Genomic DNA, 72089 nt, shown 5'->3' on the forward strand with positions numbered 1-72089 from the left:
ATCGCTTATACAAAAGATCCCAAGTATCACTCAAAGACCAAACACATTGATACTAAGTATAACTTCGTTAGAGACATGGTGGCGAGAAAAAGCAAGTTTGCATGCAGTACATATTTATACACAAAATGGTGGCAGATCATTTTACAAAGGCAATACCCAGAGACGTGTTTATTGGTCATATTAAGTCTCTAGGGTTACGCAGATTGTAATTATATTTTTATTGAACAGTATATTATGTATATTTGTATTTGTGGGATAAATGCAATGAATGTTATTTTCTTATTCATTTATGTTATAATTGTTACAAATTATTTAATATCAATATATTTAGCATAACACATGAAATAAAAAATGAAAGGTATGTCAGACAGTTGATTGGCCTTCTCACACAGGCAATCGCTTCTATGTCTTAATAGAACATAGAAATGAGATTGATTTTATATGATACAAAATATGAGAACAAGTGCTTAAAAATATATATATATATATATATCGCCTTGATAGAGAATCAAGATGAGGTCATATGAATATATTGTTATGACCGAAGGTGAAATACCCACTATTCATTTTAACTGTCTTATGCCAAGTGGGAGTCCTGTTATTTGATTTATATGATAAGTAGAGTTGTGGACTCAAGTTAGATATTGTATATATCTGAACTATCACTTGTACGGTATTGAATTTTAGTTTAGACATATGCTCCATAAGAAATGGAGAATAATACCGTAACATATGTTTCATACCATATCTGCAATTGACCAATAGGGTAACACAAGATATGATCTATTCTTCTTTGTTGTGTGAGACTCGCGAGATTAAAAAGATCTTATAGTACTCTTCGATTTTTTACTAAATACTTGAAGTTTATTTTCAATTAGTTATTTTGGAATGTTACCAATGATCATGAATGATGCGATCCAATGGAACATATCTGGATAGCATTGATTTGGAATGAAAAGATTCTATATAAAATAAAAAGATCATTTGAGTGTTACATTAAGTTATATTCATCGATGCACCAATTATGTTTATGTAACACCAATTATGTTTATGTAACATAATTGTGAATATATAAATATGGTTGTATCAATACATAAAAGAGATCATATAATACTTAAAAAATGTGACTTGATCATCTGAGGTACTGCATACTTAGATGTTGTTATTCATACCTAACAGTTGGATAACAACATATGCTCTCAAATTAAGATATTTCCTTATACGAATTTTAACAGAGATTAGAGATTACGTTATCTTAGTTTATAGCGGGTATCCCATTTTGTGCGAGTGAGAGATGTTGGATTTATTAAATGCTACACCTGTTATGGGAAATCCAAATCCAAAATCCGACCCGTTATGAATAGATGCCAACCCATTATGAAAAGGTGCATTGGTTTTATATAAATCATCCATATCTGTCTCTCTCAAACCATTAGATAAAAAAATGAAATAGTGACTGAAAGAGAGAAAAGTTACAGAGCACCAAGATACTCTGTTAATACTTGAAGGTCTTAGGTCGTGGAAAACGCAGGACTTCCGGCTTCGGCTTGTGATTCTTTGCAGAACCAGTGATACTGCTACGCTCGCAAGATCCGCTTCCGCACGAAGATTAATGGAGTAATTTGTAAGTTCTATCCGTTAATTAACAGTTGTGTACACCAAATTCAAAGTGCAATGGAAACACGATTTTTCACGCATCGACTTCTTAGTGAGTACAACATACCCTAGCGGCCTAGCTTTCTCATAATAATTTATATAGTATTTTAATTAGTAATTTCTACTTTAAAAAATAATGAAATCAATAATTATAAGTTTTTACGTATTATAATATAGATCCATACTTTGCAAATTTTTTTAAAAAATTTAAATAATCAATATGAACTGCTATAAATAATTCTTACATAAAAATATACTTGGAGACCATATTAATTGATAACGAATTTGCGCACAGACAATCCAAAGCTCCTGGGGAATCCCTGTGATCAGAGTTTTTTCTTTGTAAAAATAAAAATAATTAAAAACAATATAAGAAAATAGATGGATGGTCCCGGTATTTCGATTCAATATTTTTATTTTGCAGAAACCGAATATAATAAAGAAAAATATGATGTAATAATGTAACTTGAACAAAATAGTAGGCAATCACATGCAAATGATCACATCACATATATAACACGTGACACTTAATTAAACATAACATTAATATTGATCACATTTAATTATTTTTTTACGTTTTTTAAGTTTGTTCACAGAAAATAATAACGAAAAATACTAAAAAATAAGAAACTTGTACAAAATAAATTATAATAAAATAATATTAGAAAAATTGATCATATAATGTGTCATGTGACGTGATCAAATCAGTTTACGTAATGTGACATAACATGTTATTTTCAATGAAAGAGTTACATGTCACACCAATAAAAACATCATGCGACAACGTTAGTCACATACGTAACTTGATTTTCCTGACAAACTGATAACAACGTGACTAATTTTCTGCACTACCTTTAATATACGAATGCATGTCCTTGTATGAGATCAACATTAATTTCTAAGCAATAATCTATCTCTTTTTTTGCTATATTATTTTTGGGGGAACTTCACGTATTCCTCTAATCAATAGGTAGGGTTTAATTGATTGACAACCACCATCATCCACTTCTCTGTTTTCTTTTTTATTATTATTATTTAAGTTCCCTTATTTATTTTTTGAGTGAACCGCGGGAATAATTAAGTTATCCGAATTATTTTATGGTGTCAAAATCTCGAATCTTAGTAAGAAATTAAAACAGAATTAGTCTGCGCACCACTGAGGAACAATTAAACTAGATATGGGCACCATTTTTTTGGTGTGCTAGCTGACTAGATCTAAACACTCTCTTCTGAATTCTGATAGATGGAAATGAAGACTGTGTTGTAAAGCTGATTTTTTTTAAAAAAAAAACAAATTCAAATTTTGATATAAGTGTACAAAGTATCAGTACCACATTCATATTTGTAACGAAGCTAGCATTAATTGGTCCACTGTTTTCATAATTTTAAACATGCATAACTTTTGATAGAAATCTCTCATTTTAGTATATGACTTTTTAATCCAGAACGACTAAGAAAAATATTGCTAATTAGTACCTAATTAAAATCTTAAGTTGAAGTTTTTAATCCTCGACAGTTATATATATTTTTATTTTATTTCTAATAAAAGTGGTCTATTTGAAGATTACATTACATTGAGGTTACTAATTAGACGTACAAATACAATGCTGCAAATTATTTTTGTTATTTAATAAATAAATTTTAGTACAGTCTTCGCGTTGCTACATAATAATAGAAGGAAAAGAGAGAGAAAATCATAAAATATTTACTAGGGAATCTTGTTTGGACAAAAAAAAAAAAAAAAAATGAAAATATAATGTTTGTAATTGTAAGTACAGTACCAAACAAAATAATTAAACAAGTTCTGAAATGAAATTTATGCCTAGCACGTACTGCCAATTTCGGAAAAACAAACAACTCCGAACCTCGATCACAAATTCACAATGTATATAATAATAATATATAATAGCTCTACCACCATTAATTATATTTGAGCTGATGATGAGAAATGAAAAGAATCTCTAACTATTTTATTTAGGGGTTGACAAGAAATTGCCAGAAAAAAGCCACAACATTACTACTATTGTTGTGTTATTGGTTTGAGTTATTTAGGTTCAGAATGTATATGCGAGAAATCTATTCCTTACCGCCTTTGTGGGTAGATACATCATACATATACCATACAAAGTGGATCCCCGGCCAGATAATAAGAAACAACCAGTACTTGTCAAGGCTCTTGCACTTATGAAAGAATAGGTTGATTGGTTGAAGACATTTTTTTTGGTATGAAATGCAAACATTTTAAGGACAGGACCTTTGTTTAATTATTGTACAACTTTTTGTTTGTTTATAAATATATTTGTTTTCTCGTGAGTAACAGGAGTACAAAATGGGTTGAAATTAAGGAGATGTCAGAATTGGGGATCGATCTCTCAGCGCTAGTTCCATGTGTCGTGATTGAGCAGGTGCAGCTCCATTTCAATTGAAGGGATTGGCAGTCTAGTGTAGTGTAGTGTAGTGCAGTGCTTCTTAATTAATTAATTTGTCAATTTGTCAATTTGGGACATGCCCAGAAGATGGAATGAATGAATGCATGAATGAATGAATATTTTAGGATACTTGTAGACTTGTAAGTTTTAATTGATAGTAACTATTTTATTTCTATTTGGGCTTATATTTGACTTGTAATTAAGTTGTGCTTGTGCGCCTAGCTAAAGGTAGACATGTTTCAATTAAGCCCATCATAATGGTGGGTCAAATATATATATATATATATATATATATATATATATATATATATATATATATATATATATATTTTTAGGTCCGGTTGTTAGAAATTTAGAATCAACCTTTATATGTTGTCTTGTAGTTCCTAAGTATTGTAATATATACAATAGAATTTTCCCAGTGGCAGTGGGGTCCCACTTTTGAAACTCTGATTATCCGTGGTCCTAAACTGTGTGACCATGTGCATGCGGTCCACGAGTGAAAATTGTCAAAATCCAAAATTTAATATTTTTGGGAAATTAAATCTCCTTCGCTTTGACAAGTAACATCACATCAGGGTCAGGGACACACACACATAGGATTGCAAACGGATCGGATAATATTCAACCATATTTCAAAATTAGATACGGATATCCGATATCTGAATATCCGTACGGATACAGATACGTATATGATTTTGAATTTAATTATCCGTATCCGAATAGTAGATATCTCTCCTCCTTATTAAGAAGCTTAATGTCTAGATCTTGCAAGGGTTCTGATTTACTTTTTTTTTTTTTTGGAGGATGCTCAGCCGTTAAATTTTCAGATCGCACATAGAAGAATTTTTCAAATTATGCGCTTCAACACTTAAGCATGCACTGGTCGTGCCGCATATGATCCCAGCGCCCGTAGACCACGCGCCGCACCCGTGGACCGCGCCTCTGAACAATGCACGGCACCTGTGGACCGAACCTGTGCACAACGCACCCTTTTTTCTGCTGAAGGCGGGATTCGAACCCAGTTGGGTTCTGTTGGTGCCAAAATTCTTACCACTACACTAGAGTTCACATGTGTTATATTGTAGATAAATATAGTATTTAACTATTTTTCTCTACAAATTTGATTTAAATTATAATTATATAAATATCATATATAAAATAATAAAAATATATATATATTAATAGCCGTATCGTATCCTTCATTTTTTAAAATTGCCGTATCGCCGTATCTGTATCGTATCGTATCGTATCAGTATTATTATTGCTTTGAGATTTGTGCAGCAAGTATTTGAACGGTTGATTTTCAAAAAGATCACACAAATAATGAAATAATGAAACGCTTGATCTTCTTCATTTTATAATATTTTATAATGAAATAATATGTTTCCGTTGGGTGCGTTGCTAGTATACTATATAGCTTAATATATATTATGAAAATATTTATATATAAATCTACGGATATCTGATCCGTATCTGTCTAATATCCGATCTGTATCTGTATATGAAAAATAAAAGTGGATGCATATATGGTTTTAGCTCTATCTCATCCGTATCCGTACATATCCGTCTAATATCCGATCCGTATCCCTATCTGAAAAATAAAAGCGGATATGGATATATATGGTTTTAGCACTATCCGATCCGTTTGCACCCCTACACACATGTAGTGGTTTGCAAACTGGCTGGACCGACCGGGCCGAATAAAACCCGGGCACGAACGACACGGGTCACGGGCAACACAAGTCACAGGCAACAAGGGTCACGGGTGAAACGGGTAGGGTAGCACGAGTTCTTTTTTTCAAAAATCCTACCTGGCCCGTTTCAACCCCCAGGTAACATAGGTAGGCAGGTACCATAGTCCGGGTTCACAGGTCTGGTCCGGTCTGGATCGGTTTTTTTTTTTTGCTCTTTATTTTATTTATTTATTTATTTTTTTGCTATTTTTTAAACCAAAAAAATATAAAATTATAAATCAAATTCATTTGACATGATTGCATATTTGAACTCAATAATTTTTGTTATAATAAAACATAAATCAAAATTACGAATTATTTTAAAACAATGTTGCTTAAATTAATTACTTATACATAACACCTAATAGATGTACAAAAACACATGAAAAAATTTCAGAAAAAATAGTTTTTTTTTTACATCTTATATAATCAAATAATACCTATACATATTATTTTTATAGACTTTCAATATTATATGCCTCTTCAAATTTATAAAATATTTTCGGACCGTTTATTTTTATGCGGAAAATCAATGGTCGATCTGCAATACAATCTTTCCAAATCTATTTTAAAATGATCAAGGAAGAACATTGAGCGTAACCAACATAAAAGTTCGGAAGTTTTATTATGTATGGACTTCGATCCAACACGAAGTGTTTATGACCATACGATACTTTAATTTTCAATCAACTAGATGGATAGGTAAATAAAAACAAAATTTGATCAAAATTGGATACAAGACAGTAAATGTAGTGCTTTTTAATTTAAACGGTTCCGATCGACCAACAGATGATATATTCTCGTGCTTCTTCATTAACTTACCAAATAAGAGTTTATGTTTCATATTCATGCATAGAACATGTGAGTAATGTAAGCAACATACAAGTAATTCTATTTAATTTAATGTGTCAAAATTATTTAATTAAGCAATAAATATGTTATAACATTAATTATTGCATAAATTTAATTTTATATATATATATATATATATATATATATAGGTTGGCTAAGATCAAAGTGGTAGTTCCTGAGCTTTGGTGCTACCAATTTTTTTTTTCAATTTTCAAAGTTTAAAACGTTGATCCGAACCGTTCAAGTTGTTCTTCATATTAAATTGTGCTTGGAGACCAAATTTTACATTTTTCTGAATTTTTTTACTATTTGTTAAGCCACTTTGAAAATCGTTGATCCAACGGTGGCTTAACAAAACAGTAAAATCAGAAGCCACCGTTGGATCAGCTGTTTTCAATGTGGCTTAATAAATAGTAAAAAAATTCAAAAAAATATAAAATTTGGTCTCCAAGCACAATTTAATATGGAGAACAACTTGAACGGTTCGGATCGATGTTTTGAACTTTAAAAATTAAAAAACGAATTGGTAGCACTAAAGCTCAGGAACTACCACTTTGATCTTAGCCAACCTCTATATAGGAGGGTTCCAATACCTCATTTTTTTTATACCTCATCATAACTCATATTTTGTATCTTCATTTTTTTCATATTCAAAGTCTAAATTGTTGATCCGAACCGTTTAACATGATATCCATACTAAAATATGGTTAGGGATGAAATTTTATAATTTTTGAAATTTTTTTACTATTTTTTAAGATAGGTAGAAAATCACTGTTTTTTGAACGGTTCAAAAACAGTTATTTTGTACCTATCTTAAAAAATAACAAAAAAATCCAAAAAATATCATCTCCATGCATATTTTAGTATAAATATTTTGTTGAACGGTACGGATCGACAATTTGGACTTTGAAAATTAAAATATAAAATATGAGGTATGATGAGGTATGAAAAAAATGAGGTATTGGAACCCTCCTCATATATATATATATATGGGAATTGGCTAGTATGCTATCGGTAACTAATGTTCATTTATGCTATGATATTTTCGAATGTTTGATCAGCATTAATTGTCGTGCAGAGATGATGAGGCGCTGATTCTAAGTTAACGGAGACGGAACATTTTCAAATCGTTCTCTCTGTCTTATGTCTTCAATCTTGCCCAAAATCTTCTCCGTCCGACCGAAAATTTCCCTAACCCTCGCTAGGGTTTTGTCCCGCCTCCTCCCCGCCCGTTTCCTCTACAATCACTGTGCCCTATTTTCCTCCTCTCGCGATCTGTCCTCTCTCCACTGGTGTTATTCTTTTCACATGGCTCATTTTTTTCGATCAAGTGATCTCCATATTCCTTTTCATATGGCTCATTTTTTTTTTTTTACTAAAAATGCACTGAGATATTTCATAGGAATCTTACAAATTTGAATTATGATAGTGTTATTATGTGTCAAATCTGCCTATTTAAGATAATATCATAAATTAAATCTGAATTTAAGAAAAAAACAGAAGAATTATGCCTATTTAATCTCATAAATTATTCTTCTCGAGGAAAACTTCTATTTTTCTCAATTTTTGATTTTCAGTTTTTTTTTTTATATAAGGTCAAAATATCCAAATAGTTGAATACCAAATTAATTCTTTTTTTTAACATCTTTATCTTATGAAAAACAAGCTAAAAAAATAATGAATCCAATTGGGGTGGGGAGGTGGGGGAGGAACCAATTGGAATTTTAAAAAAAAAATTGAATTTTTTTAAGCGGATACACGGGTAAGGGTACACGGATTCGCGTGGGACGGTCCGGATTTGAAACGGACCGGGTTATCACAGGTTTAATGGCAAAAAACCGGATCTGGCCCTTTTCAACCCGTACCCGAGTTACCCGTGGACCTGAGACAAATCCGTGCATGATCTGGACCGGGTTTGACCCGCCCGGGTATTAGCAAAAGACTACACACATGTAATAGCTAATAAGAGCCAGAGGTTCCAATCAAAGGTTGAAAAATGCAGCAACGGCAGCGTGCAAAAGAAGCTCTTCCCTTCCCGGGACAGCGGGACCTACTACAAAGATATATAATATATTATATATATTCTCCTTTTACGCGTGTGCCCTTGAATGTGGTTAATGCATATATCCCTTTCCCTTGCCTTTCTTCTTTCTCTCTCTCTTTCCCGGTTCCCCTACAAGAAAAAGAATTAGAAAGGTAACAAACAGGTAGGGAATATTCTATGATTCTATCCTTTCCTTTCTGCATTTGCATTCCTCTGTCTCTCTCTGTACACTTTTATTACAAATTATATTATATTATATTATATTATATTATATAACTCCATTTAATAATAATACACCATATGCATCCTCTATTCCTCTTGTCTTGTTTAAGCCCAAAAAGAAAATTAAGGTTCGTCTCTGTTTTTCAAATTTTTTTTTGAGACAGAAACGAGGGTCAAGCCCTCCTTTAATTGAATCAAACAAGATTACAAGAGTTTTGAACCCAATAAAAATAAAAACAAAGCCAGCTCAGATGCTTGAGCCTAAAGAGAGAAAACGATAAAAAGAAAAAACAAAGATAAGTGAAAGATCCCTAAACAGTAAGTAAAAGGAGATAAAATTTTAAAAGAAGTTCAATACTGAGTCAAGTGCCAGTATTCTATGAAGTTGATTTTATTGCGTCTGTTGCCTTAATGTTCTTGCTGTTCGCACCGCCGCGTTGTATTTCTCTGGATTTCCCTTGCCAGGTCATTTACATCTTTGCATGTTCCTCTGAATATACGGCTACATCTTTCTCGCCACACCACAAACCTTGATATTATCATTATCTCCTTTGTTTTCCTGTTGTGTGTTCGTTGGAACAGTGCCTGCGTATGTACCGGTATTCCCTGTACCAGTCCAGTTTGCACTGCTGTCTGCCGATATATTGCTAGGGTGGTTTGGCACGAATTGAATAAGTGTCTCACCGTCTCGCATTGTCTTTTACACATCTCGCACCTGTTTACTAATTCCCAGCCTCTCTTTTTTAGATTGTCTATTGTGAGTAGCCTATTGAGACACATCAGCCATGCAAATACAATAATTCTAGGGGGCACTCTGAGTTTCCAGATTCTCTGTATTTTTGTTTTGAACATTGGTCCGTTTTTGATATTCCAATAAGCTGATTTGACCGTGAATTTTCCATTGGTCTGTTTTTCAATTTTACTTACATCCTTCTACAATTTAAAAATTACATACTCTAGCTCTAAATATATATAGGTATATATATAATACTTATGGTGAAATTTAAAAGCAATTCTTTATCTATTGATCGAGTCCTTTGAAAATCCAACGTTCAAATTTATAATACTTGATCGAGGAAATCAATTAAGAAACCAAATTAAGATTTTTTTTTTTTTTTTTTCTAAAATGAAATGAGAAACAAAAGTGTTGCACTTTGAATGTAGGTGGGATGTTAGCATCGTTTTGGCGTGTACTAATTTGGCGTTGGCCTGGTTTCTCCATGTTGCCAGATCACATGTATACATCAAACTACTAGTTTAAGATGCGATGCGATTAAATAATAAATAACAATTAATTATTGTCGACTTCTTCTTCGAAAACGAAAATGGCCATGTCATAAGTCATATCTATTCAACCAAGCTATAGTAAATTATAATAAATAGTTTAATTTTATGGACATTATCACCATTTATTATTATTTTCCATAAAAAAATCGATATCAATGAGAATTTGACTCAAACACATGCATGTGTCTGTGTTTTAATTTGTCACACCTATCAACTTAATGTAATTAAATTATTAATTAATTAATTAATTAATTTATTTATTATCATTATTATGGAGATAATGTAACTAATTAATTAATGGCTATCACCTGGCCGGGCCGGGTAAATTATGAACATAAAACGGTGATATATTGATGATTAACTTAAACCAAGGTATATCAATTATGTCACACTTAGCTGTTTAATAATTGATTTACCATTTTATACATTTTGTAAGGTTCAAATTTCTTGCTCAACTAGTGAAGTGTAGATATCAATTTTATATATATATATATATATATATATTTCTGAATAGAACAAACTAGTTAATAAATTTAAAATTACTTTGGTAGATTCTCCAGCTAACTTTTGTTAATTGATTAGCTCCTACCTAATTGATTCATCGATCGTCATATTGATTAATGAGTAATGAGAACAATAAGTTAAATGCATTGAGCTGGATTATCCATTTATCCTATCCCCCCTAATTAATAAATTAAAAAGGACTGGACTCATACCTCAGGCCTGGGGGCTTCAGCATATATATATATATATATATATTAACAACTGTTAATCAAATTAATTTATTTCATATAGATAAACACACACACACACACACATTTGACAATAACTGTAATTAATTGGTGTTATTTTTTAGAATGAATTGTAAATTGTATATAGAAATAAATTAATTAAGCCATTCCACTGGTTTGTACATGTGTTGATGAGTTTAGTTTAGTTTAGTTTAGTTTAGGGTCCAAAATACAAATGCAGCTAGAGTTGCTAAAATGGTAGGTGATGGCGCATCAAATGCAAGCTGTGTGAAACAAACGGGAGATAGAAAGCATTATTGTGAAGAACAAGAACAACCTAACATTCCATGTCCATATATAATATATGCACAGCACTACAGCAGCACTGGTCGAAGCATCCGGCCACATGTGTGCACCTAATAGTCTTCAAGATCTCATATGGAACTAGCGTACTGTAATCCCTGTAGCGAATTCAATTTATGCATAATATTTAGTAACATTACATACTTTGCATAAGATCAGAGATTGTACTACAGTTGAGCTATCAACATCAACATCTCTTGGGGTCGGGGGGCCAATTCGTTGGATTCTACGCACTATACGCCACATGTAAAAGTATACCAACAAAACAAACATATAATCTATATAAATATATATATACATAGTACCATTTCTCGTATTCCATAATTCCATTGAGTTGTTTTCTTATTAATTACCAAATTAATTAATTAATGGCACCGGAAGGGTTCTTCTTATTTTTGCCCCAACATAATTTATGCCAACGAAATTTCAAATTGTCTATTATTTTTTTTTCTTTTTCTGTTACACTCCAATTTGAAGAGTAAAAAAAATATAAACTTAAGAAAAGTAAATAAGGTTATAAAATGAGCACTTAACCTTCATTAATCTTATCCTCCTTTTAAATATTCAACAAAATAAGAATAAATTATAAATTTTCTTTCCCTCGATCATTTCCTCCCTTCCAATTTATTACACGCGTTTCAACGAAAAAAACGATGATTTTATCATTCAACTTGTTCTCAATTAATTTATAGTTAAACCATCATCTCCGATACAACCGTATAATGATAGTGATATTTCATGGTGGAGATTTAAGAAGGTATAACTGAACTTTTTTTTTTCATGCAAATATAAATTTACAAAAAAAAAAAACTGTGGATCAAGGAGTAATAAATTTTAGCATGTAATATATTTGCTTTTACTTATTCTGACGTATTGTCCATTACTAAAATTTGTTGAGGAACTACAAATATTTTATGTTTTTTTAAGAGCTCTGTGAATCAGTCTTTAGTTTAGTGACAAATACAATGTTGTCCGTGTGGGAGGTTGCATGTTGGAAATCCGGAGTCATGGTGCAACCAATTAGTTTTTCAATTTTCAAAGTTCAAATGGTCGATCTAAACCGTTAGATGTGATCTCTATATTAAAATGTGCTTGGAGACCAAATTTTACATTTTTTGGAATTTTTTTACTATTTATTAAGCCAATTTTAAATCGCTGATTTTAACCACTCAATATATGTATATATATATGAGGAGGGATTGGATGACACCGTGCATTTTCAAAGTCCAAACAGTCGATCCAAACCGTTCAACTTGATGGATATGTTAAAGTGTGCTTGCAGATCAAATTTTACATTTTTCTGAATTTTTTACTATTTATTAAGGTGGGTACAAAAATTCAACGGTCTGAATATAGCAATTTTGTTAAATACTTAATAAATAGTAAAAAAATTCAGAAAAATGTAAAATTTAATATGCAAGCACATTTTTAACATATCCATCAAGTTGAACGGTTTGGATCGACTGTTTGGACTATGAAAACTTTGAAACTGCACGATATCATTCGATGTCACCAAAAAAGGGTGTCATCCTATCCCTCCTCTATATATATATATATATATAATTATTTTACATTAGAAGCACTTATATATTGTAAAAAATAAACTTATAAATTGCGTGAAAGATAAGATTTTTCTTCATACTCAATTAACATTTGATATTTTGAAAATCCTTCTGCATGTTTCTTCATTCTCAATCAATGTTTGTAATAATTATTATAATCCATGTTTGAGAAGGGAAGGGCAAATTAAAATTAGCAGTTTGAAATGTAGTATTATTGAGGGACAAATGTGCAAATTTGACAGTTCCTATCTGTTATCCTAGAGACCTAGACTAGATGGCAAGAGAGGAGACTTGGACCAGCACGCAAATACGCAAATACGCAATGCAAATTTGACACTTCCTATCGATATTCGATTCCTTTCTCAACCTCCCTTTCCAAGATAGACATATACCAACTAACCTTAATTACATATATATATACACATGGTAATATAAATATAAAATAATTATGCGTTATTGGACTTTACTATGGGCTTTATTGGTTGTCATCTTCAGTCACCCTCTCCTCTCTGACCCAGCAAACCATTATTATTCTTATTCTTTCTTTCTTTCTTTCTTTCTTTCTTTGTTTTGTTTTTGATAAAATAGAAACCTAGCTAGCTATCTAGACCAAGTATACTTAATTAATAATCTTAATTCCCTCTCAGTTCTCTACTTGGGTATATATATATATGTATGTATCAAGCTAAAGCACCCTTTTGAGTTTTGAGAGAGAAATTAAAGAGACAGGATAATTCGACCGGCATGAAGCGGCTGGACGGTTCTAGTAAGATCAATAAGATCAAAGGAAAAGGGATTGGTGCGGCGACGGTTTTGGTTTCTTTGATCGCCTTTCTAATAGTCATCAGCCTTCTTGAGTCCAATTCTCGCGCTTCGACCATATGTAAGTGAACACTATTATATTGATGTTGCACCCTTCTCTTCATATTTTTCTTTTTTAATTTGGGTCTAATTTCTTCCTCAACTTCTTTAGCATGCAACAATCGTTCGTTCTGTTAATTGCACCCAAAAACATTGGATAACATGCCTTATTCTTTTCGTTATTTTTTTCTTCTTTTTTGTGTTTACTGTTGCACTCCTCACTATATTTTACAGTACATATATAATTATATGATGAATTGCCAATCTTATCATTAACGGTTAATTTGAACGACAAAATATTTTTTGAGGATATATATAGCTAGGAACTTGTTGGTGTAGAGGCGGCATATATATATATATATATATATATATATATATACATACTTGTCTGATTTTCTCTTTTGTTCTCTTTTCTGCAGTAGATTTGCAGCCGTCTTTTAACAATTATGCGCCTCTGTCAAGCATAGAGGGAACAACTAATCACCTTCAGCAAGGTTTGATTTCAAATTCATCAAAATATATATATTCATGCATGCATCTCATGTACTTATATATATTCAACGTTTGTTCCTTGTTACTTTCTTCTTTTGAAAAAATTGGAATTAATGAATATATATGCAACTAATGATGGTGCATAGCTGTCCAATCAAATTATGCATGCGTCCACACGGCTAGCTAATCGCTATACAAATATATATAAATTAATTGCTGTTTTTTCATGAATAATGGGGGGGTTATTTCCTAGTAAAAGTTGTCAATTTTGAATCTGTAATTTATATAAATGTAAATGCATTAACGAGCAAAAAAAAAAAAAAAAAACTGAAAGCAGTAAAAGAAGACCACATTGACCAAATTAAATATTAATTAATATATATGAAGTAGGAACCGGGTTGACTATTTGTAGCAAATTAACCCGCTTAATTATTCGTGAACCATAACGTAACCTATTTGTAGCTAAAAATGGCACGTGTTGCCATCTCATCTCATCTCATCTCATCTCACCAATGGCGCTAGCTGTACGTACGTTATTTGGAGTAATTTGGAGGGTATTCCAAAAAAAGTGATATATATATATATATCTCAAATCCCAATAATATATATAATAGCCCAACTAACTGTCAACTGATAGGAAAAAGGAAAGGTCTGACACTTATCACTAATGCAATGCTTTCTCATATCACCTAATTAATTAGCTCGCAATTGCATATTTGCATTAGTCCGGCCTATAAAATTAATTAGCTCGGAATTATTCGTGAACCATAATGTGTTGAAATTAAGGGATGAAAAATGTATGATATAATTAATTGTGTAGTAACTAATTAATTATAACACGATAACTTATTACCTTGTTGTAGGTAAAGAATCAAATGTTGTGCCAATTTCTTCAGAAGAAAAGCACAAGCCAGAAAATATCAGCTCAGGTAATTAATGGTGACTCTCTACTTGTTTTAGTTTGTTTATATTATATTATTGAACTTTTTATGATTGTAACTATATATATATATATATATATATATATATATGCCTTTATATATCCACAGAAACTGATGGCGTCATTAATTTACCTATCAGAATGACAGAAGATTTGGGTTCAAATGAGAAAACAACAGGTGAGACTTGAGAGTTGAGACCAATACACAAATCAGTACAACACTACAGTGCTTGTCAATTGTTCAAAGATCACTGATTAAATCTCACCCAAAATAACTAGATAGAGAAAAAAATAAAATAAATGAATAATTAGATAAACCTTGGGACTAGTGATAAAGAGACAGCACTGATAAACAACAAAACAATACTAATGGTCCCAAACACCAATAATTAAAAAAAAAAAAATGAACAATTGAATTTCATACTTTATGCAGATAATGATGAGAAACCCACCTTACCTACTGTATCAAGTGAAGATACAAGTCCTAAGGAAGAATTAGTAGGTAATTAAGTACATGAATTTGCTTTGATTTATATTTCTCTTGATTTCATAAATTGGGTATTTTTTTTTTAAAAAACAATATGTTCTAGTTATTCTGTAGAAAAAGCAGAGCTTGTTTTGTCATTACCCAAAACAGAGCAGCTAGGAATTTCGAGAGGAACTTTTTTTTTTTTTTTTTTTTTTTTCTTATTTACGATTAGTTGGCCAATTGTCTTATAAAATACCACAAGTTTGACAGAAATGGAAGGCTAATCTCCAAGCAGATTTCCTCTTTATATATAATTTTCAAGCACAGTCACATTGACTAGTGAAAAAGAAATAAAGGTAGCAAAATTAAAATTTATTTATTCCTAATTAAATTATGTGCATTGTATGATTTTGTTTCAGTTAAGGAAACAAATGAGTTGGCCATTCCTGCAGAAGAAAAGGATGACTCTAACAATTCGAATCAGGGTATGTATTTCCTTTGAAAAACAAATTATATATGTTATCAAGATAAGTTCCTCATTTTGTTATCTGATCTGTATTTAATAGATGATGGTGGAGAAATGATGTTACCAACTAGATTAACTGAACAATGGAATCAAGACAAAACTACTGAAAGTTCAAAAATGGAACTCAATGCAGAGGAGAAGTCTGAAACCACTGAATGGAGTCAAGACGAAGCTACTGAAAGTTCAAATACAGAACTCAATGCAGAGGAGAAATCTGAAATAACTGAATCCCAATCAGTTAATTCTGAAAATCAAGAGGATATCAAGCCAGGTACACTAATTTCATACCTTGTTGAAAACCATTTACTTATTAATTACTTTGAAAAACAGTATTGGAATGGAACTAAAAATGGAATTAAAACAGACTATGTTTCCCTGACAATCTTACTTGCACAATTCAGAAGAAATCCCTTCAAACCAAAACCAAAAGAACAAGCTAGAGTGCGACTTCACACACCCAAGAGCTGATACATGCACAATGGAAGGAGATGTGAGAGTCTTAGGCACCTACTCTACTGTTTTTCTTGTTTCACCTACTGCACAAGATACCACCGAGTCAAAGATTCGGCCATACGCACGCAAATGGGAGAAGCCAACTATGCAAATGATCAAAGAAGTTAATGTCAAACAGGCTTTACCAGATCAGGCACCACCTTGTACTGTGCACCATGATGTACCAGTGGTTGTTTTCTCCACAGGTAATTCCTATAAGCTAATTAGCCCCATTTAGTCTGGCCAAAATCCTGATTATGTAATACCAAATAGCCATAGAAGTTAGCTAAAAATGTTAATATTAACTACTTGTATCCATTTCAGGGGGCTTCGTCGGGAATGTATTTCACGACTACACAGATATACTGATTCCACTTTTCCTTGCGGCAAATCAGTACGAAGGAAAAGTGCAGTTTGCAGTTACTGACATGAGTTGGTGGTGGATTTTCAAGTACCTCCCCATAATCAAGACCCTTTCTCCTTACCCTATTTTAAACCTAGACCAAGACAAAAATGTGCATTGCTTTCCCTCGGCCCAAATCGGGGTAAAATCGCACAAGCCCATGGGTGTCGACCCAACCCAATCACCAAACGGTTACACAATGCAAGATTTCAGAGCTTTTATTAGAAAATCCTTCTCACTTAAAAGATCATATACCAGAGTAATTGACCTGAAATCTGGAAAAAGACCTAGGTTGCTTATTCTGTTGAGGAGAGGTACAAGAGCTATAGTGAACGAGAAGCAATTGATTGCAATGGCTAAGAAAATAGGGTTTAGGGTTGTAGCTGCTGATCCAGACAAAACAAGAGAATTCCCCAAATTTGCTCATGTGGTGAACTCGTGTGATGTTATGTTAGGAGTGCATGGTGCTGGTCTAGCTAACATGTTGTATCTACCAACAAATGCCACTGTTCTACAAATTCTGCCATGGGGTGATTTGGGGTTTGTGGGGAGACATGATTATGGGCTTCCTTTACCTGACATGGGGCTGAGATATGTGGAGCATGAGATAAAAGAAGATGAAAGTACCCTTATTTACAAATACCCAAGGGATCATGCAGTGTTTACAAACCCTCAAGCAATACATGACCAAGGATGGGATACCATGTATAGGATTTTTTTGAATGAGCAAAATATAATGCTCAATGTCGATAGATTCAAAGGAGTTTTGATTGATGTATTCAAGTCTTATGTCCGATAGAGGTTGATCAAATTTGTATATTGTATAGTGATTCTATTAGGGAGGGAGGGGGTTCATTTAATTATTTTTTTGTGGAATTTTTTCTAGGAGAAAATTGCAGTGGCTTATGTTATTGCGACATTTTTTTTTTTTTTTTTTTTTTGTAACTAGAGTTGCATTGTTGATATTTATGTTTGGGAATCATAAAGGCCAAACAATTATCTCTTATATAAAGATTAAATAATTATATCTCATCTAGAGATCAAACACATACACTCCGAGGAAAAAGAAACAGTTCCCCACCTTAATCTAAGGACCGCCATATGTCAAAGATATCCAAAACATAAATTTGAAGTGCGGAACATAATACATGATTTCATGCCATTTGTCATGAAAAATCTAAAGCCTTGTAGAGTCTCCGTGAGCACGAGATAAGTTTTCAATGGGTCTTTTTCGCCTTTTGTCGTCATATCATGGAATAAGTCTTCCAAAGCAACAATGAGTGGCCCTTGAGAATTCATATCCAAATTTTATAATGAATTTTTATTCTCTATTATTTCATAGTGAAAGAAGGAGAGAACACACATGACTGTATTTTTCTTAAGAGAAAAATGTATATTTAGTTTCTGTATTTTTTTTTTGTTACCTTGTGCCTTGGGGATCAATTCTTATATATAATAACCTTTATGATTATTTGCCAATTTGAAAAAAGGTATAATGTGGTATTGCATCAAAAACCGCGCTGACACATCAAAAGCTGTGCGACTGCATTGATATACATGTGGACTGTACGACCCTCCATAAAAGTAGTTTTTTTGACATTTGAAAATATACTTTTCTGAATTGCAAATTTATAAATCAGTGTATCAATAATTTGATCTTTGACTAAATTGTTCTACACATGTATGTATCACATCCTAATGAATATATTAATTGTCTATTACCTTATTTGATCACTCTAATTGACAACCAGTAAATAATCCATAATTAGATTACATATATGCTCAATATAATGTTGGCATTAAATCCTACAGAGTTGACAATAAATCTAACAATTTAAACAAATAATTTATTAATAAAAAATTAATTAGGTGAATGCATGTTCTCAATAATATATTATAATACTTCGTTTATTCCATTTGTATAGCTTTTTTGTGAGCATCCCTCTTAATTGACTGAGTGGTCTTAAAATCTGAAATGAGTGGCAAGTGGCAACCTTGGGAAATATATATTCAGAAACAACTCTGTTTTAAAATATTTTCAGAAAGGACCCTCAAAACTCAAAACTCAAAACTCACTTGGATTTGATTAATCTATTGACTTGGGCAGCTTGATTTGTAACTTTGAATGCTTAGTGGATGTAACCAAAACAGCGGACTTTTTATAGTCATATAGTATTTATTATTTACTTTCGAATGTAATTACCTAACACTTTAGCAAAGCGCGTTGTAGGTCAATTAGAGAGTGTAATTTAAATTTATTCCACTGCCATGCATGTCAGTCAAATTATAATAAACAATTATATTGATGTTATACATATAGTTCAATATTAATGCAAGGATCAAATATATTTAGAATGTTTCTTTTGTAACAATTAATATTTTATAATCTGAAAAAATAAATTAAGGATAATGTAAGAAAATAAATGCTCATCATAACTTGCCCCCATTAAAATTTTTAAACTGGAAAGGTCCGGTGATCCGCGACCATGCATGTGAACGTTTCACATGAACCGCGCGCATGCTTCCCCCTTTTTTATTTTTTATTTTTTTTAAACATGTATATAGTTTTCAAAATCAGTGGCCACAAATATAGAAATTTTGTGCAAATAACATATCGCTTTCACTTTCTGCATTGAAGCCACCTAATGAGACTATATATATATATATATATTCCGTCCAATAGCACGCAGTCCCAAATTGAACATTGAATGAGTAAAAGAATGTCAATTCTATCCCTATCTACACGTACTATCATCCATTTCTGTATTCAAAGACATATGGAAGAAGTTATGCGCACATATATATATTCATAGAAGAGGAACTTGATTGAGCATGTATATATATGAAGAAGAAGAAGAAGAAGACACAAGAGATGATGTAATCATGGCAAGAATAATAAGGGCCGCAGTAATTGATTGTGCGCGTCTCTTGATACCCTCTCTCTTGGTATCAGTTTTGCTGCTCAACATAAACCTGGATTTTACATACTCAATTCGTAAGTTTGATATTTTTATTTCCTATTAATTTGACTATTATTTATTTATTTATTATTATTTTTTTTCAAAATATAAAGATCGATCATACATGAGAGAGAGAGAGAGAGAGAGAGAGGTTCTATCTATTTCACATGCATCTCTATCTAGCTATTTCAAACAAAAAAGGTGAAATTAACTTTGCATCATTTCGTCAAGTTGGAATTTGTTGCTTGTACTAGCTTACTAATTGCTTACTAATTGGTGTTGATGATAATGAGATATATATATATATATATATATATGATCTTATTATATCTTCTTGTCAATTAATTTGATGATATATGACATCTTGGTCGTCATTGTCATCATTATTGTGCTAATTAATTAGCTAGCACGTACAACTATATATATATGGACAAATGAATGAAACATGATTGATTGTTCTGTTCATTGTTCAAGTGTACATCCTCACAGTTACATTACGATCGAGGTAGTGTACGTGTTGTTTCTGCGGTACACTAACAAATTAATGACTTAACAACTAGATGTAATGCCATGCCAATGCCATGCATATAGAATTACTTTCAATAATAAATCAAAATTATTATAAAATTATGCTATAAGATTACAGTACAGACATGCAATGCAATGCAATGCAATGACTAATTTTGATATAGATATTTTTATGTTGTCGTTAAAAGTAAAAAGTCTTGATATATATTTGATAAGCCCTAAGCCCAATTACATTAAATAAGTGTAAATCTTGATATATATTTGATAAGCCCTAAGCCCAATTACATTAGATAAGTGTAAATCGTGATATATATTTGATAAGCCCTAAGCCCAATTACATTAAATAAGTGTAAATCGTGATATATATTTGATAAGCCCTAAGCCCAATTACATTAGATAAGTGTAAATCTTGATATATATTTGATAAGCCCTAAGCCCTAAGCCCAATCTAAGCCCAGTAAGCCAAGCTCGTGCTTTTCCTTTTCCTTTTCCTTTTCCTGCAGGGGGTAGGGGGTAGGGGGTGTCATTACTCATTAGTCGTAGAAGATCTTAGCGAGATCCCATCCCGATAAATATAAATTAAATATAAATTAAATAATATAGATATATAGATCCAAGTCCGTCCAAGTTTCTATTAACGTGTAATGTAAACAATGGAGTCAAAGAATCAAAAATTTCAAACTCCGATGGCAAATCATGTGCCGACAATCGCATTCGCATCACACACTTTTTAATTCTTTGCTATTTATGAATTATGAATCCCCATCGATTAGTGTTGTTTTGCATATGCGGTAATTAATACATATCCGAATTAAATGCATGCTTCAAATTTTGTGCAAAAAATCAATCATAAATATATATATATAGAGAGAGATGGGTTGTGGTTCATTGTAATGCATAGGCCCCTTATGCATTTGACCATATATCACCGATTTAAAGTCCAAATGACCGATCCAAGCCGTTCATCTTGTTCTCCATATTAATATGTGCGTGCAGACCAAATTTTACATTTTTTGGATTTTTTTTACTATTTTTTTAGATTTATTGAAAATCTGAAAATCTGGATGAACAGTAAAAACAGTAAAAATTTCTGGATCACCAGATCAGCGATTTTCAAAGTGGCTTAATAATTAGTAAAAAAATTCGAAAAAATGTAAAATTTGGTCTCCAAGCAAATATTAATATGGAGAACAAGATGAACGGTTTGGATCGGTCATTTGGACTTTGAACCGATCATTTATGGTCGAATGCACAAGAGTTCCTATGCATTGCAATGCACCATATCCCATCTATCTATATATACATATATATATAGGAATATGCTAGCATGCTATGCATAACATAGAGTCCCTTCGTGCAACGGCTCGGATTTCGAGTTTTTAAAATCCTAACGGTCGATCCGAACTGTTCATCTTGTTCTTCATATTAATATGTGTTTGGAGACCAAATTTTACATTTTTTGTAATTTTTTTACTATTTCTTTAGATTTATTGAAAATCGTTGTTTTTTATGGTCCAGATTTGCTGAAAACAGGGATTTTCAATAAATCTAAAGAAATAGTAAAAAAATTCCAAAAAATGTAAAGTTTGGTCCCCAAACACATATTAATATGGAAAACAAGATGAACGGTTCGTATTGACCGTTAAGATTTTGAAAAGTCAAAATCCGAGGCGTTGCACGGAGGGGCTCTATGCTATGCATAGCATGCTAGCATATTCATATATAATACGGCGTGAGGTAGAAACGCGTTTTACTTCGCAACTCACCGTAGCCTATCTCATATATATATATATATATATATATAGGATTTGGCTAATATGCTATGGGTTGCATAGAGGCCTCCCGTACTACGGCTCAATATTCGAGTTTTCAAAATTCTAACGGTCAATCCGAACCGTTCATCTTGTTCTCCATATTAATATGTGCTTGGAGACCAAATTTTATATTTTTTGAAAATTGTTTACTATTTTTTTAGATTTATTGAATATCGCTGTTTTTTATGGTCCAGATTTGTCTGAAAAACAACGATTTTCAATAAATCTAAAAAAAATAGTAAATTTTTTCCAAACAATGTAAAATTTGGTCTCCAAGCACATATTAATATGGAGAACAAGATGAACGGTTCGGATCGACCGTTACGATTTTGAAAACTCGAATATTGAGCCGTAGCACGGGAGGCCTCTATGCAACCCATAGCACCGTAGCCAAGTCCTATATATATATATATAGAGGAGGGATCAGATGACACCGTTTTTTGGTGACATTGGATGACACCGTACATTTTTAAAGTCCAAACAGTCAATCCAAACCGTTCAACTTGATGGATATTTTAAAATGTGCTTGCAGATCAAATTTTACATTTTTCTGAATTTTTTTACTATTTATTAAGATGGGTACAAAAATTCAACGGTCTGAATATAGCGATTTTGTTAAATACTTAATAAATAGTAAAAAAATTCCAAAAAATGTAAAATTTGATCTACAGGCACATTTTAACATATCCATTATGTTGAACGGTTTGGATCGACTGTTTGGACTTTGAAAACTTTAAAAATGCACGATGTCATCTAATGTCACCAAAAAAGGGTGTCATCCGATCCCTCCTCATATATATATATATATATATGGGGATCAAAATAAAAGTACAAAAACTTTTCAACATAAGTCTGCTAATTATCCCATAATACAACAAATGACAAAATTTGAACGTAGCCCCCATTTTACATTTCTTTCTTTGCGATTATACGAATTTAAATTTGTGTAAAAAAGTTGACATTTCATTTCGCTCAAACAAATTATAAAATGTTTGAAAAGAAACCATGTATGATGTACCCTCAGCAAACCCTAATTTGCTGTTTTCAATGAAATGCCGGGCCATGGGCCTTTTAAAGAGCTGAGTCAATAAATTTTAGAGCGTAACGAATACGATACGATGCGTTTTTTTTTTTAATATTTAAAACATGATACGACATAACCAAAACACACCTATACGGAACGGACCTATGTATATAGTATAGTATATTGAACATGCTAATAACCGCATTAATGGTTGCGTATTAGTTACATAATATAATCTTGAGCAGGGAGGTCAGAGGTGACCGCGCGCTGTGGACTGTGGTGCAGTTCAGAGCTTTCTTAATTAAATTATTTCTCTGATCCCAAAAATTAGGTTAAGATCCAAACTCCATCAAATTTAATTAATTGCACGTGTCAAAGGTTAAAGTTATAAAGTACCATCCCATTTCCATTCCCATTCCCGTTCCCATTCCGAACTCGAATACTCGATCCACGCTTCACGCTCAACTGTGGGACCCCAGGACTTTGATTAGAAGAAAGAATTAACCATGTATACATTTTTTGGGCAATTGCAAGTCCTTTCCCCAATTCTCCTTCTAAGCAACTCATTCACACCTCCAGACTCCAGTTCGTTCATTTGTCGTATATACAAAATTTTCAAAAATATTTAATATTCAACTTTTTAAGTGAAAAAAAAAATGACACCACTTTACTTATTTAGTGGCACATTAATATATTACAATATATTTAACTAGTAAACTATTTCTAACTCTTTTTAAAAAAAAATAATTATTAAGAAAATAAATTGTTTTTAGCTTGTTTTGATAAGGTTTTGCATCTAACCCTTAATTTTGAGCTTGATTTTTATAGTAATTACGCCATTGTGCATCATTTCATATGCCAAGACACACGAGAAATCACCTTACGATGTCCATCTCCATTTTCTAGCTTCGATAGCCAGTGGACCTCCACTGAGCATTCGAAAAATGCGCCAACAAATTTTTTGAAGGGTATAAATGAAACTCCCCCTAAAATTTTAGAGTAATTATAATATCCCCCACTTATCTATCTCCCATTCATTCTCCAACTAACTAACTTTCTATTTTAACTATAACTACCATTTCTAACAACCTTTATTTCTTTCATTTTTCTCTCTTCCTCTTCCACCTCCATCTTCCTTTTCCACCTTTATCTTCTTCTCCCACCTCCCTCTCCCACCTCCACCTTCGCCTCCCTCTCCCAACTATGCCTCCGCCTTTCTCTCCCACCTCCGCCTCTCCCACCTCCCTCTCCCAACTCCGCCTCTACCTCCCTCTTCTACCTTTGCCTCCGCCTCTACCTCCCTCTCCCACCTCCGCCTCCGCCTCCGTTTTTTCATCGATAAGCTCTCTCCCTCTCCCACCTTGAAATAGTAAATACGATAAGCTCCCTCCGTCTCATACCTCCACCTCCGCCTCAGCCTCCATTTTTCCCATCTATGCCTATAGCTCCCGCTCCAACGGACATTCTACCGGAGATCATCCGTCACTCCATCCCAATTAAGCACGCCTTTGCCGAGTTGAATACTTCAACGTGTATGAATGAATACTTCAACGTGTATGAATGAATACTTCAACGTGTATGAATGAATACTTGAGCACGCCTCTGCCGGGTCAGATTCACCACTGCCGACCGTATCGAAATATTTTTGTATCTGTGGATGCAATTAATCCCTTTCATGTCTATGTTCTCTTTCCTCATAAAGTAGAGAGTTATTTGCAAATAACAAAGTTTTATTAATGATGAATTAAGCCATTGTGTACTAAGAAATAATATAAATTTTTTTTGAAAAAAAATAGAGGTATACGAATTAATACTTCAATGTGTATGAATGAATACTTAATATCTTAGGCATGAATATTTGCGTGACAAGATATGAATGCTTGTGCAATGGATAACTCGAAAGTATGTCATCGTGTATCTCATTTGAAAGATAAAATTGTGTAGAAAACATTCGTGATTTTAGATTTGCAAAATTTCTCACAAATCATTAGAAATAAATTGAATAGAGAAGAAAAAACCATCTCTAAAAACGTGTAAAAAATGGATGAGTGATGTGTCCAGTTTTTGTATTTACACTTGCACGACGAGGATGAATACTTTCACGATGAGATATGAATATTTGCGTGATGAGGTATGAATACTTGTGCAATGGACAACTCGAAAGTATGTCATCATGAATCTCATTTGAAAGATAAAATTGTGTAAAAAACATTCATGATTTTAAATTTGCAAAATTCCTCACAGATCGTCAGAAATATTAGTTAGATTGAACGGAGGAAAAAAAATCTCCTCTGAAAACGTGTAAAATATGGATGAGTGATTTATTATGTTTTTATATTTGCACTTGCACAATGAGGATGAATACTTTTTTCGAGGAGGATGAATACTTATGAATACTTGTGCAACAGACAACTCGAAAGTATGTTATCATGGATCTTATTTGAAAGATAAAATTATGTATAAAACATTCGTGGTTTTAGATTTACAAAATTTCTCACCGATCGTTAGAAATATTGATTACATTGAACAGAGAAAAAAAATCACCTCTAAAAACATGTCCAATTTTTTTTTTTAAATACTTGATATCTTAGATATGAATACTTGATGTGCTATAGATGAATACTTAATGCATTATATATGAATACTTGCGCGCGCCAGTTGTAAAATCTTTTAAATATTATATGGTTCCTAAATAGTAAGTGGTCCCCCTAGATAGTTAGTAGTTATTCAAGTAGTTAATGACTGAAGAATAAATGAGAAATTGTTACGGGAGATAGCCAGGTGCTCCCAAAATTTTAATACTAGCGATAGAGAAAAATGCGCCAACAAATTTATAGAATCGGGCTCCCATGTCTGTAGAATTTAAAAGTATGATTAGCTATATATAAACCTTAAATTACGTGCTTGTTTGCAATAACTAACCTCGTCTAGAACGAAATTACAAGAGAGGATCGAGCTGTGATTTCCAACTTGATGTGTTGTTGTAATTATACAAACACAAAAATAAAGTTTTTATATTGTGTCCATTAATTTTCTTTGATTCCATTTTTCCCTTTGATTTTTTTTTTGTCATCTTTTGCGTGTTTATAAAATTTAGGGACCAAACCGCTATCTTTTACTAAAAACAATTTAATTACCTTGTCTATTTCAACTTTGTTAAACTCATTATGCATATGCTTGATTGCTTGTTTTCACTGCAATTCATTATAATTATATTGTTTGTTATATTGTAAGTAGATCTATAATATAATCTTGCTACATATATAATATAATTAATAGATTTTCCATACTTTATTGGAATATATTGTGTTAGCTATTGATGCCACTTAGTTCTTTATAACGGATAACAAGTTAGTTATTAATTTTGCACTAGTTGTATACCTTTAGCATGAGAAGAAGGGCAGGTTGGATATTGTGCCTATATATATATATATATATTAAACATGGACAACTTTGAAACTAGTTGTATACCACCATCCTTCTAGGTTGCCTATTAAAAATAACATGGACAGCTTTGAAACTAGAAATCAACTGTTCTCATACGTTGCGCACCTATCTTTCTTAAATATGGACAAAATGTAAAATTAATCCTATTAAGGTTTGGTAATATATATATATATATATATATATATATATATGTCTTTACTAAGCAGCGTACGGTTGATCTAGTCATATTTTATAACAGTTTTTTTTCTTTTAATCAGAATTATAATCTAAAAAAATAACGTTTGGTATTTTCCACACATAAATATGATCGAGGTCCCACAAGAAAAGATACTTTTTTTTTTCATTAAAACATGAAAACGTACTAATTAATTAATTAGGATGATATATATAGCAACTGATATAATGATTTTGACAATTAATCTATATAATTAAAGAAAAACTGAAAATTAATTTAATATATATCCTACACTTGAAATGCATGTGATGCATTGCAAATTAAAAATAACAAATAAACCTTGCTTCTTATAATAAAAACGACGTAATTAATATTTATGTAATATTTAGATGGTCGTATGATCTCTATCACTCCGAAAACGTTGCAACGGAAATAATAGAAAAGCAAGTTGCATGAATGCATTGTCGCGTACACTTGCATGAAGTTATTGGCTGGGAAAGGTATATGTGTACTGTTTTATTGGAACCCCCCAATTAAATATTCCAAACAAATTCTTCTATCAACCACGTACGTACATACCGGCACATTAAAGTAATTAATTAATTAATTAATTAATTGTTGCATGCAAATTAAGGGTCAGAATTAGAAGCAATTAATTAATTAAGCATATATGTATATATGTATGTGTAGCCAGGCCATGAGGCCATGATGACTTGAAAACCAAGTATTGGCTTAGACTGAGAGCATTATAATTAGGTGATCGAGGAGCCACTTGAAAATTAAGAAGAAAATGAAAGAAGCTTGTATGCTTGGGAAAGCAGTCGAGACACAAAAGCTCAGTTGTGCAGCTGCAGTAAAATGCCTCCTGCTCATGCTTGCTGTTCTTTCCGTGCTCAATCCGGCTATGCTACCTCCTTTTGGATTTGAGAATGGTACGTGGTACGTTGAAGCTAGATTAATTTACGTATGCGTGGGAAAGCAGTCAAGACGTCAGGGGGCCGGAGGGGTTCTAATCTATATATTATGGATGATCGATGCTACTATAGATCTCCTGTTCTTCATTGCCGTTAATTGTTGATTTCATTCAAAACAATATTAATTGTTTCTGCATATTTAGGGATCGATGTTTATAAACAAGATCTGATATGTAATATGTTTTATAATTTCAAACCTAAATCTCCTTTGCAGATAGAACAACAAGTACATGGGGCTCTCCAATTGAAGAGAGGCAAAACTTCAATGCCATGAATTCAGGTAATTTATTATCAATTGCTTTCATTTTAGTTATGAAAAACTGTAACACCAAGTAACATCTAAATTGGATACAGGTGGTGAAACTCGACACCTCATGAAACTAGCTGCACAAGTGCAAACTGACGAGTCTGTTCTAGGTGAGATATATATATTTATATTTATGAACTATGTCTATATAATGATCAATTAATTGTTGCTTTAAATCAATTCACAATTCAAAGTTTATTGATTTAAACTATGCAGGACGATCTAACACACAGTTTTATGTATAAATTCTTTAATTTAGGCAAAGAAGCATTGTTTTTTGATGAAATTAAGGAGAACGAAAGTGTCATTGAATCTGCAGGTAACTGGATTACATCAAATTAAGTCCTTTGAGAAATATAAAATTGTTCTTAGTTTCATTTGTTAAGAGGGGGGAAACAAAAATATTTTATTTCCAAGAGACTTCCATCAGATTCGTTTGATCTTTTCAACCTTTTCTCAAGTCAACTATACAATTAAGGAACTCTCTATTTATTAAGTACGACACCAATCTAGAGGTATCCAGCTAGCATTCAGTGTGCTATATTTTAATTAAATGTCAAGTACCAAGTAATATCACTTTAAAACTCCCAATTAAATATGTAAGTATTACTAGCCTAGAAAAATATTAATTTACTTAATTAATGCACGGTTTCAGGTACTGACACTTCAACAGAACTACTTGAAGTGAATGATAAGTTAGACACAAAAAGTTCCTTCAATACATTAGAGAAGCCTGCTGAGAACAAATCTTTTACAGGCAATTGAGCCATTCTTTTACTCCTATTTCAAATATGTAGATGAAATTTATCATAGATTGTTATCATAGATTGATAGTGCTGTATTTGTTTATTTTTCCAAATATTAACAATTAACATTTTTAAGTAATAAATTGTTGGGCAGAATCCATCAGTACAACGGAACTCTCTGTTTCTTCAAATCAGGAACAAGACCAAACAATCTCCAATTCAGGTAATTATTAGTAAGAAGTAAATATAATGGTTCCACTGATAGCTAGATTTTGAAGTTAGGTTCACCAAGAGGCTTGGTGAGCTTTAGAACACCCTAGTTCTACTCTTATTACATAAACTAGTAATTATCTTAATTGCTTGTGCCAAGTATCTAAAAAAACTAATTATCTTAATTTGATTAAATGATGATTAATAAAATGATAGTTACTGTCATTAATTGTTACTGTAACAAAACTATATATGTCATTAACAAGAAAAACTGAGTTGTTTATAATTTACAGACTCTTTGGCTCAAAACACCGGCATAATTTGTGAATTCGCTCACTACCGATACAACATGTGCTCCATAGAAGTGAACCTGAAGGTTATGGGGAGCTCAGCAACCGTGCTCCTTATCCCTCCATCTTATAATTATACCACTCCTGCAGACACCAATACTGTCTGGAAAATCCGGCCATTTACACGAAAATGGGAGGAAGTTACCATGGCACGTGTTAGAGAATTAACAATCCAGTGGGCCTCCAATCAAAACCAAGGACCTGCCTGTGATGTGACACATGATGTGCCGGTTTTGATATTTGCAACAGCAGGTTTTCCATTCAACCCGTTCCATGACTATACAGATCTGCTGATACCGCTTTTCGTTGCTGCAAACCAGTACAATGGAAAAATTCAGTTTGCGGCGACGAACTTCCATTGGCCTTGGATAAACAAGTTCATGCCACACCTACAAGCGCTCTCACACTACCCCATTATTAACCTCGATTCAGAAACCCTAGTTCATTGTTTCCCATCAGGACAAGTAGGCCTTAGAGGGACTGGCCCTATAACAGTGGATAATTCATCCGATCAAAATGGTTACACCATGGTAGACTTTAGACACTTTGTGAGAACAAGCCTATCTTTAGAGAGAGCTCAAGTTGACATTATTCAACAGAAGATCTCAAACAAGAAACCTAGGATAGCTATTTTGCTAAGGAAAGGAACCCGTACATTTACAAATGAAAACGAGGTTGTCGAAATGGCCGAAGGAGTTGGCTTCGAAGTTGTACGAGCTGATACCGAAACCACAAAAGATTTTCCAAGAATAGCACATCTAATAAACTCTTGTGATGTGTTGATGGGTTTGCATGGTGCTGGTTTAACAAACATGATGTATCTACCAAACAATGCTACAATTATACAAGTTGTCCCTTGGGGGGACTTGAGATATATTAGTTGGAAAGATTATGGTGAACCAACAAAAGATATGGGGCTAAACTATATAGAGTATGAGATAAAAGAAGAAGAAAGTACTCTTATAGAGAAGTACCCAAGAAATCATACTGTTTTTACAAACCCGCAAGAGCTACACAAGCAGGGTTGGAGGGCAATGTATTCTGTTTATCTGGTAGAACAAAGTGTGAAGCTTGATGTGAATAGATTTAGAGGAGTTTTGGTGGATCTTTTTAATTCCTTAGTCAATAAAAATATAAGAAAGTAGAGGAGCTTAATTAGAACAAAGTGTATCTTTCTTTTCTTTTTTTTTCTCTTACAACTTAGTGATATGACTGTTGTCTTAAGGGAGTTTTTTTGTTTCGTGAAGCAAGGGTCAAATATTTATGTAAACTATTCTTATTGTGTTGATCTTTGCGTTATGTTAATTCGGACCACTTGTGTTCACAAAAACTTGGAGTGCATAGCTTTTCTCATACGTTTTTTTTTTTTTTTTTTTTTTTTTCCGATGTATTCAAGCACGTACAGTAAGTGCAATATAATCGTTGCTTAATTATTAAAAACAACTACAAACATAAAGAAAATTATATCAGGCATCACTTATTTTTAATTGATATATATGATTCTCAAAGCTAGAATATATACCAATGTAAGTAGCATTAAATTCCATTAAATGTAGGACGCAATCTGCTCACTTTGTCCTATGACAATGCATTGGGGTTAATTAATTAATGCTCAGTTATTTAATTAAATAACCTAGGATGCAATTTTGAAGAATTCAATTGTTATATATATCTGGTCCATATCAGCTATATATATAGCACTTGCACCGACTACTAATTAATGAGATGGAAAAATAATTCAAAAGTTCTCCATCAACAAATTAAATCGGTAAAACATGAACAACAAACTAAAGTGCACCATGACCACCGCATATATATTTACTTATTCCCTTGTATGAATTCTATTTATGAAGTAGCTAGCCATTAATTGGAAGATGTAATTACTACTTTGTGTTCGTTTCACGTACGTTTTGATTGATGTAACAATTAACAATAATAATTAATTTAATTCTAATTCTAGTTCGGAATCGGAACTCTTAATTCTAAGTTTGACCCACTCTTGGCGGGGAGATCAGATCAAGCTCCAATTTCATGCTCTCTCACGTGTTTTTCACGAATCCATGTAATTTCAACATGCTATATAATATTAATTATATATATATTCAATTGTTTACAGAGAACCTCGTTCCCAAAAAACACCCTGAAAACCTAATAAGAAATAACAAAGTATTACAGCTGTAATTTATTTATATTACATAGGTAAACTATTTCTTGCAACCCAAATGAACATAATCAGGAAAAAGAGCAACTGTATGTTCTAATAAAATAATTACATCAGTCGACTTGATCGCAACTATATATATATTTTTCAATATTCCTTGACATTTACTTTAGAATTATATAATTCAAAAGTTCAGTGTTAATTTCTTACAGATAATTTTGTTGCAAATACAATAATTCAGTGCCATTTCATTCATAAATTTTCTTTGTGCCAATTGATTCTTAAAAAGTAAAACTCAAAATTGTCAGTTAAATTAGTACTACTCTAATCGACCTTGGCACTAATATAATTTAATTTTGGTCATAAACAATTTTGGTCAAACGGTTAATTTTGGTCAAACAGTAAATTTTTGGTTAAAATTTTGGTACTGAACAATTTAATTATGGTGGTACACATTTTTTGGTATTGTTCTAATTTAAATTTGGTGCTCAAGCAGTTAATTATGATCATATTCTAGTTAAATTTTGGTACTAATTATAATTAATTTTTTGTTCTAAACCCTAAACCATAAAAATTTAATATCTAATCCTAAACGCTAAATGTAAACCTAATTACTACCCTAAATTAAAAATTGAAACAAGAAAAGAAGAAGAAAATTTACTCGAACTGTGAGGAATTGAAAGTGACGCAAGAATGAAGAATTAACCCTCTCCAGTGACCCTACTTATATAGCCATGGGGTCACAGAAAGCCTGTGCGGACCCTCCCCAAGGGCCACAAAAAGGCTACGCGGACCCCATTAATTGGGTGTTTCTCGAATTCCCCCAAAACTGGAGTGATTTTTGTTGTTTTTTTTAATGCTATAAATAAAAGTTTTGGGTGAAATTCAATCAGTTTAAATTGGATTTGACAAGAGGCGATGAATTGAAACTTTTGCCTCTGAACAAAATAATGTGCTGAAAATACAATTAAATTTTTAAATAGAGAAAAACTATTAAATAAAATACAAGATCAAAAGATACAATTTTTTTATTTTTTTTTACAGAAAATCGTACAATATAATAATTTTGCATACATTGAATGGGCTAGCTAGGGGCTGGATATTAATAGACATTTATTAGTGAAAAGCTAATTTATGCTTTATAATTAAAAATTACAAGAAGTCATATCCAACATTTAAAATACTTATAATTAATGACGTGACTTAGCGATCGGGGAAGCCTTAATTTTGGACAAATTGATGGAGTATATATAGATTTTTGTTATGGGTGGAGAATGCATGTACATATAATATAAAATTGCTAATTAAGCCACCAATATAATATAATATAATATAATATAATATAAATTAAATCGATCTCTGTTTTTGTGCCGCCAATACTTATATATATATGCACTCGATCGATCGGCTAGCACGTGATATTAATTATCAACTAGCTAGCTAGCTAGCTAGATCGATCTTAATTATATATATACATTGAACTTGAAGCAATATATTCAGATAATATATATACGCGCGGTAGAAATAAAATAAATTAAATGGGTCAGAAGAGGAGAAACATGAAGGGGGGAGGAGTAGGCCATGGCTTACTAGCAAAATATCATCATCACCCCCAAAAGTTTGGTTGTGGTGTCAGTGTCATGCTTCAATGCTTTCTTTTTGCCGTCGTCGTCGTCCTTTTGCTTCTCAACCCTGCAGTATTACTATTACCAACCTCCATTTTTCAAAGTGAGTATTCATTTATTATTCGATTCATTCTCCCAATTTTAATTAGTATTAATTATATAATATAATTAAGCCATGCTCAGCATGCAACTTCATCTTTCTTAATTATATATATGCATGGAAATCTTAATTACCTCCTCTAGCTAGCTAGTTTTACAACCGAATTTCAGGTAAATCGACAATCAATCAACCTGTGAGTATAGAAGAGAAGCCAAATTTTGGTGTCACTAACTCGGATCATACAAAACTGGCACTCCGATTACTAGCAAAAACAAAATCTCAAAATGAAGAGGAGACTGCTACCACAGGTACGTGAGGGGCAATAGTACAAATTGAAACCAGCTTGACCAATATTATACAGCATATATATATATATATATATATATATAATGAACTCAAGGATTGCTCCATTTATATGTGCATACAACTGATTTTACTTAGGTCTCTAGCTACATCTGTATCACATTCAACAGAAAAGCAATGAAACCACCGACTTACAAGTATATCATTTTCTTAAATCTGGCTAATTTGTTTATCAGATTTTAAATCATAGTCTTAATGAGGCATTATTCTCACTACCTATCAATTCCAGGAATTGATGTATGGATGCAACCAAATCATACACAAGGGAAGATCAAGAAGCAGATAGAATCACTCACAAGTAAGATATTAATTAATATAAATTTGAGGAGAGTTCCAACTGCATATATAATATCAAATCCTGGACATTTGGTGTCATCAAATATCAGAAACTCATATTTTTATTGAAGTTCCAAAATTTGAAACCTAAATGCCAAATAAGCCCTTCATCTCATTCATTTATACATAATAGATGCATCCGTGGACAAATAATGGTTTTTTGAGTTCGCTTTTTACTAGATGTAAGGGTAAAAAAAAATTAATGTATCAAAATAAATCAATCATAATTAACTAGATTAATTTGTTTATTAATTACTTCCTCTAGTATAAAATAAACTAAAAAATTATACTTGTACATGCCTACTTCACTTGAGCAATTAGAAAATTCAGATTTTTTTTTAAAGGTCAGAACATTAAGAAATTTTTAACTTGGTGCAACTTTCAATGTGAACTTCAGGATCAGATGCCCCAGCCCAATCTTCCCTGATAAAACAGAGCCAGGAAACGACCCCATCCGTGTCGTTACAAGAACTTGAAAAACCAGGAGTGGACAACTCAATGATAGGTGTTTGCAACTTATTCAGCATTTTGCATAGAAAAAACATCTCATTAAATTAAAAAATAAACGTTTGGTACAAAGGTAACAAGTTAACAAATTGTGCAGAATTTGATGAAAAACAGTCCTCGCCTTCATATGAGAAAAATGAAAGAATCTAGTTCCACAACCAAGGGTCCATGCTCCTTTTCTTTTGCACAGATAGGGTGAATATTTTTGGTATAATATGTGATATAATTTGTTAAACCAGCTAAAATGCCAAGTCTCTTTGTTGTAATCCACTGAGACCTGAGACCTGAGACCCAACCAACAAAAATTTTGGCCCAACAATTTGGTATCTTGATCGTTGTTATCCTTCACTATACTTATTTCTCCCATAAAAATTTCCACTGACAGAAATCATATTGAACAAGAGTAAGTTGATATATAACTCTACAAATCCAAGATACAACATCTGCTCGATAGAAGGAGATATAAGAATTGTCTCCAATGCTTCCACAATTATTATCGTCTCTCCTACACCACTCGATCCAAACACCACGACATGGAAGATCAAGCCGTACCCACGGAAATGGGAGTCCTACTGTATGTCTTCGATAACTGAGATGACTATCCAACAGCTGACTGATGCTAATCAGACGAGAAGCTGTGACGTGACTTATGAATTGCCGGCGGTTGTTTTCTCAACTGCTAGGTTTACGGGAAACTTGTTCCATGATTACACTGACATGATCTACCCACTCTTTCTCGCCACATACAGGTATTTTAATGACTGATAAGTAATTGATTTATAAACCACGTTGTATTAAAAAAATTATCAATTGAACCCATTAAAGATACAACAGATAATCTGAGATGCCATAGAGGTGAAGGTATAAATAAAAGTTAACTAATTGATCTATATTGTGTTGACTTCAATTCAGATCTATAAAAGAACAAAAATTGATTAATCACAGGTACAATGGAGAAGTCAAGCTTGTTGTGGAGGATTACGTACCGACGTGCCTAGAAAAGTACCGACCGTACCTGACACGCCTTTCTCACTATCCTATCATAAATATAGACGCCGGGCCGCTCGTGCACTGCTTCTCCTCTGCTCAAGTTGGGCTTGAAAATCCCGGACCTCTAGGTTACCAGTTCCAAAACCCTCAAAACGACCAATCTATGCAACAATTTAGGCATTTTATTAGAGAAAGCCTTTATCTAGAGAGATCTGAAGCTGTAAAAGGGAAAAAACCAAGGCTCCTTCTACTCATACGAAAAAACACAAGGTTGATCATAAATGAGGATGATGTGATGAACCTGGCAAAAGATGTTGGTTTTGAGGTTGTTACAGCTGATGAAGAAACAACAAAAGATTTTCCCAGAATTGCACATATTGTCAACTCATGTGATGTGTTAATGGGAATTCATGGTGCGGGTTTGGCAAACATGTTATATTTACCAGCTAATGGGACAGTCTTACAAATCACTCCTTTTGGCAATCTTAAATGGGTCGGACGGTTTGACTATGGTGACCCGCCAAGGGGTTTTGGATTCAGGTATGTGGAGTATGAGATAACACTAGATGAGAGCACTCTGATTGACAAGTACCCAAGAGACCATCCGGTACTTACAGACCCTGAATCAATCCATAAAAAGGGTTGGCAAGAGATTTACAATACTTACCTATGGGATCAGAGTGTAAAACTTAATGTTCATAGGTTCCGAACGACTTTGGAGGAAACTTTCCAATTCTACCAATATATATAAGTGAGAACAATAGAATTAGCTAGCTAGGTTTCCATGGATAAATTTATCTTTACCGCCTGTTTTCCTTCTTCTCTTTGACTTATTGTTATATGAAGTATAAACTTATGAGAGATGATAAAATTATGTTCTCCTTTTAATTAATCTTTTACAGAAGTACCCAAGAAGTCATATTGTTTTTACAAACCCACAAGAGTTACGCAAGCTAGGTTGGATGGCTATTTATTATGTTTATCTGGTAGAACAAAGTGTGAACTTGATGTTAATAGATTAATTTAGAGGAGCTTTAGTGGATATTTTTTATTCTCTTGCTCAACAAACGAGAGGAAAAAAAAGAGAGAGTAGAGGATCTTAGAACAAATTAAGTGTATCTTTTTATTTTATTTCCCTAGCCTTTTTTGTTACTTACAACTTTAGTAATATGACTGTTGTTTTTTTTGTTTCGGAAATCAAGGGTCAAATAATTAATTATGTAAACTATTCTTATTTTGGTTGATCTGTGCGTCATGTTAATTTGGACAACTTGGAGTGTTTGGCTTTCCTGGAACATTATTTCTGATGTATTCAAGTGCAGTAACTGCACCATAATCGTTGCTGATTACAAAGCACTACAAAATAAAGAAAATTATATCAGGAATCACTTTTTTTTAATTGATATGATTTTCAAGGCTAGAACACCAATGTAAGTTAATTCCATTAAATTTAGGACGTAATCTGCAAAACTGAAATTGTTTCAATCAATATATAACTCACATTGTCCTATATATATATATATGACAATGCATTGCTGTTAATTAATGCTGAATTCTTTATTAACTTATTTATGACAAAGTCAATGTTTTTAGTAAAAAGCTAATTTAATGACACATCACAGGCCGGTCCTTGATTTTGAAATTATATAGCCTTTTACTAATAAATGTCTATTAATATGTAGTTCCTCAATAAAACCCATATGAAAATTCCTAGTGCATAATAAACTAGTTAAGTGGCTTAACCTCCAACTTCACTAAACAAACTAATTTATAACGTAATTTTGAAAAAATAAATAAAAATTGGCTCTTTTTGGAATCCAGATATATATCATTAGATCTAGTTTCATTTAGACGAGATATAACAATTGAATTAGCTAGCTAGGTTTGAGTCTTTAAGAATCAGAGCGAGAGACCTTCAATTGTTATATCTGAGTCTCTGAGACCTTTAAATATTGTTATATCTCGTCAAGCTAGCACTTGCACCGACTACTAATGAGATGAAAAATTAGTCAACAAAATCGATCAGTCAATAAACAAGAAAAGCAAAAAATGATATAGAAATAGTAGAATTTCCAAGAATAAATTAATATAATATATTTTGTTTTATAAAAAGGCATATAATTAAAATGCCAGTTCCATTAAACTGAAACCAGAAGTTAACTTACAAAACAAAGCAGTACTTACATTTAATTATCTACTAAGATAATATATACCAAAAGGAACTTATAATATATAGAGCAAAACACAAATGCTCTTCTCTTAATTATGAACCACCAAAATACTGTTATAGAAAACTAACTTCCTAAAGCTAAGCCACCTAGCTATATCGGGGGTAAGGTAATAATAATTATATGCAGATTCTAACACTGGATCTTTACAAAATTTAAAAGCTTCATTCAGCAGGAGAACCAGCATCAGTTCCTAAAAGCAAGCTCTGGCATGCATGCATGTCTCCAAGCCTCTTCGATCAGCTGTATCGATCTCCTTGGTAAATTAAGCACCAGTTGATCGATTATATTGTCAGTCCCACATTAATTCTCAGAGGTACCCAAAAATAAATAATAAAAACAAATTATATATAGCACTATTCATTGGCTTAATTACTAAAGTGCAGCATATATATATATATATATAGTATGAATTCAATTTATCAAGTACCCATTGGAAGATCGATGCAATTAATTATACCTTTGCTCGATCGTTTCATGTTTTGATTGATGTAACAATAATAATTTAATTCTACGTTTGACCCACTCTTGGCGGGGAGATCAAGCCCCAATTTCATCATCTCCCACGTGTCTTTCACAAATCCATCTAATGTCAACATGCTATATATATAGTTAAAACATTTTTGTCATTAAATTCATCAAAAGTTAAAATATTAGTTGTAATGTAAATTAAGATGTTCTCGGGGTAGAATGGAATAAAATGCCAATTTTTATAAGAGATGTGAATCCTCTTAATTACTTCCATGAAATGCATGCATGTGCACATGAGATTATTCCGGTCAACGAAACGAAACTTCATTACAGTGTCCAGCTAGCGAGTAACATATAGTCACCACTTATGCACTTATGCACTAAGCACTAGATAGTAATTAAAAACCTCCTTCATATTATTCAACAAAATTACAAGGTAACGTTACTAGAGGAGAGGAGAAACATGAAGGGTGGAGGAGGCTTACTAGGAATATATGACATCAAAAAGTTTGGTTGTAGTGCCATGGTTAAATGCTTGCTTTTCTCCGTGGTCATCCTCTCCCTTCTCAATTCTGCAGTTTTACCAAGCTCCATTTTTCAAAGTGAGTATTTTCTTTCTTTCAATTTTAGTATTAAGCCATGGTCAGGAACTTCATCTTGCTTATATGGAAATGTTACCTCCTACTTTTATAACTATCTTTTCTAACATATTAAAGTTATGGTTTTATATTAATTGTTAACCTGACAGCTTAAATAATTTACGGTTTGGTAAATATAATAGTTTACCTTCAAAATAATAATAATCCCTTTGAATATGATAATTATTTTTTGGATATTGAACCAAATTTCAGGTAAATGCACAATAAATCAACCTCTGAGTATAGAAGAGAAGCCAAATTCTGGGGTCTCTAACTCTGATGATCATACAAAACTGGCCCTCAGATTACTAGCAAAAACAAAATCTCAAAATGAAGACAAGACTGCTACCGCAGGTGAGGGGCAATATCTCAGTTACTTTTAACCCTGATCATAAATAATTTGACCTATATAAGAGCTAGCAAGATTTTACAGGGAAAGATGTGGTGATTGAAATAAAGTGTAAAGGCAAAGAAACCAATTCAGGTGTTCTCTTAATTGATAATAACAAATGATAAGTACAGTTAAAATTGCCTCTATCATATATTTATTTATTTACTTTAGTGTGAACAATTAATGTGAACTAGGGGATCAGATACCCCAGCCCAATCATCCCAGATAAACACAGAGTCAGAAAATGAGTCCAACTTGTCATTTAATGATATGTGTTTGCAACTTATTCCATTTTGCAGAGCAGAAACTTCTCATTAAATTAATTATAAAAGAAAAGTTTGGTACTAATTAAGCTAACAAGTTCACAAATTATGCAGAATCTGATGAAAAACAGGTCTCACCTTCAAATGAGAAAATGCAAGAATCTAGACCCACAATTACAGGTTCATGCTCCTGAATTCATTTTCTTTCTATATATATATATATATATATATATTTTGTTTTGCTCAGATAGCTAGATTGGGTAATGGGCGAATATCTCTGGGCCCAAGCTTTTATAATATGTGATATAATTTAGTTGTTATAATTTGTTACACAGTCCAGCTCAAATGCCAAGTCACTTTGTCCTAATCCACTGAGACCAGAGGCCCAATTTAACGGGAATTTAGGACCAACAATTTTAAATCGTGATCCCTATTAAACTTTACTATAATAATTTATATCTTAAAATATTTTCAATAACAGAAGTCATAGTGAACAAGAGCAAGTTAATATATAACTCTGCAAATCCAAGATACAACATCTGCTCCATAGAAGGAGATATAAGAATTATCCCCGATGCTTCCACTATTTTTGTGGTCTCTCCTACACCACTCGATCCAAACACCACGACATGGAAGATCAAGCCGTACCCACGAAAATGGGAGCCTGGCACAATGGAGGGGGTAACTGAGATGACAATCCAACAGCTGACTGATGCTAATCAGGCGAGAAGCTGTGACGTGAATCATGACTTGCCGGCTGTTGTTTTCTCAACTTTTTGGTTTACGGGAAACTTGTTCCATGATCACACTGACTTGATTTACCCACTCTTCCTCGCCGCACACAGGTATTTCAATTACTTGAGTAATTGATTAATGATAATCTGACTGGCAGCAACCTCTAAGTATACCAATCCTCTATATTCTGCTAATTAACTTCAATTAAGATATATGAAAGAAATACAATTAATTAATCACAGGTACAATGGAGAAGTCAAGCTTGTTGTGGAGGATTACGTATCGAAGTCCATAGAAAAGTACCGTCCGTACCTGACACGCCTCTCTCACTATCCTATCATAAACCTAGACAATGAGACGCGTGTGCACTGCTTCTCCTCAGCTCAAGTTGGGATTGAAAATCTCGGACCTCTGGGTTACAAGTTCCAAAACCCTGAAAACGACCAGGCTATGCAAAAATTTACGGGTTTTATTAGAGAAAGCCTTTCTCTAGAGAGATCTGAAGTTGAAAAAGGGAAAAAACCAAGGCTACTTGTACTCCTAAGGAAAAACACAAGGTCAATCATAAATGAGGATGATGTGATTAACCTAGCAAAAGATGTAGGTTTTGAGGTCGTCACAGCTGACGAAGAAACGACAAAAGATTTTCCAAGAATTGCACATATTGTGAACTCATGTGATGTTTTAATGGGAATTCATGGTGCGGGTTTGGCTAACATGTTATATTTACCAACTAATGGGACAGTCTTACAAATTATTCCTTTTGGCAATCTTAAATGGGTCGGACGGTTTGACTATGGTGATCCGCCAAGTGGTTTTGGATTGAAGTATGTGGAGTATGAGATAACAGTAGATGAGAGCACTCTCACCGAGCAGTACCCAAGAGACCATCCAGTCCTTACAGACCCTCAATCAATTCATAAAAAGGGTTTTCATGAGGTTTATGTGGCTTATCTATGGAAGCAGAGTGTAAAACTTAATGTTGATAGGTTCAGAGGAACTTTGGAGGAAACTTTCCAGTTTTACCAATATAAATGAGAAAGAATAATGTAATTAGGCTTGGAATTTTGGATGGATAAATATAGTTCTTCCGTTGTTCTTGTTCTCTTGACATGTTGTTATATGAAAAAGATATTTGGGAGGGTTGTTGGAATTGTCTTTCTTTCTGCGGCACTACTAAAATTTACTAGGAAAGGAATGAGGCTTGTTACCAATTTTAGTTTCTTATTATATGTTGCAAGATATGAGAAATATCAATGAAACCAATTTTGCTAATTATATTATGGTATCATAGCATCAATAAGAATTTATCGTATGGTAGTAAAAAAAAATCGCATAAAACGGAAATTACTTCTCCTAAAGTTTCTTTAATGTCACACAATCAAACCTCAGCTAGAAGAGAGGAAACTCATGGCAGTATAGGTGATCAACCTATAAAATTGGCAGCTGACACAAACCTATTCTTTATCCCTTGACCGGTGGAAATTAGAGCTAAAAAATTTATAACCCAATTTTCCTAACGAATCAGACTACATATAATCCTATCAAGGTAATATAAACCGGGTGTCGATCCACAGGAAATTAATGTTTAGGTTAGAATAAACATGAACTGAAGTCTCTGCAGCCACAAATTGAAATTCTAATCACTAAGCTATTTGACATTTTATGAGGGAAGTTTAATTATATAAAAACTTTTAAAAAATAATTAAACTTCAATATTTATGATTTAAAAAAAATTAATTATAGGGGAGCACCTCTTGACCTGGCTTTAGTTCTAAGAGTATAACAGAAAGAGTCATTAATATTATTCATGGCAGTAGCATTTCAGTAACAACAAAAAAAGAAAGAAAAAAAATGTCATAGAAATAGTAAAATTTATCCCAAGAATAAATCATAAAAACTAATTATAGTACTATATATATATACAAATATTCGCCTACTTAAGTGCAGCATTAACTTAATGCATCGCCACCGCATATTAATTTACTTCCCTTGTATGAAATCAATTTATGAAGAAGCCAGCGAAGATATACTATTAATTAGTTTTAATTTTGTTCGTTTCACGTTATGATTGACGTAACTATATTAATTTAATTCTAGTTCGGAACTCTTAATTAAATGTCTCTTAATTCTAAGTTTCCGCCACTTTGCCGGGGAGATCAAGCTCCAAATTCATGCTCTCTCACCTCTCACGTGTTTTTAACGAATCCAATGTAATTTCAACATGGTACGTATTGTTTATTTCGGACCTCTTTCCTAACCCCCCCCCCCCCCCCCCCCCCCCCCCCGTCCTGAAAAGTGAAAACCTAATAACATATAACAAAGAATTACAACTATTTTTGCAACCCAAATCATCTAGTACTAGTTGTTTTTCATTTTTTATTGATTTTTTATTATCTTCATCTTCTCATATTACCCTTTCATTTTTTTACAATTGTCTTTCATCATCTCCTAGTCGTTTTTCATATTCTTCTAGTTTCTTTTCATATTGTATTAGTTGTCTTTTATATTTTACTGGTTGTCTTTTGTCTTCTACAAGTTGTGTTTCATATTCATCTAATTTTGTTTCATTTTCTTCTAGTTGTACTTCATATATAGATTGTCTTTCATGTTCTACTTGTTGTCTTTTATTTTCTTCTAATTGTCTTTCATCTTCTAGTAGTAGTTTTTCATCTTCTACTAGTTGTCTTTCATCTTTTTCTAATTGTCTTTCGTCTTGTACTGGTTGTCTTTCATTTTGTATTTGTTGTCTTTCATGTTATATTACTTGTCTTTCATCTTTATTTAGTTTTGTATCATCATATTCTAGTTGTCTTTCATCTTGTACTGTTTGTCTTTCATCTTGTACTACTTGTTTTTTTTATCTTGTACTAGCTTTCTTTAATCGACTAAATGTTATATTCCATATCTCTCTAGTTTTCTTTCATATTATTCTAGTTATTTTTTGTCTTGTATTAGTTGTCACTAATCTTGTAATTGTTATTTTCTTGTTTAGCTAGTTATTTTTCATCTACTACTTATTGTATTTTATTTTTTCTAGTTGTATTTCATCTTATTCTAGTTTTTTTCATCTTGTACTGGTTGTTTTTTATCTTGTACTGAGATCTTTCATCTTGTACTGGTGGTCCATCATGTTGTACTGGTTATCTTTCATCTACTACTAGTTGTATTTCATCTTCTATTAATTATCTTTTATGTTCTTCTAGTTGTCTTTCATTTTATACTGGTTGACTTTTATCTTATACTGGTTATTTTTTATCATACAATGATGTTATTCTTATATGTAAAATCAAATTGATCTGGGTAAAAAAAAAGCAAGCAATATTTTAGAGGGAAAGATGCGCCGATTGAAATAGTGTCAATGCAAAGAAACCAATTCAGGTGTTCTCCTAATAAATAATAACAAATGATAACTAAAGTTAATATTAAGAATCAGTTTTTGATCTGGTGGCAAAGATAATATCATCTATGTGGGAGGTCGTAGGTTCGAAATTCGAATAGTGAATTTCTTTGTAAATATTAAATAGTTAGTTAGCTTGATCTCCAACCTTTACTCAAAAATTACAGTTAAAATTGCCGTATCAAATAATTATTTAGTAACTTTTGTTGTTTTGGAAAAATAAAACCATTGGCTAAACAACAGTGCATGGTCCAGGAAAAAGACCCCAACCAAATTTTTTGACTTTTTCATAGGAAGCGTCTAATTGTCCATAGAGTTTTGTCCACTATTTGTCCACAGCTTTGACTTGCGCGAATACTGTAAAATTACTTCTACATGCTGTATAATTATACAATATATCACATAAAATATATCAATTAATCAAAAAACATCCAGCAACTATTTGAAGTGGTCCCATGATAGTTAGAAAAAGATTATAACTTGCACAACAGGAGAAAAGAAATGTACTTTCAAACTGTACTTTCGGGAATTGCAGTTATAGGAAGTTATTGGCAGTTAGAGTTAGTTATTAGCGTCCGCACTGGGTTGAATCTTGTATACTGTAAAATTGAATCTTGTATACAATAAAATTTTCAATTGAATCTTGTATACTGTAAAATTGAATCTTGTATACAATAAAATTTTCAATTGAATCTTGTATACTGTAAAATTGAATCTTGCATACAGTGAAATTTTCAATTGAATCTTGTATACTGTAAAATTGAATCTTATATACTGTAAAATTGAACATTGTATACTGTAAAATTGAACCTTGTATACTGTAAAATTTTCAAATAATACTGTAAATTTTCAATTGAATCTTGTATACTGTAAAATTTCTAAATCTAAACCATAAAATAATACCATGTATACTGTAAGATAAAATGTAAAAAATGCTACATTTCAGCTTAAACTACAACCTGCAAAGAATCATGTATATTGTAAAATTTTAAAATATAAACCATAAAATAATACCATGTATACTGTAAAATTTCTAAATCTATACATACATCCATCATCTGTTCAACAAAAATTTGTTCATCACACACAAAATCTGTTCACCACAAACAAAATATGTTCACCACACACAAAATATGTTCACCACAATGTTTGACTCTGCTAATTCGTTAATTCCTACATCTCCCACAATATCGGGTTCGGCATTTAAATCGATTTCTACAATCCTAATTTCTGCAACACTATTCACGCTAGAATTTTCACTTGCCAAATCTTCATTCAAATCAAAAGCCATTGGGGCAAAACTGTTAAAATCAATACTAAAGAATGTTAGACAAACAAAAAAATAATAATGATGTACATCAAAATGTATTCATAACACTGTATTTGTATATCTTATATACTGTAAATTATTTAATATAAAATATAACATACACATATCATAACAAATAATACAAAGTGCATATGAAAACATTACTTATATACTGTAAAATTTGTCACCTATACCGTAAACCAAATCTATTTATAACATAAAATGATATACATAACATTTAAAAAATAACAACATATATCATGTAAAACTGACTTGCGCCAATCTTGTAAAATTCATAATTCAAAGCTGTAACTTATGTAAAACAATCTAATAACAATTTTTAAACATAAAGAAAAAAGTGTCATTTCACTTGCACCAATCTTGTAAAATTTATCATTAAATGCTGTAACTTAAATAACAAACCTTATAAAAAAGGTCATTCAAATTTTCAAACATCCAGAAACTTTCATAACATATTGCAAAATGCACAATTTGGCAAAACTAACAGTACAATATGAAAACATTTCAATATGCACCAATACTATAAAATTCATCATTCAATACTGTAACTTATATAACAAATCCTACAAAAAATGTACTTCACATTTTCAAACATCCAAAAACTTTCATAACATTTCGATATCCTGTAAAATGTGACATATATATTGTAATTCATATATATATGTACTGTAAAAAATAGAGATACAAAATCATACGAAATTACAATATACGAATAATATTCAAATAAAAATTCAGTGAAATTGATAAATCTGTTACTGCATACAATGAAAAAAAACAAATTCAACAGAAAAACTTACTAGATTTGAATATCGTCGTCTTCTATCCAATCGAAATACACTCTTCTGTTGCAATCATGTTTAAACAACGAGATCGAGTCAGTAATCTCAAAAAAAAATCGTCATTGCGAACAAAAAATGAATGACAAAAGCAAAATACTGTAAAACCACAAGATGCATATTGTAAAACTACAAAGCGAATACTGTAAAATAACCCGATTATGCTCCAGATCGCCTCGATCTTATCTCTCTTCTCCAGATCGCCTCTCTTAGATCATTGTACGCTCGTACTCTCATACTCTGTCACCTCTCTTAGAGAAGAAAGCGCCAACAAGTAGTCGTACGCTCCTACTCCGTCTCTATCTTGATCAAGTTCGCCGGTGCTCCTAAGAAAGACCAGAAACGGTAAATGATTTCATACCTAGTTGTTTGATTAGTAGCCTCCCAAAATAATATCAAAGGTCTAGAAAGAGATCTAGCTAGCGTGGAGCCTGATTCTATTTGTTAGAGATAACTCGTACAATGTAGAATCATTGCCAGAACTATAAATCCAGAACTATAACTCGTACAATGTGGATTCAAGGGGTCGGATCTGGCACTCAAGTAAGAGTGATACACAGGGGAATCCTGCTCGATCGTGTCCTCCGGTGATAGATTACAAATCTCGCTGTTGTTAATGGTGACCTGATTTGCGCAGAGGTAGAAGTTGTAACAAAAACTGAGGAGATCTAGCGCGAGCTAGATTTTGTCAAAGGAGAGGCTGTTGGAGAAGAAGTCGGGAAAGAAAGAGGCCATGGATTTTCTCTGAAAAGTGAAACTGATCGACAAAATTTGAAGAGAGAGTAAAGAGAACAAAAAAGATTGAAAAATCTTAAATATGGTAGTTTTGACTTTAGAGGCGGACAGTTAAAGGCGTGTGGAGACCGTTACGGAGATTTTTCGGGGAGGTCGGGGGACTAGTTAAAAGGTACAGGCTAAGGGGATAAGACCGTTGTGGACAGTTCGTGGACAAAAGCTAGTGGACAAAGACCATTTCTCTTTTTCATAAGCCTGAGGCAGAGCTGCTACAAATTGGTATCAGCTTGACCAATATATATCCAGCATGTATAATATAATGAACTCGGGGATTGCTCCATATGTGAAAAAAACTGATTTTGCTTAGTTTTCAGGATCTGAGGTCTCTACATCTGTATCACATTCAACAGAAAAGCAAGAAACCACCGACTTACAAAAATGAATGTATCAAAATATTGGCGGATATGGTAAAGATATTGGCAGATATGGCAGTAATATCTAAAGGATTCATGATATCTTCAGAGATTGAAGATAGATTTAGTTTACTTTATCAATTTATTTTATAATATATTTAGGAATGCAATTATAGTATGAAATAGAGAGCAATATGAGAAGTAGTGATAATTTTATTCTTGGCTATAGGCTATTTATTTCCTTGACCTGCTGTAAGAGAGTAAAGCCATTTTTTGTGAAGCCAAAATATACACATTGTAAGAATTATTTTGATGAAATAATATTGGGTGGGAAGGGAGTTTTTTGGGAGTCTTGCGTTTCTATTTTGTACATGGTATCAGAGCATGGTCTGATTCCGATTGTATAATCGGGTGGAACCTACTCACTTCTCATCTCCTTCTATCTCTTACAACAATCTTCTTGTTCTTTCAAAAATGGCCAAAGTCGAACGGTCTGAGAAAAACAGTGGAGAGAAATATGTCCCTCCATAATTTATTAAAGAATTAACAGTTACATTGACTGAGTTGTTTTTACAGAACCAACAGAAACCTCAACCAAGTGCTCTTGCGATTGCCGATGGATCAAACTCTCCTATCACTGTGAAGTTTGATGGAAGAAACTATGGGATGTGGTACCAGATGGTGGAAGTTCATCTCAAGTCCAAGAATAAACTCGGCCATGTGTCGGGTAACCAATTTGCACCTCAACCAGGAGCGCCGGGGTACAAGCAATGGGAGATCGATGATAACACAGTAAAGGCCTGGCTTCTCAATTCGCTTGATCCTAAGTTACTAGGTAATTTTCTGTTTTTTCCACTGCAAAAGAGGTATGGGATACCATTAAAACTGTTTTCTTTGATGATAGTGATGGTACCCAAGTTTATGAATTACAAATGAGGGTACGAGGGTGTACACAATCAGGTAGGACTTTAGAAGAATATTTCAACACTCTTCAGCGGCTATGGAGAGAGATTGATCTCCGTAGGCCTAACAAGAATATCTGTGTTGCAGACATTAATAATCAAAATCTAGAAATTCAGGAAGAAAGATTATACATATTTCTTGGTGGGTTAGACCAGCGGTTGGATAGCATACGGGCTGAGATTTTGCGAACCAAACCGTTTCCCACTATTGAGGAGACATTTGCATGTGTGAGGAGGGAAGACATGAAGCATTCGGTTATGACCAGCCGAATTGAAAATGTCAACCCTATTGCGATGGTTGCAAAGGCTTCAAGAGGTGAGGTGGTTACATACAACAACCCTGGCTCATACTCAGAATCAACAGAGAGGTGCATTTTTGGGCAGCAGGCAGGTGCTGCAAATTTTGCGGCAAAACAACAGTTCAATCCTGGTTCAAGTAAGGTGAGTAAATGTACCAAGGTGGTAGTAAAAGGCATACCATAGAACAGTGTTTCTATGTGATTGGATATCCTGAATGGTGGTACGAACTGAAGAAAAAGAAGCAAGGCGAAAAGGGCAAGGCAAAGGCAAACTTGGTAATGACTGGTAAGACAGAAACTGAAAATGAATCAGATGAAGGTAAAAAATTTTACTCCTCTTGTTCTTTCGATAAAGATAGTGCGTAGGTCATAGATTCAGGTGCTATTGATCATATGACATTTTCTATTAATGATGTGACAAATAGTACAAAACCACGGAAAACTGAGATTATGAATGCAAATGGTGTCACTCATCCAGTCACAGGAGCAGGGGATGTTTACTTATCACCATCTCTTACATTGTCTAATACTCTTGTGGTTCCTTCCTTATCCACAAAAATAATCTCTGTTGGACAACTTGCGGATGATTTGAATTGCATGGTGTTAATGTATCCTAATTGTTGTGTTTTTCAGGACATTTCTATGAAGGAGATCATTGGGCGTGGTATTAAAAAGGGTCGTTTGTATCATCTTGAAGACTTGAAGTGTGGGAAGGCTAATTTGGCAAAAGGATGTTCTAAACCAGAGACAAAAATATGGTAATGGCATCAGCGATTGGGACATCCCTCTTTCGGTTATTTAAAAAAACTAGTGCCAAAGTTATTTTTAAATATTGATATCTCGTTGTTAAATTGTGAGACTTCCATTAGGGCAAAAAGCCACCGTGTATCCTATAAACCTAGTTTGAATAAATGTGCTTTTTCTTTTGAACTTATTCATTCGGATGTGTGGGGACCATCTCCAGTTAATTCCATTGGTGGTTATAGGTGGTTTGTTTTATTCATTAACGATTGCACGAGAATGACATGGGTATACCTCTTAAAGAAAAAAGAAGAAGTTGTTGAAGTATTTAAAAGTTTTTTTTTATCATGGTTCAAAATCAATATGGGAGAAATATTAAAATCTTTAGAAGTGATAATGGGGGTGAATTTGTTAATAAAGTGCTTAAAGATTTCTTTATTCAAAAGGAAATTGTTCATGAAACCTCTTGTATTGGGACACTAAAGCAAAATGGGGTTGCTGAAAGAAAGAATAGGCACATTTTAGAAACTGCTAGAGCCTTACTACTTTAGTATTTTGTTCCACATAAATTTTGGGACAGTGCAGTAATTATGGCAGTATATGTAATAAATCGATTACCCTCGAAAATCAACAATTTTATTAGTCCTCTTAAAACCTTATCAACCTTTGTGACCATTCCATCTGTCCTTAGCCTTTCTCCGAAAATTTTTGGTTGTGTTGCCTATGTTCATATCCCAAAGAACCAACGATCCAAACTTGATCCGTGTGCCATAAGGTGTGTGTGTCTCTTGGCCTTGGTTTAAATAAAAAAGGATATAAGTGCTACGAGCCGGTTAAGCAGAAGTGGTATACTACTATGGATGTCACCTTTGTGGAAAATGAACCATTTTTTCGTTCAACCCAATATCTGTCTCAAAGGGAGAATTTGGAAGAGTCATATTATTGGGCCTCTGACTCGGGTTTGGATCCATTCCCTACTCCGATTCCGTCTTCTGATTTGTGTCCCTCTGACTCGGGTCCTTCTGATTTGGGTCCCTCTGACTCGAGTCACCCGTCTGACTCATATCCTTCTGACTCAGGTAGTCCTACTGACTCGGGTTCGTCTGACTCAGGTCCATCTTCTAATCCAACCACTAGTGGAGAACATACAATTAGTGTCGCCTTAAAAACTGACACTAATACTTTAGTATCGGCTGTTTACAAAAAACCGACACTAATAATATTAGTGTCGGCTATTTAGATGTAGGCGACACTAATAACTGAGAATTAGTGTCGGTTGTTTATAAATAGCCGACACTAATGTATTAGTGTCGGCTATTTATAAACAACCGACACTAATACTTAACAATTAGTGTCGCCTTTTTATAAACAGCCGACACTAATTCTCAGTTATTAGTGTCGCCTATTTATAAACAGTCGATACTAAAGCTAAAAAAATTTCATTTTAAGTCCCGCGCACCTCTTTCAAACGCACACCTAGGGTTTAAACATTCACTTCGCTTCACGCTTCTCTCCGATCTGATCTTCTCAGCCGCTTCTTCTGCGCATGCTTCACGAAAAGGGGCGTAACTTTTGATCCGTCCGTCGGATCGGGCTGAAATTTTGATAGGAACTCCACAGCCCAAAACCGGCTCAGAAACAATCTATGATTTGTTTCATCATTCTGTGGGCTCAGATTCGCGATCCGAGTCTTCCTTCATGGACTTTTGGTATAGTCTTTATAATTTTAGAGTTTTTAGGGTCTTTTATGTATCTTTTATGTATGTATTTTCTGTTTTAGGGTTTGTATGATAACAATAAAGGGTCTTTTATGTATCTTTTATGTATTTTCTGTTTTAGGGTTTGTATGATAACAATAAATGAGCAATTTGGATGATATTTTATTTACTGAGTGTTATTTGTAAATTATGATGAATTATTTGATATCTTTGTTTTATATATAGTTCAGCAAAATATATGAGCATTCCAGAACAAAAATTTTCATTTTTAGAATTTTCTATGATTTATAGTGAATTTTTGAATTTTTTTTTTTTTTAAAAAAAACATTAGTGTCGGCTATTTATTAAAAAGCCGACACTAATAAGTATTAGTGTCGGCTTTTTAATAAATAGCCGACACTAAAAGTTAGTATTAGTGTCGGTCATTTAATAAATAGCCGACACAAATGCCTTACTTTTAATGTCGGCTATTTACAAAGTATTAGTATCAGCCCGATTACTGTCGCCTAATGTCCGACACTAATACCCATAAACAGCCGACACTAATTCCAAGTTCTCAACTAGTGAACCAAGCAACCAATTTTGCAAGTTTACAATAGAGATAAAAATAGACGGCTGTTCGGAGATACGGCTAACAGAGAAGAGGAGAAGCAGAGTGACTCAAGGATATGGACAGAGATAAATGGTGAAACAGAAGAAGTAATACAAACGGACCCAAGACCACACAACCCGAAATCTCCTGAGAAATGTCAAAAGGTAAGTTCTCATGACTCTGTTTATGTACTACCACCAAGGAAAAATAGAGGGAAACCAGCAAAGAGGTATGTTCCAAAAAATGGTAAAAGTTATGAGTATCCAATTGCAGGTTATGTGTCCACAAAACATTTACTAGAACAACTTAAGCAATTTAACAATGAATTACTAGCAATAGCTATACCTAATACTGTTGAAGAAGCAAAAAGAGATTCGAAATGGGTACGAGCTATGGAAGTAGAAATGGAAGCTTTAAATAAAAAATGTTCTTGGACTCTAACCGAATTACCCAAAGGCAAGAAGCCAGTAGGATGTAGGTGGGTCTATTCCGTTAAATTTGATGCAAATGGAAAGGTTGATCGATACAAAGCAATACTTGTTGCAAAAGGATATACTCAGACTTATGGTATAGATTTTCAGGAAACTTTTTCACCTGTTGCTAAACTAAACACAATTCGAGTATTATTGTCTCTTGCAACAAACTTAGAATAGCCCCTACATTAGTTTGATGTGAAGAATGCTTTTTTGCATGGTGATTTGGAAGAAGAGATTTATATGGGGATTCCTCCAGGATATAAGAGCTTAGGATCGGGATCCATGGTGTGCAAATTAAAGAAGGCACTTTATGGACTTAAACAGTCTCCACGTGCATGGTTTGGTCGTTTCTCCCAGGCAATGAAAAAATATGGGTTCAAGCAAGGCGATTCCGATCACACACTCTTCCTAAAAAGACAGAATGGAAAAATAACTGTGCTAATCATTTACGTTGACGACATGATTATTACAGGGGATGATAGGACAGAGATTAAGAAGCTTGAAGAATGCTTAGCACAAGAATTCGAGATGAAGAACTTGGGAGGACTTAAATACTTTATGGGAATTGAGGTAGCTCGATCTAAGCAAGGTATTGCTTTATCTCAAAGGAAGTATGTTCTTGATTTACTGACAGAAGTGGGGTTGCTTGATTGTAGGCTGGTTGACACACCGGTTGTTCAGAATATTAAATTAGGAGAATTTCCGGACCAAGTACCTACGAACAAAAGTAGATATCAGCGGCTGGTGGGGAAGCTAATCTACTTGTCACACACGAGACCTGATATTGCATATGTCGTGAGTTTGGTGAGTCAGTTCATGCATAATCCAAGTGAGGAGCACATGGAGGCTGTAACTCGTATCTTAAAATACTTGAAAGGGGCACCGGGCAGAGGTATATTATTTAAGAGACATGAACACTTGAATATATCTTGCTTTACAGATGCAGATTGGGCTGGCAGTATAACAGATAGAAGATCAACATCAGGATATTTCATCTTTGTTGGAGAAAATCTTGTCACTTGGAGGAGTAAGAAGCAGGATGTGGTAGCATTGTCTAGCACAGAGGCAGAGTTTAGAGGAATTAAAAAGGGCTTGTGTGAATTGCTCTGGATTAAAAAACTGATGGATGAATTGGGATTTGCATCAAATGAACCAGTGGAGTTGTTTTGTGATAACAAAGCCGCTATTGATATTTGACATAATCCGGTTCAGCATGATCGAACAAAACATGTGGGGATAGATCGACATTTCATAAAGGAGAAGATTGAGTCAAGAGTTATTCAGATTCCACATGTACGGTCTGAAGAGCAGTTAGCTGATATACTCACAAAAGCAGTCTCGAGCAAAGACTTCATTGCCATACTTGACAAGTTGGGCATGACAAACTTGTACTTGCCAACTTCGAGGGAGTATTAGCGGATATGGCAAAGATATTGGCAGATATGACAGTAATATCTAGAGGATTCATGATATCTTCAGAGATTGAAGATAGATTTAGTTTACTTTATCAATTTATTTTATACTGTATTTAGGAATGCAATTATAGTATGAAATAGAGAGCAATGATAATTTTATTCTTGGCTATAGGCTAAATATTTCCTTGACCTGCTGTAAGAGAGTAAAGTCATTTTTTGTGAAGCCAAAATATACACATTGTAAGAATTATTCTGATGAAATAATATTGGGTGGGAAAGGAGTTTTTCTGGGAGTCTTGCGTTTCAATTTTGTACACAAAATAAATCAATCATAGTTAACTAGATTCATTTGTTTTTTTATTACTTGCTCTAGTATAAAATAAAGTAAAAAATTATAAACTTTTACACGGATACTTCACTTGAGAAATTAGAAAATTGAGATTTTGTTTTAAAAAGGTGAGAGCATTAAGAAACTTTTATTAACTTGGCTCAACTTATAATGTGAACTTGAGGATCAGATGCCATGCCCCAGCCCAATCGTTCCTGATAAAACAGAGACATAGAAGGAGATATAAGAATCGTCGCAAATGCTTCCACAATTTTTATCCTCTCCTACACTCGACCAAAATAGCTAGCACAACATATATATGGAAGATGAAGCCGTACCCGCAAAACTGGGAGTCTCACTGCATGGTTACGATAACTGAGATGACCCTCCAACAGCTGACTGATGCTAATCAGGGGAGAAGCTGTGACATGACTCATGACTTGCCGGCGGTTGTTTTCTCAACTTTTTCCATGATTACACTGACATGATCTACCCACTCTTCCTCACACACAGGTATTTTAACCCACTCTTCCTCACACACAGGTATTTTAATGACTTGAGTAATTGATTAATAAACCATGTCTAGTATTACAAAAAATAATCAATTCAGCCCATTAAAGATACAGCAGACTGAGACGTCATAGCAGCAAAGGTATATATAAAACTAAACTAACTGGCAGTAACCTAAGTGATCCTCTATATTCTGCAAACTTCAATTCAGATCTATGAAAGAACTGAAAAGAAAAAAAAGTTAATCACAGGTACAATGGAGAAGTCATGCTTGCTGTGAAGATTACGTATTGAATTGCATAGAAAAGTACCGATCGTACCTGACACGCCTCTCTCACTATCGATCCAATCATAAACCTAAACACTGAGACGTGTGTGCACTGCTTCTCCTCTGCTCAAGATTGGGCTTGAAAATAATCCTGGACATCAAGGTTACAATTCAAATATATATGCAAGAGACCATTCGGTACTAATTACGAACCCTCAATCATTCGGTACTAATTACGTTATTTGTATATGGGAACAGAGTGTAAAACTTGATCTTGATAGGTTCAGAAAGAGCTTGGAGGAAGCTTAATTTCAGATATTTGATGTCCGGCCCAATTGATTCATGTAGTAGTTCTAAATACTTGATTACATTCATCGATGATTTTTTTATTTAAAACTAAATTGCAAGTATTTCACATTTAAAGACCTTTTAAATTTACTACCTAATCATAAAGGAGGGATCAACTTACAACGTTTGTAAGTTACAACATCTTACAACAATTCGGTTTTGCGATTTTCAAATTTCAAACAGTCAATCTAAATCATTCAATATGATATCTATATCAAAATGTACTTGGAGATCAAATTTTATATTTTCTTTATTTTTTTATTATTTATTAAGTATTTTACAAAATTGATGTTTTTCAATGGTCTAAAATTGTATAAAAACACCAACTTTGTAAAATACTTAATAAAAAATACAAAATTTTATTTCCAAACATATTTTAATATAGATATCTTGTTGAATGATTTGGATTGATTGTTTGGACTTTTAAAATTGCAAAATCGAATTGTTGTAAGATGTTGTAACTTATAAATGTTATAAGTGGATCCCTCCTCTCAATATAATACGGGTAATGAAATCCTATATGTTAACAAAGATTTTTCGGAATTTAAAAAAAAAATTATATTTTACATAAAACCACATGTGGGGACTTTCCAATAAGAGTTATCATAAAGAAAAAACAAACATTTATTAGAGGAAAAATGTTGAAGATTCTGAACTACATATATACTGACACGTACTTAATTAGAGATACATTTTTGGAGCACCATAACATAATTAAGCATAATGACACTTTTATATAAATTATACCTGGCCTGTACTTCCTTTCCTATTATTTGGAAAAGAAATGAGGCTTGTTATCATTTTTAGTTTCTTTGTTTAACGGCTCTCCAGCCTTGGAACATATAAATAGGAGTGAACACATGTTGTAAGATATGAGAAATATCAATAAAATCAATTGTCCAGTCAATTTCGTTATAATTACATAAAAAAAAAATTTAGATACAGGCCTATTATAACTTTTAGATTTAGATATTTTCCCGTAAAAAATTCAAAATTAGTTATATTTCCGTCTAAAGTCAACTTATCAATGTCCCCACTTATTAGTTAAAAATAAATATTAAAGGACAGTTTTACTCTTCTTCTTTATCACAACCTTTAACAGAAGAAATTGAAGTAATAGTTGTCTCAGAAGTTAAAAATAAATATTAAAGGACAGTTTTACTCTTCTTCTTTTCCAATTTTGTAAAAAAATAAAATAAAAGGTGGGGATCTATCTGCATTTCTCTCCCCATTCTGCTGACAGTTTCTCCTTTTGTTACCAGCAAATGCAGTGGTGCGCGTGAGATACATACACTTACTTTAACAGTCCCTAAAAAAAAGAGCAAAATGCATTTAACACCAAATAAAGATAGTGTTGAAAGAAAAGGAAAAAGAACCCATAATGAGGCGAGCGAGGCTAACCAATGCTTTTAGATGGATTTGAAGAGACAGTACCCGATCGAATCAATCGATATACCTAGCCTAGCTAGAAGGATAAGATAAATATCAAATTGACGATCGAGGATTTGTTGAAATGTACGTTATACAAAGACAGTTCAGTAATATATATGATGCCACATTAATTGTGATCGAAAGACGTTTCATATTTAGAATTTGTATTTTTGTTTTATTTTATGTTGAAGGTTGTGAAACTGTCATTTTAATATTTTATTAATTGTAATGTTTTATTTTAAGTGATTAAATTAAGAGATGTAGATATTGATAAATTAAGTAATTTTAGATGGGGATCGATATAACTAATTTAATTTTGAATTTTTGGAGGGAAAATATCTAAATCAAGAAGTTAAGTTATTAAGGGTATATATCTAAATTTCATTTACATTAATTATGCACCGCTATCATGATTCCATCAGATAAACTAATTAAGTATTCATTAATTGGCCGACATATACAAGTTTGACTAACTTCGTTTTGTTTGATACATTTATCAGAAGCAATAATTGCATGCTATAAAAAATAATACAAAGCAATCTTTCAATATCTTACTAGCTAGTTAATTAATTATCGGAATATCGGATCGGATTGACCTTAACAAGTCACAATTAATGCAATCTTTCAATAGACTGTATGTCACTACTAGAATCTCGGTTTGTTGCATGAATAAAATTTGGCTTGTTGCATCGGCTTACCGTTGCAACAATCCCTAAAAATGTCAGTTGCATGGGTTACCCATGCAACAAGCCCCAAAAAATACCGTTGCAACAACCCCCGTTGCAACTACTCAATTTCGGACTTGTTGCATGGCTTTACCATGCAATAACTTCTGGAATACTTGTTGCAACGGTGTGTCCATGCAATAAGTACCCATGCAACAAATCAGATGCATTGAGTAGTTGCAACGATATAGCATTGAGTAGTTGCAACGATATAGTATTGAGTAGTTGCATGGATGAAGTGTGTGGGTTCCATGGATTAGTTGCAACGATAGGGGAGTGAGTTGTTGCATGGATAAAGTGTGTGGGTCCCATGAATTAGTTGCAACGATAGGGGAGTGAGTAGTTGCATGGTTAAATGTCATGGGTCCCACATGGTTTGTTGCATGGGTAATTAACCTATTAGTTGCATGGACAAAGAAGGTGGGCCCCACTAGGTTATTTGCTAAGATATTGTTTGGTCCCCATATTTGTATAGATTTTACGATGCAAAAAATTGTCGTTACAAAAAAAAAAATCCAGGCCCAATTCTATAATTCACCTCGTACCAATTTGGTACCTGTACCGATTTGGTACCAACCCATAATCAACCAAGAAATCTTTTACATTACACATTGAAACATAATAAGAAGAACAACACAATAAAACATGAAGAGTAACATTTTAATTATCATTAATCATTATAGTAAATTCAATAACCAATATATATGCACAACCCATCACAAAAAATCTACAAAAAGAGGGTTTTTTTTTTTTAGCTACAAAATACTTTTTTTTTGTGATAAAGGATGACAAAACCCCACACTAGAAGGGCTAGTTCTTCTGGTTTTCTTCCCCGAACCATTGGAAAATTGCGGCTTGACATGTTGCCACCTCTTATTCGGATTGCGCATTGAGTGCTTGAAAAGTGCCTTTCATTTGATTCTATAAAATCAGCACCTAGACCCTACATATATATATATATCACATTAGCAAAGAAGCATAGAATGGATGGTTGATAATACCTAGACCCTCATTTGATTCTATAAAATCAGCATTGATAATACCTTGTACCAAGACTGGAAAAGCATTAAAATGAAGAAGCATAGAATGGATGGTTGATAATCCGGTAAATTACCAGAATAATACTGGAATGGTATGGCACTGAACCATGTTGCCTAGGTTCACATCATAAACCTATTACAAAAAATTAATACAAAGTCACAAAATTATAAAAATAAATACAAGAGTTATTTAATTTTGAGAGAGATAAATGAACATTTTGATTCTCACAGTTTTGAAGTACACATGTATCCATGAAAGAAGCACAAAGTAACCCTGTAAGATCAAACATGGTAACAATTAGTTTTCATATCACAAACAATTTCATGCAATGAGACATAACATGAAAGACCTGTCAGGTTGCACTGCAATTTCAATTGACTGTCATTTTTTATACGTCGAGAAGATAGGTTTGACATGCAACTATCTGATATGAGAATTCATACTACGTACCAGTCAGGTTGCATAAACATTGCAAGAGTGCACCTCTCAATCCCAGAAGCATTTTCCCCACTCAGTGCCTATGAGAACAGAAATTCAATATGAACTAGAGAAGAAGCCATGAACAATTTTTTTATCAATTCTGACCTAAATATAGGTGGCAGTGCCCATAAAATCGAACAAATCTAACGAAACCTAAATATAGGTGGCACCTTCTCTTTTCCCACATCACATCTTTAATAAATTAAGAAAAATGTAGTACAACTAAAATCTAAGAAGATAAATACAGTACCTTGCTTTGATACTCTCTGTTCAGCTACTACTTGATCAATGTTAGGTGGAGAAGAATTTTACATAATTGGAAATCAGACCCCTAAAAAAGTTAACAGATCAGTTACATTCATGTTATATTTTTCATACAAATGCATAAAGATAAATAAGGTAATTTATAACTGAATAGCAAATTCAGCCTTTTTCTGGTAAGGTAATAGATTCTACGTCCTGCCTGAGCCACCGGCTAAGTGATAGATTATTACTTGCCACTAAGTGATTTAAGACTCATGAGTGGCGGCAGCCGTACCACGTCCCGCCTGAGCCACCGACCCGCCCGCCTTCCGTGGTTCCGCCTGAGTGTGCACTGCCTGAGCCGACTTGCCGTCGCTGCTCTTCTCATTTACCTTTCGCACTTAAGATCTAGGGTTTGGAAAACTAGGACTAGAAGGGGGCATGTAGGCTTGGCGAGGGAGGTAGAGAGACAGATAGGGAGGGAGGGAGAAAGGGGATTGGGGTGAAAAAGAAAATTGAAAGAACAAAGCGGCTGGGAGAAAGGGGATAAGGCCTAGGTTTGTTTTGTCTGGGTCCAATTTCTCTATAGTAACTCGAATTGTGAGTATAGATCTGGACTGTCCGATCCGAATCCGATCAGAGGTGAATGCACGGATCTCTTTAATATTCGTGCCAAAAAGATCGAATGGTCCGGATCTAATCTCACAATTTGAGTTACTTTATGGAAATCAAATTGCCAAGGGGTGAAAGTGGGAGGGAGATGAAAAATTTTAAGAGGGAAACCAAATTCTCTGAGTGCACAGTGGGGGAAAACCAGATTAATTGAATAATTATGTTTATTTTGCAAGATGTAAATTTTCATGATGTAAATTTTGCGGAAACCAAATTTTCATGATGTAAATTTTCAGATTACTTTACGGAAACCAAATTTCTCTAAGTGATAAATTTTCATCATGTAAATTTTGCAAGATATTTAATAATTATGTTTATTATTTTAATTCATATTTTTAGATGTAGTTAGTATTTTATTATTGTAATTAATTGAAATTATATATGGTATTTTCTTCGCACAATTAAGCTGTGAGTCAAACATAGAAACTAATTTTCTTGATACATACAAAATTACTTTATTATTGTTTAATTTAGATAAAAAAAAATGAAAGTTCTACTGTATTTACTATTCATAATTAATTAAATTTTCTTTTTATTAATTGTTTAGTTTGAACTTCTAGATGTAATAGGTATTTTATTTTTGCAGTTCATATTTAAATGGGATTGAAACTATATATATATTACTTCATTTAGGAAATTGATTTTAAAAAAAATTGCAAGTGATATTAATGAAATTTATACGATAATTAATGGATAATTAATGGAAGAACACGTTTATGAATTACTAAATGATTTAGACCAAAAAATTATATTGCATAACATTCTTGTTGCATAAATAACTCATATCTATCATTGTTAAACATAGCATGTGAACTCTCGTTGTGTGAGTTAATGAAAACTCACAAGTATGCGTTGTCCGATGGTCGATCGGAACCGTTAAAATTAAAGAGTATCAAATTAAAATCATTACAGTGAAGTTTGATGAAATTTGATATTCATTTACCTATCCATCAAGCTCACGAAATATACAAACATCGTGGGGTCATAAACACTTTGCGCTGGATCGAAGCTTCGAAATAATAAAAGTTCAGTTTTTTGTCGTTGACATAGTTCAATGTTTTCCCTTGATCATTTTAAAACAAATTTGAAATTATTTCATTGCAGATCAACCGTCAATTTCTCATGCGAAAATAAACGGTCCGTAAATATTGGTCTAATTTGAAGGGGTTAAAAATGATGAACTTCCATAAAACTGACAATTATAGTTATGATTTGCCTACAAAAGATGTAAAAAAATTATTATTATTTTTTTTTAAATTTTTTTATACTATTTTCTGTACATGGATTACACCACCTGTAGAGATGTAAATTTCAGTCGTAGGATCAGTGACGAAGCGTCTTGATTATCAATGGATTTCTCTATTTAATAATCTGTGGGCAGGGAGTCTATATTCTCTGCGGTAACATAATATTTATGTTTAGATCCGACGCTAAGTGATACATTTTATTCTTTAATAGTCGTGTGTAATTCTAATCAGACGGTCCAACCTAAAGGGAACGATTATGTTACCTCAGGTGTAGAAACTATACCTAACCGTGTAGAAACTAAGGTTTTTTTTTGCTCTTCTTATCACCCTCCCGCCTTCTCACCTTTCTGGCAGAATTTCACTTTTCCCTCCTCTCAAATTTCACTTTTCCCTCTCTGAATTGTTGTTAAAATTTGATTCCCTCTCAATTTTCACTAGATATTTCCCTCCCTGCCAAGCCATAAATCCCCATGAACCCTTCCCCGCCAATATTTTTCACTTCCTCGTCTGAGGTGTTGGCGCGTCAGAGAGCAGTGATCTCCGATCGGTTTAGAGGGGTGTTGCCAGAGATCGTCGGAGAAGGGTAATCGTAGACTTCCCTGTCCCATGGCTTCGTAAACTTATTTCTTTGAAATTCGTTTGAGACCTCACACCTTCATCTATAATTCATAAAATTAGAAGATTTGAATATGGTAAAGTTTTTTTTGGATGAATAATGTCTTGATCTTAAGTTTTTTTTTTTTTTGGATGTACAAGTTAGTGATCAAAATTTGGCACTTCAAATTTCATCAATCTAGGAACTAATAATGTGTTGCACATAAGGTATTTGTGGAAATGCCTAAATGGGAAGAACAACACGACCAACACTTAACCTGTAATAGGATACTTACCATCTTTCACAAGATGCGGTTACCTTGTAGAGCATGTAACTGTCTGAAAGGAACAAGTTGAAATCGGGGTACAGTGCAGTGTGATTGGATAGGTTAAATTTGTTTGGTACTTAGTCTCTTTTTGGTCATATTGTTAAACCAAGATTTGAACTTTATAATTCTTGATATTGTTGTAGTGCACAGAATTGATCTTTATTACATTGATTTAGCTTTACAGGATTTACACCTTGGGTGAATTTAATTACTAGAAACTTTCTGGTGGTTCTGTTCTCTGAAAGTATGATCTTTATGTAGCAACTGTCATAAATATTTTGTAAGGATTGCAAATTCAATTCGTAGGAACTCTATACTGAATGGTGTCTGGGTATAAAATATGTAACCTTCGGTAATTTTCTCTGCTGGGTTTGTTTATTCTGATACATAGTTTATATCTGTAAGTTTTGGCCCATTTTAAAATTGATGAATTAAAGTGAAATTGGCATTTTAGATTCAATCCATTATTCTCTAACTTTATTTCTATTAAAGTTTCAAAATCCATTTAATTTCAGATCCTGATATTTAGGGCTGAGATGCTTCTTAGGCTGGGTAAAGTTGACCAAGCCAAGGAAACAATCAGGAGAGCTGCCACGCTTGAGTCAAAGCTACCAAGTTCATTCAATTCTTTTGGCATGCTGCCTGAGGCATACTTATGTGATGTTGATGCACCCCAATTGAGAGCTGGAGGCAATGGAGGCATCTCTATCACCCACCAAAAGCTCTGCCACCTCGACTAAAAAAAACCAAAAAATATTCACGGCTGAGGAGGTGGAAGCGTTAATAAAGGATACACTAGCCGAGACACAAAAAGGGTTTGTCGAGAACATAGCTGATCAAGAGAAGCGACACAATGCAGAAATGGAAGTGAATAAAGAAGAAACTAATTACAGGAGGATGTGTATAGATGCGCTCTCTAAACGTACAGGATTTCAACCTCCTAAATTCCCTGTAAGTCAAATCACCCGCTAAATGTAGTGTAGTTTATACTCTGCATATTTATCAATCTTTTGCTGCATTTTGTTAGGAGGGGACATCAAATGTTGAGGCACCTGGTGGTAGTAGGGGCAATCAAGAAGGGGGAGAGGAACCTTGATCCGGGAACTCTGTCATTGCCAAGCCGCTGCCGTGGTTTTAACAATTCTAATGTAGTAGTTGACAAAATGCGTTAACAATATTAAGTAGGATGTGTTAATGTGCTTTAAATTTATCAATATGTGATCAATTAAGTAGGATGTGAAGTTTGTTAAGTATGATGCTTCTAAATTTGAAGGATATTAAGTAGGATGTGAAGAAATTAATATACTGCTGTAATGTATCCCTTGTTGTAATTTATAAGAATATATTCAATTTGAAAGGAGAGATCAAATATATATAGAAAAGTCACTGTCCAGAAATTCAATAATTGTTGCATGGGTAGGCCCATGCAACAAATAGTTCAAAAAAATCGTCAAAACTTCTTGCATGGATAATCCATGCAACAAATAGTTCGCAAATAATCCTCCAGACTTGTTGCATGGGTTACTCATGCAACTGTTTAGTCTAGATTTTAGAGATTTGTTGCATGGACAAGTCCATGCAACAAATAGTTCTCAAATAATTGTTGCATGAGTTACCCATGCAACAGTTTAGTCTAAATTTGAGAGACTTGTTGCATGGATATGAAATGAGTTGTTGCATGAACATTTATTAAAATATACTTTCTATTTCTGCTGATGGGTCATGGGTCATCAAATATTTGTTGCATGGATAAATAAGAGATAGTTGCATGGTTAACTATCACATTTGTTGCATGAGTAACAGTTGCATGGGACTGTCCATGCAACAAATTTAATTGTGTCAGAAATGCCAATACTTGTTGCATGGACACTACTTAACCATGCAACAATTATTTTTATCCATGCAACAAACCCAGATTCTAGTAGTGTGTGTGGGTTCCTGACAAATAAATAAATAAATAATATATTCCACATATATAGGATCAAATTTTAGAATCCTCTGACCAAGTAAGATGGGTTTACTTTCACCCACCTAAATTTCATCACTCCAACAATTTGTTTGTAAAAAAAACTGATTTCTGGATCCTCTGCTTTAATTTGGAGTTCAATTTCAGGTATTACTAAACTAGCCCTAATAATTAAGTACACAAATATAATTGTAATTGAATCAATGAAGAATAACTTAATTTTTTGCTAAAACTTTAACAGAGCTGTACTGTAATTTCCAGAAACAAAGAAGCTGTATTGTCATACATTTCAATTTTACTGCTTAGTCCTAACAATTTTAACTATTGGAAAAAAATATATACTTTTATATTTAATGAAAAAAAAAACTTTTTTCAATGCTTGTATTTATATTTAGATGCATGGATCTTTTTCCAAATAAAACATGGGTACACCTACAAGGAGACCCCAGCTGTCTTAACTCGCACAAATTCCTTACACAAATACATTTCTGCAGTCTAAGAAAGCACGACACTAATTAAAAGGACAATAAAAACGATAAATATAATATGACGAAGTTTTTAAATACATACTTTCAGTTATTGTGCCTCTATCATCTTTCTATTTTTTAAACTACAATAACATAAAATTTAAGGTATCTATCGGATAAAACATTAGGAAAATTGTTTGTTTTATCAAAATTGAATTCAACAACAGTTGTGATATTTGTCGATACACAAAACAAACTAAATCACTATATTCACTCTCAAAATAAAATTAATATTTCTTTTGAACTTGTATTTTCCGATATTTGGTACCAGACTCCAATTGATTCATACAATAGTTTTAAATACATTATTACATTCATTAATGATTTTTCAAGAACCAAAATTATTTATTTATTTTATTTAAAGCAAACTCGGAATTATTTCAAATTTAAAGAATTTATAAATTTAGTACCTAATCAATACAATATATATTAAAATATTGCATACGCGTAATAGACACTACTACAAAAAAACATTTTTCTCATCGCCCATTTATCATCGGATGTGCTTCCACATAGATGGTGTACGTCGCGAGTGGCAGCGCTGTAATTACGTTGAACTTTGTACCATCAGTTCTGGATAACAAACCGATGGCATTGATGGACCCCTCCTGACCCCCTCCTTTGCCATCAGTTAAATTTCACGAACAATTAGTATTGAGCGACTCTTGAACATCGGTTCGGCTAACCGGCCAATGGCACTGAGGGGGTTACTTTTACCATCTGACAGTTTCATGATCCGTTGGTCTAGTACAAAGTAATAACAACTTGTTACCATATTGAACTGATGGTGACGCTGTTATATATTTTATATATTCCAATAAATCCTAGGTCGATCGATTCATCTCTCTCCAGAGCCTTCTAGTATATCCCCAAATTAAGTATTCTGTTATATTGCTCGCTGCGAATTTTAACTTCCCAAATCAATCGACAGACAAAGATCAACATTTCCTCTCCCGAAGTCATTAATTCGTATGCTAGATCACTCTTCCCTCCTTTAATTTCTGTTTATTTTAATCGTTACTTTGAATGGTTTCTTAAATTAGGGAACAACTAATTTAAACTAGGGTTTAGTTAATTAATGTTATTCTTTTGTTTTGTATAGGCGAAATGAGTAGCCAAAGTAGTTGTTACTCATCAGAACCTTATAATTGCAATAGATGTCTTAAGCCGACTGTTGTGAATCTTTCAAAGACCAAACAGAATCCAAGGAGGAAATTTTATATATGTCCAGAATGCAATGAATGGATGGGCTGGTGCGACAACACTGCCAATTTGTGTAAAATAAGTTTAAATCCTCATATGCAGCAACCTTACAGACAAGTTGCGATATACCGAAATGAGGCAGAAGTATCTTTGATTCTCAACAAACAACTAACAATATTAATTGTGATTTGTGTGTTGATCTTGATTGTGATCTGTTTTTTTTTGTTACTTCATGTAAAGTAGTAGATTAAATGAGATGGGTGTCACAAGTTGTTCAAATTTTATGCAAAACATGTTCTTAAAATTAAATCATGTTTTGATCCCAACTCTTCGGCAGTGTAAAAATGGCACATAACAGTGCATTGTTGTTTGATCTCTTATACAAACTCCCTTTGAATTAAGTGGTAGTTTGCAAAAAAAGTTCAAACAACAACGTAATCCCACTGTTGTGTGGCCATTTTTACACTGCCGGAGACTCAGGATTAAAACATGATTTAATGTTTAGAACATGTTTTGCATGGATGTTGGATAGCTTATGACACTCATCTTATTTAATTGTTCTACCATAGTGTTCTCTCTTCTAATGCAAAAAATATATTAATTAAGTTTGGCTTTATATCAAATTCATCCTACCATTAATCAACTACTGTGTGTGATGTGTTGTAATTATATATATTAAATCGATCCTACATATTAAGTTTGCATATGATCTGTTGTAATTAATTATAAATACTATGATGAATTTTATGGATGTTTATTTGAGTGTTTATGTTGCATGCACATGGTAATTTTTACATTGATGTGTTGCATGCATATATATGATGTGTTGTAATTGTAAATAAAGATATGAATTCTATATATGGATATGTTTATTTGAGTATTTATGTTGCATGTATGCACATGGTAACTTTTATGTGGATTAATTGCACAATTAAAAGAAATACAACGAAACATGTTCACATAAGGAGGGATCCACTTAGGATTAACATTTGTTTACAATTGTTTACCTATTGCCTAAGAAATATCAATTTATAAGAAACATGCATCAACAAACATCAACAAATGTTAATTGTAAGTGGATCCCTCATATATTATTTACCTATATTAATTGCATGCACAACTCGTTAACTTTTATGTGGATTAATTGCACAATTACATAAATTAATTAGTAAATATTGCTTGAATTGATGTGGATTAACTCGAATTTACATTCTCTTCAATACTGAACATGGAATCTTTTACAATTAATGGATATAGACCGTTCTTTTTAACTTGGCACGAATTACAAAGCCCAATCATACTGCTAGTTCGAATCCCAAAGCGATGAGATTTAATCTCAAACCATAAATTAGGCCCATCCTCTACGGTATCGGAGAGGAGTTGAATCCGACACTGCTATATTTATAAATACGCGCGTACTGTTTGCATTTATCCACCATATTTATCCAGATACCACCATCGGTGGGACTCTTGACCATCACTACTAACCGATGCCATTACAGTTAAAGCGGGAGCTAGGGTTTCAAAAATATATATATCCAACAACACAAAAGTGTTCTAGCGCACTCTCGAAATTATTATTGGTCGTATCTAGGTAGCTCGCTTTCTCCTCTGCTACTTCGTCTTGACAATAACACTCATCGCCCGCCACCTCAACAACACCGGTTGAGCGCTCTTCATTGTAAGGTTCCTGCAACTGACACTCTGTCTATATCTTATTTTCTAGGGTTGTCTAGTTTTGGGGTTTTTTAGGATAATATGGTTATAGGATTTAGTTTTAGATCTTTAGTTTTTTTTAAACAATAATTTGTAGTTTTGGAGGTTCCTTACTCTTTGATCTGTAATTTAATTTCAGCAATGTCGGTCCAAAATTATTTGCCACTTACGAAAAGACTGAGAAGGCCTATCGCTGATCCGCAACAAATTTATATTACCACTGACGGTGATGCTGGTTTGGATGTGTGGGTAAAATTCCCTAATTTGGCATTTTATTGATTTTTAATTCTTCAATAACATGAAATATGCAAGAACAACCTTGCCTTGACATCCAATCACATAGATTTTATTTTTTTGAAGATTTGCATCCATTCAAGACCTGTTAGGAGGAATGCAAGAAGAACAAGGGATTGGATATTGGCTAGAGCAAAGTCAAATGCCAACCAAGAAGCTGATTCCCTGAACTGTACTAAGGTAAGACACCTGACTGAATAAATTAGTTGTAGAAAATGTTGGAGGCTTCTTGTTATTATCCCAAGACATAATGCTGCCTACTTGCTAGACCCGGTGCCAAATAACAATGACTGGGAGTTTTACATTGTTCCTTTGTTACACCAGTAAGCAAAATACATATAATTTAAAATGCAAAGTACTTCCCATTGCTTACTTCTAGGTCTTGGGGTTTCGGGGTGCTATAACTAAAACCTGTTTAGGCTTAAGCTGCGGAATGACCGTAGAACAAAAATTTTTATAGCCAACTTAAGCTCAGGATTAAACGGGGTATGTCAGGAAACTTTCCAAGGCGGTCCACCTTCAGTATTCCTTTGGCATCAAAACCCAATTTAATCCTTTTAATATAGCATATTTATACCTTGTTTCCAAATCACAGTTGGAATGCAGACCGAGCGAGTAGAGCCTCACCAGGGAAGGAATCCACTCGGAGTATCACACGTGTGATACCTCTATCGGTTATCCACCAGGACTAACCGGAGAGCGGTTTATTTCTTCTGCCAGAAATACAGTAAATCGCGGAATTCTGCAAAAACACTATTCACGGGGAAAAGACGAAAACCCGTAAACACGAATTTTTGGTTTCTCAGTTTCATCAATATGCAAAACTGACATACCGCGAAATTCGGTAAAACACTATTCATCGATCCCGTAAATATACTTCACAACAACCCGCAATATTATACGTCAACTACGTATAACTTTCTTTTCTCAACCGAAACACTATTTGGGAGAGAAATCGAGAAAGAGAGAAAATACCGATCTGTTTCGACACGAAACGGTATGAGTGAATTAGCAATTTTTCTCTCTACCCCTCCACCCCTATTTATAGGGTTTAGGGTCGGTTGCCAAAAGACCAAAATGTCCTCCAAGTTCGGCCTATTTACAAGATATGCCATTGAATGGATAAGGATGACATGTCATGTGGATAAGATCGATGACGTGTCATCTGGATAGGATCGATGACATGTCATGCGGATAAGGACGAATCTGAAAAGACCCGAATGCCCTCGGCCCGAATACAAATAATATTCGTATAATTATTCTGAACAATTATATATATTTTTCTTACCGTTGTTGTTTCGGTAATTTATACAACGTGTCCTGCACATTTATAAATTAATCGGTTAACTTTTATACAACGTGTCACACACGTTTATAAATTAACCAATGTTTTTGCTTGTTATTTTTACATAACATTTATAATTTAATTATAACACGTATAATTAATTATAACCATCTTACTATTGATCATAACCAATTTATAATCAATCACAATAAGATTCTCCGATTAACTCCTATATGGTGTGACCCAATAGGATCTGTGTTATGTTGGTAAATAGAGTTAAAACTGTTTTAACTTCTATAATCATGAGCGGCATCTGGCAACACATCATGACCATCCAATTACACAGATGATGCTGTACTGTACAATATCACGATCCAGTAAACAATTTACTTGTGTCTGTTCTTCTGTCTCATAGCTATCAGATTAGTTTCAAGGTAGATGTGTGTCATCCTTGCTAACTGAATCTTTTCTTGATCTTGAGCAGATTATCAAATATAATTACTCTTGTAATTATAGCGCTAGCAGATAATCTTACTCTATCAAGGGGCCCAGTGATGCTATAGCTCGTATAGAGATACGAGGGACAAATAGTAATCTTGGTAAACCATCACTACCTCAGCTAAGCCATGTATACCGAAGAGCTACCGTTATAACTGCATTTTACCGACAGCGTTTGATAACAATCACACATATACATTTCTTAGTAGGAAAGATGAATACCTCATACTTTAGAACTTAACACTGAATGAAAACATTAATGACACGAACACAATTCTATTTAATGTTTCATTCGGGGTCTGTCAAATACCATGTTCCTTGAACATGTATCTATGTGATTAAAATGACATCTCGTGTCAGGTGGTTTGTAAAACTTAACCATCTTTTAATCCACATACTAACCTTATCGCGGTAATTAGTGTTCCTGCTAATTACCTTGGTCAGTGACTATTTAAGAGTATATATCATCTATATTATGGAGTTTCACAATTTCAGTCATGAACTCGAAATGATCCATAAATGCAATAATACTCAAGGCAACAAAATGATAAACATTCAATTCATGAACAAAGCTTTATGATAATTTATCGTATTATTGACTTCTAGATTATTACAAACTAACACTAGGTACATACCGTATACTGACATTTAATAATTCTAGGGCTTTTAAGTCATACATCTCTCGGGGAGGTCGGCACACGCCGGGGAGAAGAGCACTGGAGGTCAGAATGTTTCAGGTAAGAAATATTTTAATCGAGTATTTCCTTGCAACTTATTTGAAGTTGCAATTGCACTACTAATTAGATCTTGTTTTAAACAATACACATTTGATCAGAGCCCACACAAAGTAATTTACGAGAGTCCGGGTATTATGTAATGAAGAACATGGAGACGCTCATTAGAAATTATGCACGTTCTTTTCCAAAGGTTTGTTAATCACCTGTTTCTATCATCCTTTCAGATTTAAGTTCTTAATTATACATGTTATTTATATGTTTTCATTTATTCATGCAGTGTCGTCTGTCCGAAAAGCCGTACAAAAAACAGAATTACATGACATCTGTATCCAATGGTGTAAGTTATTCTTAGAATTATCATCAGTTTAATTGTCGTGCAAGTACTTGGTGGTGGGAGGATTTGACAAGTTGTTGTCTGTGGTTTGAAACAATTATTGTTGTCAAGTTCTTATGTTCAAACACTTAATTAATTTGTTGATGATTTTAATAATTGTGGTAAGAATATTTAGTTTTCTGGTACAATGAACTATTGCTGTGTTTATTGGCTGTATGTTTAATAATTGTTGGAAACTCTTTTTAGTTTTCTGGTACAATGAACATTTAGTTTTCTATATATTTAATAGTTGTTGTAAACTCTTTTTAGATATTGCTTGTGACATGGATTGATATATATTATATGTTGGAGTACTTGTGTATGTATATTTTAATTGTTGGTTCAGAGATGGGTATGATGGAATGAGCACATGCATGTTTATCTTTGCTTTGCTAGTTGTGTTTTATAAATGGCTAGGCTAGCCTGTAATACTAGAATTAATAGTAAAAAATAATAATAATTATATATACATGACCATCGGCCCAGAAATTAATGACCCGCTAGAATTATAGGATTTGCCAACGCCAACACAGACAAAATAGATGGTGCAAGATGTTATTGCAATTGGCTATTGAAATTCAGTGGACAACGTTAATCACATTTGCCATCGGTTGGAGAAACAAAAGTGATGGCGTTGGGTTCGTCAAACCCGATGGCCAAAGGTGCGCTGCCGATGGTATATTGATAAACGCCATCTGTTTTGATCCGATAGCACATAGACGTCTACATTTCCTATCGGGGCGATATGCATCGGATCGGACCCCGATGGCGCAATGCGATTCTCAGGGCCGGTCCTGAAGATTTTGGGGCCCGGGGCGGAAGAAAATTTTGGGCCCTTTATATATTCTAGTGTTGTAAAAATGGTCTTAACGGCCGATTATATGCCTGTTTAATTGTTAATGACGGTCAAACTGTTATGAATACACTTATCGGAGGTCCATTAGTGATTTTTTCTAATTAATCGGCCGATTATTCTCGATTATTCTCAATTATTATGTTTATTCTCGTTTGATCGTCCGTTTATTTCCGTTTATTCCCATTTATTTTTGTTTATTCCATTGATTAATTATTTTTACATTTTTTTTTCTGTGACTGTGTGATAATAAGTTTCATAAATCATGTATTGTAGTTTTATTTGTGCTTGGCTATACATCCAATTTTTTATATATGTTTCTTCTTCTTACTTATTTTGAATTAATTGATTAATTCCTCTATTATTTATATATCATATATTTTTCTTACTTACTGATGTATTTTTCAATTTGTACAGCATGTTCATATATTAAGTTAAGTTGTTATTACAAACTAAATTTAGTGATTTTATGTTGGAATGTTTCATGTCTTTCAAATAACATACTATTGGTATTTGAAAACACTTAATTCTCGAATTTATTTTTTCATTAAATAAATGTGTTACTTACACATGTAAAGTGCATGTGTATTGGTAAGCGTAGTGTCATATTATAATAATAGAACTAAATTAAATTAAGTTTATTTGAGTTTGATGAGTTAAATAAATTATTTTAATAAATTATGATATATACACATAATTTTAATAAAAATACAAAATTGTCGGCATAATTTTGATTAATCGGCCGCATACCAATTAATTGTTGACGATATCCCGTCCGTTCAACAAGCGCATACCGTTATTTACAATACTGATATATACAAATTTTTTTTATTGATATGCCAATAAATCATATTTATTTATAGAAAAGTTTGGACTATTTATATATTCAAAGTTTGAGTTCTAATATTTTATTTATTTTTAATATATACAGATTTTTTTAATATATGCAAAAAAAAAAAAAATCTTTTGGGGCCCCTTAAATCTTGGGGCCCGAGGCGATCGCCCTGGCTGCCCAGCACCAGGGCCGGCCCTGGCAATTCTAACCGATATAAAAGGGTTTTTTTGTAGTAGTGAGAACCGAATATGTTAACAAAGA

General features: G+C 33.1%; 4 protein-coding genes, 2 long non-coding RNA genes and 1 pseudogene across 14 annotated transcripts; 6 read left to right on the plus strand and 1 right to left on the minus strand.

Moving 5' to 3' along the window:
• Positions 1 to 13474: 13474 nt before the first annotated feature.
• On the plus strand, positions 13475 to 17974 carry LOC144571327 (beta-1,2-xylosyltransferase XYXT1-like). Of its 6 annotated transcripts, none has more exons than XM_078320586.1 (10): positions 13481 to 13765; positions 14163 to 14237; positions 15099 to 15164; positions 15285 to 15353; positions 15609 to 15677; positions 16064 to 16129; positions 16211 to 16320; positions 16393 to 16441; positions 16575 to 16868; positions 16987 to 17974. In XM_078320586.1, exons 1-10 carry the CDS (start codon positions 13627 to 13629, stop codon positions 17862 to 17864), a joined length of 1815 nt encoding a protein of 604 aa, XP_078176712.1. In that variant the 5' UTR covers positions 13481 to 13626; the 3' UTR covers positions 17865 to 17974. The 6 variants fall into 6 exon arrangements, with proteins under 6 accessions (XP_078176709.1, XP_078176708.1, XP_078176712.1 ...); XM_078320585.1 differs by having other exon boundaries at positions 13484 to 13765; positions 16572 to 16868; XM_078320583.1 differs by having other exon boundaries at positions 13475 to 13765; positions 14166 to 14237; positions 16211 to 16441; positions 16572 to 16868.
• A 1883-nt stretch (positions 17975 to 19857) lies between these two features.
• Positions 19858 to 29067, plus strand: LOC144571730 (uncharacterized). 3 transcript variants are annotated; one of them, XM_078321101.1, is made up of 6 exons: positions 19858 to 20064; positions 27782 to 27945; positions 28202 to 28267; positions 28342 to 28404; positions 28554 to 28613; positions 28950 to 29067. In XM_078321101.1, exons 1-6 carry the CDS (start codon positions 19898 to 19900, stop codon positions 29057 to 29059), a joined length of 630 nt encoding a protein of 209 aa, XP_078177227.1. In that variant the 5' UTR covers positions 19858 to 19897; the 3' UTR covers positions 29060 to 29067. The 3 variants fall into 3 exon arrangements, 2 of the variants coding, with proteins under 2 accessions (XP_078177227.1, XP_078177228.1); XM_078321102.1 differs by lacking the exon at positions 27782 to 27945 and having other exon boundaries at positions 19858 to 20060; XR_013517563.1 differs by lacking the exons at positions 27782 to 27945; positions 28554 to 28613; positions 28950 to 29067 and having other exon boundaries at positions 19858 to 20060; positions 28342 to 28406.
• Positions 29068 to 29131: 64 nt separating this feature from the next.
• Positions 29132 to 30905, plus strand: LOC144571331 (alpha-1,3-arabinosyltransferase XAT2 pseudogene; annotated as a pseudogene). The gene is made up of 2 exons (XR_013517488.1): positions 29132 to 29263; positions 29544 to 30905. The product of XR_013517488.1 is annotated as an alpha-1,3-arabinosyltransferase XAT2 pseudogene (transcript).
• Positions 30906 to 33292: 2387 nt separating this feature from the next.
• LOC144571751 (beta-1,2-xylosyltransferase XYXT1-like) lies at positions 33293 to 36567 on the plus strand. Its single transcript, XM_078321121.1, has 5 exons — positions 33293 to 33489; positions 33657 to 33794; positions 34583 to 34690; positions 35078 to 35441; positions 35638 to 36567. Exons 1-5 carry the CDS (start codon positions 33300 to 33302, stop codon positions 36431 to 36433), a joined length of 1596 nt encoding a protein of 531 aa, XP_078177247.1. The 5' UTR covers positions 33293 to 33299; the 3' UTR covers positions 36434 to 36567.
• A 2239-nt stretch (positions 36568 to 38806) lies between these two features.
• On the plus strand, positions 38807 to 39303 carry LOC144571749 (uncharacterized). The gene is made up of 2 exons (XR_013517568.1): positions 38807 to 38983; positions 39233 to 39303. It is a non-coding gene; the product is annotated as an uncharacterized LOC144571749 (long non-coding RNA).
• A 444-nt stretch (positions 39304 to 39747) lies between these two features.
• Positions 39748 to 41538, plus strand: LOC144571750 (alpha-1,3-arabinosyltransferase XAT3-like). Its single transcript, XM_078321120.1, has 3 exons — positions 39748 to 39853; positions 40155 to 40518; positions 40651 to 41538. Exons 1-3 carry the CDS (start codon positions 39826 to 39828, stop codon positions 41444 to 41446), a joined length of 1188 nt encoding a protein of 395 aa, XP_078177246.1. The 5' UTR covers positions 39748 to 39825; the 3' UTR covers positions 41447 to 41538.
• Positions 41539 to 57628: 16090 nt separating this feature from the next.
• Positions 57629 to 58498, minus strand: LOC144572048 (uncharacterized). Its single transcript, XR_013517662.1, has 4 exons — positions 58427 to 58498; positions 58205 to 58249; positions 58050 to 58108; positions 57629 to 57878 (listed from the first exon to the last, which is right to left on the minus strand). It is a non-coding gene; the product is annotated as an uncharacterized LOC144572048 (long non-coding RNA).
• Between the last annotated feature and the right edge of the window lie 13591 nt (positions 58499 to 72089).

This window comes from Carex rostrata, chromosome 19 (assembly GCF_964058835.1).
Source record: "Carex rostrata chromosome 19, lpCarRost1.2, whole genome shotgun sequence".
Classification (NCBI taxonomy): Eukaryota; Viridiplantae; Streptophyta; class Magnoliopsida; order Poales; family Cyperaceae; genus Carex; species Carex rostrata.

What these genes read in the sequence shown, in the direction of transcription:
- LOC144571327 (XM_078320581.1), top strand. Translation starts at nt 13,627, where the DNA reads ATGAAGCGGCTGGACGGTTCTAGTAAGATCAATAAGATCAAAGGAAAA. An exon ending in TTCTCGCGCTTCGACCATAT is followed by an intron (nt 13,766 to 14,162) that starts GTAAGTGAACAC and finishes TCTTTTCTGCAG; the next exon opens with TAGATTTGCAGCCGTCTTTT. An exon ending in CTCTAACAATTCGAATCAGG is followed by an intron (nt 16,130 to 16,210) that starts GTATGTATTTCC and finishes TGTATTTAATAG; the next exon opens with ATGATGGTGGAGAAATGATG.
- LOC144571750 (XM_078321120.1), top strand. Translation starts at nt 39,826, where the DNA reads ATGCAAGAATCTAGACCCACAATTACAG. An exon ending in ATCTAGACCCACAATTACAG is followed by an intron (nt 39,854 to 40,154) that starts GTTCATGCTCCT and finishes TTTCAATAACAG; the next exon opens with AAGTCATAGTGAACAAGAGC. An exon ending in CTCTTCCTCGCCGCACACAG is followed by an intron (nt 40,519 to 40,650) that starts GTATTTCAATTA and finishes AATTAATCACAG; the next exon opens with GTACAATGGAGAAGTCAAGC.
- LOC144571730 (XM_078321101.1), top strand. Translation starts at nt 19,898, where the DNA reads ATGTATATATATGAAGAAGAAGAAGAAGAAGACACAAGAGATGATGTA. An exon ending in CTTCAATGCCATGAATTCAG is followed by an intron (nt 28,268 to 28,341) that starts GTAATTTATTAT and finishes AATTGGATACAG; the next exon opens with GTGGTGAAACTCGACACCTC. An exon ending in AACTGACGAGTCTGTTCTAG is followed by an intron (nt 28,405 to 28,553) that starts GTGAGATATATA and finishes TCTTTAATTTAG; the next exon opens with GCAAAGAAGCATTGTTTTTT.
- LOC144571751 (XM_078321121.1), top strand. Translation starts at nt 33,300, where the DNA reads ATGGGTCAGAAGAGGAGAAACATGAAGGGGGGAGGAGTAGGCCATGGC. An exon ending in AGAGGAGACTGCTACCACAG is followed by an intron (nt 33,795 to 34,582) that starts GTACGTGAGGGG and finishes TGTGAACTTCAG; the next exon opens with GATCAGATGCCCCAGCCCAA. An exon ending in AGTGGACAACTCAATGATAG is followed by an intron (nt 34,691 to 35,077) that starts GTGTTTGCAACT and finishes TTCCACTGACAG; the next exon opens with AAATCATATTGAACAAGAGT.